At 44.9% G+C, this 71500-nt stretch overlaps 2 protein-coding genes and 2 pseudogenes across 2 annotated transcripts; all 4 read right to left on the bottom strand.

The window, feature by feature from the left end:
* LOC136653318 (vomeronasal type-2 receptor 26-like) overlaps positions 1–10936 on the bottom strand; it is a 17637-nt pseudogene extending 6701 nt beyond the window's left edge.
* A 2597-nt stretch (positions 10937–13533) lies between these two features.
* On the bottom strand, positions 13534–19615 carry LOC136653317 (vomeronasal type-2 receptor 26-like). Its single transcript, XM_066630228.1, has 3 exons — positions 19565–19615; positions 18559–18685; positions 13534–14450 (listed from the first exon to the last, which is right to left on the bottom strand). Exons 1-3 carry the CDS (start codon positions 19613–19615, stop codon positions 13534–13536), a joined length of 1095 nt encoding a protein of 364 aa, XP_066486325.1.
* An 18389-nt stretch (positions 19616–38004) lies between these two features.
* On the bottom strand, positions 38005–64976 carry LOC136653316 (vomeronasal type-2 receptor 26-like). Its single transcript, XM_066630227.1, has 4 exons — positions 64807–64976; positions 46294–46585; positions 42356–42482; positions 38005–38921 (listed from the first exon to the last, which is right to left on the bottom strand). Exons 1-4 carry the CDS (start codon positions 64974–64976, stop codon positions 38005–38007), a joined length of 1506 nt encoding a protein of 501 aa, XP_066486324.1.
* Positions 64977–68025: 3049 nt separating this feature from the next.
* Positions 68026–68142, bottom strand: LOC136654681 (5S ribosomal RNA; annotated as a pseudogene).
* Between the last annotated feature and the right edge of the window lie 3358 nt (positions 68143–71500).

Here is a 71500-nt window from a genome sequence, read left to right as displayed (position 1 = left end):
ATTAAAAGGACACTGTGCCCATTGTTGATTCAACAATGAAATCTAACAGAAGTTAGTACCTGAAGTAGTAAGGCTGTCGTGGCATGAAGAGAAGAGAGGTAAGATTGTATTGTAAGTGCTTTCAGTGTTGGAAACCTCGGAATGGAGGGAAGTCTGAAGTAAGTATGAAATGTTTAATTCTTTTGAATGTACATTAGAGCTGTAAATTATAAGCATGTGTAATGTGGAATATGCTATTTATAAGTGCAGATGTGTATAGAGTGAGTAATGTGTTTGGATTGTTTGAAGTCCATGGACATGTGTGAAGTGTGAGAATGAGAGTGATAAAGTAAAAATAATACATGCTATAGTATTATGAAGTGCTCTTTGTCAAAGTTCTTCCCTCACAGGAATTGCTAATTGTTATGCAAACGTTAGTAAGCGTCACTTCCAAAGTGACTGTGAACTTAAGTAATGAACTCAGTATGATTCTAGCTTTATGCTGCCTGTTTATTTCATGTTTCTGTGTTTCATGTTGTCTATCACATGTGTCTTATCTCCTATTGTCTAAATAAGGTATGTAAACTTCTCTAATTCCTCTAGTTGCAATTAGTGCTTCTAGTTGACTAGTGAAGTCAGCTAACGGCAGTGATTTTTTTTACAGTGGAGTGAAGTCACTCTAGTTTCAGCCTGGCCAGGCGAGGGAAATCTAAGTTTCCCTAGTTATACATGTTTTTTTTTTACTTTAGAAAGTCCTGAGTTTTTTCAGTTTAAATGTTGAAAGAAAAAGTTTTCCTGCTTGTGCTCTTAGCAAAAGTTAAGCTGAAATTGCTAAAATGTCTGTCTGGGAGTTCACCAGTTGTTTGGCAATTTCCCAGCCTGATTGCGTAAGCTCCCTGTTGCAGCTATTTTTAACTGTGAACTGCTCGGTTCAAGTAAGAATTTTTCCTTTCTGCGCAGTCATGTGTAAAAAAAAAAAAAAAAAATTGAAAGGATTTTACTTGCAAGTAAAATAATGCGTGAAATGATTGTTTTAAAGGCTGCACCTCAAGGTACTAGTCCAAAGAGGATTTTGGTAGCTTGCTGAACGGCAAGGCAAGATTCTGAACTTTTGTTTCCAATAAACAATGAACCAACATGGCAAAAGGATTTTTACTTGTTGAGTACCTGAGTTGCAAGAAGTTGTAAGAGCAGCAAATGATGGGAGTGTCTGAAACCTTTGAGGACAGAGTCTTCCCTCAGTGAGGCTAAAAGCAATTTGCAAAGCTATCCCCTTGGTTTCCCCTTCCCATTGGAGGTCTACAGTTGCATTCCACTCTGGTAGGTTCCTGGCAGTCTACGGAAGTGCCTCCTTGTCACCTTCTGTGGGTTGTAGGTTCCTTGCAGCTAGGAATGCAAGCCCTTCTGTGTTGTTAAGTTACTTTGGGTCAAGCTTTGCAATGCTGCTAAGCCTAAACCGTACATATTCATGACACCCTCCTCTGCTGACTGAACCTGAATGAATCTCATAGTTGTTTGCAGTGCTGCAGTAAGATCTGTCTTGTTTTCACCCTAGAACGCAGACTGTTGTAGCCCCTGCCTGCTTTGCAAGTGGCTGTATCTCTTCTGGCTTTCCTACAACCGTGATCTTGGGTAGGAAGTGTCAGTGTTACTTAGCTATGTTGCTGGGTGGGTGATGGTGCTAGTTTCCTTTCTTCCTATGCTAGATACATCTTTGTACCTTTGATAGGATTTAGAGCTGCAGTGCATGCCAGTGAGTCTGTATTCTGGGAGAGCCCGATGTGCAATTGCACACCTCTCTGCAGTAAAGTATCTACATTTTGACGGGAGAAAAATGCTAGTCCCCTAAAGTTGGTTGGCTTGGCTAGCTCAGCTGATGTTTCTCAGTCCCAACCTCTGCCCTGTTATTTCTGTGCCAGAACTGTCCCCTCATACCCCGGTCCTCAGACCCAGATTTTTCTACAGCGTCGCTGTTATGGGTGCAGCAGCAGCCAGAGCTGTGGTAGTGGATTGCTGGCAAGTTCTTGTAGAGGGCCTTGCTGTAAAGATGAGGCAGTAGCCCAGCTAGAGTGCGATTAATGTAACATTGTGCAAGTGGGCTGTACAGTAATATGCCTGAGTGTGCAGAAACTCGGAATGACGTAAGAATCAAAATCCCAACAGGATCCCTGCAAAAAGCAGGATAGCTCCAAAGGTGACCCCCACCAAAAGAAGGGGGAGGAGTCCCACCAGTAAATTTTGACTGGGACCATCATCGCACATGCCCAGCTGTCCAGAAACCCTTGTAGCTCCAAAGCCCTTTCTTAGCATAAGGAGGAAGTGGCAGCGAGGAGACCTCTGAAACGCCTTTGTGCTCCAAGAACCCTGAATCGATCCTTTCAGAGCGTGTGTCTAATTCCATGGCAGCTTCTTTTCTAGCTGCATTCCGAACCTGAGTTCTGTACCCAGTCCCCAAAGACAGTCCTATTTCCTTTCTTATCCCTTGAAGTTTTTATCCCTTGATTTCTAGGCTGTGTCTCTGTTGTGTGCATCCTTGTCAAATCAGCCCCACATCTAGTCTTTGCCAGTTGCTCAGGTGCTGATTTTGAGAAAGAGTGAATTAATCTGTGTGCATTTGAATGTGTAAAGCTAATGTTGCGAAAATGCAAGGCTCAAATAGTTTGTATGTTTAGTTACTACTATGGCAACCTTCAGTCTTGAAAGACTATGATATCTCATTCTGAAGGGTGGTTCTAGAACAGTGTCTAGTGTGACCAAGAAGCCAATTCGAAAGTGGCTGTCCCTTTCACACTAGGAGCAAGTGTAGTCTGTCCTTGGTCTGTCTCCCTGACTATAAGTCTTCCTTCTTTGTCTTTTTGCCTCAGTCTGTTGGCAAAGTGTCTCTTCAAACTGGGAAAGACCATGCTGGGTGGCCTGTCTCCAAGCGGGCCACTTGGAGGCCAGGGTTTCCCATGTATTAAGGTCTATTCCTAAAGTTTTAAATCCCTTTTGCAATTTCTATCAAAAGTTACCTTTGTGTTAAAAGTACACAACAGTGTAAATATGTGTTAACCGTGTCTGTGTAAGCTAACTACATGAAATTTTTTGAAGCACATTCAAATTGTGAATTAAAATAATAATTGGAAAGGTGATAATCTCTTAAAGAAAAAATTTCCTTGCTATGCTACTTTATTGTCATCTTAAAGTTCAAATTGTAACCCCTTCCAGTTCTCTTCTGGTACCGGGGTGGCCTATTCTATTAGTGTGCCACTGTGCTGTTATGTTGTTCATAATGCTGCCATCAGAAGAACGCTTCTGCTGGCAGTATAAAGTTGATTAAGTATTACATGAAGTAATTAATTTTGCTGTGTTTTGCCATTTAACATATGTGTGTTTTCGTTAATATTTTCTTTTATTATCTACCATGTATAATAACATGCTTATCAAGTATATGTAAAAGAAGGTTAAAGAAAATTTGCAAATGCAGGAGCAAAGTGATTTGAGTGAATAATCCTTAAAATAATAGGGGAAAAAAAAAAAGAACCTCAACGTTCCAAGTTTTATGATCTAAGTTCTGTGCTGAAGTTCTAGGAAATAAGCCAAAAGTTTCTGAGAAGCTAGCCAAGATCGCTCAGAGAAAAGAAAAAAAATAAGTTCCTTTTATTTCAAAGTTTAAACTAAAGCCTGCAAAGCCAGCCATATGGAAAAGAGTGAAATGTTTTCAGTTTTTAATATCTTGTTAGAGCTGATTCTTTTTCAGGTAAACCAAGTGCTTATGTTTGAAGAAATAATCATGAAGCTTGAGAGCTATCAATTTAGAATAAACTACTACCTGCAAACAGTAAAAATAACATGGACTTTGTGACTTTGTGACTTTGTTTGAAGGAAAGGATTACTAAGACAGATGTCCTATGGAGCATCACTTTGAACTTTTCTAACGAACTATTTCAAAACATGAACTTTTCCAAATGATTTCTTAATGGACTCTTTCTTTAATGATTACAACTGTGTTTGTAGTCTGTTGTGATGTGATGTTTTGAAATGTTTTTTACTGTTCCAACATTTTTCACATTTCATATTTCATAATTGTTCATTATGTTAATTTGTATTATGTTTTACAATGTTGTTGTTTTCTTATTGATAGATGAATGTGTAAGAATTAAGCTGTATGTAGAATGCCTGAAGTGTAACCAAACTGTTATTGTTTAATTCTAATCGCTCAAAAGAGCAATGAGAGGAAATAAGCGAAGAAGACATAAACGTGGTTAACCTCTTGCACACCTATCACACCTAAGTTGAAAGAGGTGGTAAAATCCAAAGACACTGCAAGTGTGGGTAAATGTAGGTAAAGAAGAAGCTCTTAAGACGTGTTTCCCTATTTCCCAGAGAGAAGTGTTTTGCAGGACATTCCTTATTGGTTGAGTGTGAGTAAAGTAATTAAGGTCTAGCTGTAGTAAGACATAACTAGTATAACCTAGGTTTTAAAAGGTTAAGCTATACAAAGGTATAAGTTTCTTTTCATAAAGTCCTATAAGGTTTTTTTCTAAGGTTAGTAAACACAAAGTATCTCTACATAAGAATGCATTTTCATATAGCTTTGGTACACTTTAGTACATATAGCTTTTAGGTACACTATTCACAAATAAAGTGGTCTGTCCTTAGTATTATTAAAGTTAAAAGAATGGATTTGCAAAGTCTAAAGTACTTCTTTTACAGAATATTACTCTTTTAAAGAGTTGTATAGTGTGCATTTGAGCATTGTGTCGGCCATAAAATGAGCTAGCTTCTAACTAAGGCACTGATCTAAAGACAACTTATAACTGAAGAGACTTAGGTTGGCTTAGATAACAAGGCCTTTAAAGTAAGCAGCCATGGATGCGCAGCATTAGGTGACACGGATGCTCGTTGCATGAGCAAAATCTGCATAGTCTAACAAATGTAGAAGTACTACGAACTCAAATATTAAAATTACATATTGATTCACTAAGGATATTGCACTTTATGCAAGAAAACATGTGTTTAAACACATATCTCAGTTACTGCTATCAATAGCAGCTTTGCATGTTACAAAAGACTTCCTAAAAGTTGCGTTGTATTCTTTAAGCTACACCACTGATATAGCAACTCTCTTTCTTGCTATAGTTTCTGTCATCATGACAGGTTCTCTTTCATAGTTAGTTTCCCAAGTATCAAGAATGTACCTTTCCAAGGCAATGCAAGACACTAGAGTTAGTAAGGCTTCAATGCCAAGGAGTTAAGGTGTACTTAGGAAAGTGTAGTTAAAACTCATTGTTTTAGTTAAATATACACACAGCTGCATACAAAGGCCTAGCAAAGGAGTTCAACCAAACACGTATGTCCCTAAATCAGTAGTATAAAAGTGTGACCAAGATAAACACCGAGATGTTTATTTTGGTCAAGAAAAAAAACGAAGGATTGTTAGAAATTTTAGGGGTTAACCTAACTTCTCTCAGAGGAGGAACATTAGGAAAAAACATGACTCGTGTTTTCTGTTAAAAACAAGGTAGAAAATGTCAAGATGACCTGCAGAGAAAAACATGTGTGTCATAGCTTTCCCAAAAGGAACATTCCAGGGTGTTGTGAAATCAAAGTTGCAGGCCAGAACTTCCATACATGGCTCCCAGTGAGGGCTGGAACCATGCACCAGTATGCCAAATAAGGAGAGGGAAGTGACATGTATATCACATGGGTCACTTGTTGTCCATAGAGTACAAGTACTGGAGTTTTAGGTGTGGTTCGGGAAAGAAATCAAAGATCCACCATGGGGTAACTTAAAACCTGTATCCAACCAAATCTATTCTTAATCTGTAAATAGCATGTAAATAAATTTTCTATATGCTTATAAAGAAGTCTATGTCTGCTTAGCAATTTGACTCAGAGACCAAGTCCCAGAAATCTCTCTATCAATTGCATCATCATAAACAGTAACCATGTTGTCGACAGATCTCTTGGGGTCGAGTCTTTCAACTTTGGCCCTTGTAAAGGACTGGTTTGGGAAAGTGACCCAGTTGATAATATCAAATCCAGCTGCCAGTTCTCTGTTCTGATCAAAAGAAACTTCATCTCCAGCACTGTTATTAAATGCAACTCTTCCCAGAAAGTGGTGGAGCTAGAATACAAATGGAAACACCAAAGGTTTCAAAAAAGATGTACATGGAAAACCTGTGACATGCGCTGAGACCACTGGCCTGTCTAGCCCCATCCCAGCTGAAATCTTGGTTTTAGAAGGAGAAAGTGGAAAAGAAAACCCTGTTGGTAATATTTGAAAATGTCTCATGTCCAGAAGGGAAATTTTCGGTTCCAGTAGCAACAATTCTACTAGGTACGAAGCTGAGCTCTTTACCCTTTTTAGTGACTGAAAGACGAAAATGACAATTTTTAAACATGGGGAGGGAAAGGAAGCTGAGTTCATGCACATTTGGTACAAAAGCATCTTGACGTGTTTCTGCTCCTTTAGATATATGGCACTCTTTCAAATTTGCATGCTCAGGTCACTACCTGCCATGGCTGTTGATCCCAAAGACTCAATTTCCTGTCATTCCTCATTATCCAGTGTCTGGGTCTGCATGACTGCATGGCATGTAAAGCATGTGCTAAAGCATGAGCAGCGTTGTAGATGCTGTAGCTGTGGCCAGTCATGCTCATTTCAAAAAGAGCCCCAGGGAGGTTCTCCAGCTTCTCTTCTCCAGTGCAAATATTCCCATCCACACTGTCCATAGATGAATTTGAGTTTGGAAATACACAATCAAAGGCCTTTTCCCAGATATCCTTAATGAAGCCATCTTCTTTGGTCAAGAAAGGTTTTCTCATTCGGAGAAATGTTTGGAAACTGGGGAGCTCCCGTGACTGAATTGCAAAAGACAGGACCCATGGTTGGCTTGTATATCCCAATCTCTTTGATAAACCAGTGGTCTCAGATCCATCTGGGCTGTCATGAGCCACACTTTACCTTTTGGCTTCATTGTTTCCCAGTCCATATTTGATAGCTGTAGCAGCCATCTCAACAATATCATAGTTTCTGCATAGAAGATGACTGCATTAGCTTTGCTGTTCATGACAATCTGATATATTCCCACCAACCAATCCAGGTCATTGAAAAGGCTATGGCCATGTACTTCTTTGAGTCTTTCTAAGAAGGCAAAGCAAATGCCGTTTACAGGAAAACCTGCCTGTATGGTCTGCACAAACCTCTCTCCATTGTCATCATCCTTAGCAAGGACGCCTACCCAGGTCCATTGGAAATGCAGAAGCAACTGAACAATCCCTGTATACTGGTAGGCTTCATTTGGCACCATCTGATAGAAGGAAAAGGCTTCAGTTCTCTCATAATTCACTGGAACAGAGCCGTACGACAGCTGTTGAAAAATAAAATAAACATTTCTGATCTGTTCCTAAGGAGAGTTCAAAGCTTTCTTGGTTCTTGCAAATAGTGTACCATAGCCCAACACCACTTTTAAGGATTCAGTGCGACAACGTTATTTTTCGGAGAGAGTGCCCACTGAGAGAGAGAGCCCTGCTCCACTAGATCCTGTACTCTGTGTTGGGCTGGAAAGTCCGACACAGAGTCTCTCAAGCCTGCACTGGAAAAATAGCCGGCACAGACTTGAGAAGCCCCATTGTGGGGCTTGGGCTTTCCCTGCCAGAAAGGGATGAAAGTCCCCTTCCCCTGAGGAGCCCTTTGATGGCTGCTGCACAGCCACAGGGTGTAGCAGTAGCTGCTTTGGTTCCACTGTACTTAGAGTCACCACCGCCATTAGGAGTTACATAGAGCAGTGTTTCTCAAATTGTGGGTTGGGTCACTGTATGTGGGTCATGAACCAATTTCAGCTGGGTCCCCATTCATTTCAATATTCTATTTTTAATATATTAGACTTGATGTTACCACGGTCTATGATTGCATTGAAGTCATGACATCACTTCCGGTGAATCTTGACAGATTCTCATTCTAAAAAGTGGGTCCCAGTGCTAAATGTGTGAGAACCATTGACGCAGAGTTTTGCAATAAGTCTTTACTATCAAGGCTAATATCATATGGCCTTAAGGTGAATGTGCATGGCCTTAAATTGAATGTCATATCTTGTTGATAGGAGGAGGATCTAAAACAGGAACTGAACTTCTCCATCTTCACTGTTCCAAAATCTTTAACACAGTGATTTTGCTTTATAACAGGGGTCTCTAAATTTTTCAGCCAAAGAACCGCATCAAATATCTGGCACAGTGTCGAGGGCCGGAAAAAAAAATTAAATACAAAATTTAAATAAATACATTAGAGATAGATCTTAGATGAATGAATGGGCTCAAATGTCCAGGATTTCCCCAAGCACCAACACAGTCCCAAGTTTTTCCCCACCTCTATTCTTACAGCAGTGTAGTGCTGGCTGCACTAGTATTTCCTTGAGATCAGAGGTGTGAAGTGCCAGCAGTTCAGTTCCCTTCTCAAGCACAGCAATGAAAGGCAATGGCAAGGGTTTTTGCTATTTCATCTGAACTCTTCTCTTTCCAGCACTGATGCAGCCACAATACAACCCCAAGGTCAGGGAACAAATGTTGCCTTACCTTGAAGAGGCCTCCATGAGTGCCCCCCTCCCTACAGCACTCAGCACAAGCCCCATTGGCACAGTTGCATCAGGCCTGGAAATCTGGATAGGATTGGACCCCCAAACATTTCTGTGCCCTGCTGTACTTTGGGGTGTGAGAAAAGGGGGGGGGAACTTACAGAAATTCAGCCATCCACGACTGACGGGGATGTTGATCAAAGTCAATAGAATGACCAGGCATTGAGATCTGTGAAGTGATTCCACCAGTGATGATGTCCCTAGCTTGAAAATACCTGTGAAGGATAGGAAGGGGTTTACCAGTGTGGCATTTTGCTCTGTGCATCCTGTATACTGAATGAAACAGTGGTAGAAAAGCCATCAATATTGTGATAATAACAGCAAATCTAAGCTGAGAACACAGATTTCTTTGCTCCCACATTTTTTGGTATCTCCAAGAGTACAGCAGCCTGATTTTGATTGCCACACACTTTGTCCATTTGCTGCCCCAGAGCCAGGAACATCAACCCTAAATTATAAATAGAGATCAAACCAATGACATCCTGCTAGCACCTGGTCCTCAGCACCAAATCTGAATTGTACAAGAGCTATTTATACTCTCCATTATCCTCTTGATAAATTTGATTTTCCCACTGGACTTTTCCACAAACTCTAAAAAGGAGCAGAATTACAGTCATTTTGTATAATCATAGGGTTGGGAGAAAAACCTACACTTTACTCTCTGGGATTGCTGAAATAAACATGTTTGGAAGTCAAAAACCCAAGTCTTTACTGACTCATCACTGAAACAGTAGGAAACAGGTGTGATTGGAATGATGCACAGCAAGAGAAGGCCACTAGAGATTGAGAAGTGGCCAAGTGATTGAACTTCTCCCATGATTTTAAAGTTACCATGTCCCTGATGCACTGCTAATCTTCATTAGTTCCAGTGCTGATGCTGCAGATAGGAAGTGAGACACCACAGAATAAGTTGAATGCATCATCAATAATGTACAAATTAAAAGCATGTCTTTCTGTAGAAATTCTGCTGAACCCACATGATGACCAGGTGTGCCAGTATTTAAAGATACTAGCTTCTATCTATAGGAGAAATGAATTGCACCACACAAGGCTGGACATAGAAAACTGTATTGGGGTTTATTAAAACAGCACTGGGTGAGTGCCTTGAGCATCAGACCTACATGCAAGAGATAAACTTCTTCTTATACCACAACAGAACAATTAGACACATAGAGAAAGGCACGATCACCATCACCATAAAAACTACAAACATTCTACACGGCTCAACCACTTTCTGAGACATGTCTGCATAAATCAAACCCTCCAGCAAGCAAAGTAAAATGTGAGGAATCTAACATGATGGTTTTCTTAGACCCATCTTCTACCAGCGCTGTGTTTGTGCATCACTGCCCAAAGTGCATTTTTGCAACACTTTCAGGGGAGCTCCAAGTTGAGGGAGACACCTTCAGAAAATATTCAAGGTGTTTCCATATACCTGAAACAGAAGGGTTGAAAATGTACTCCTATTGTTGGAAAGGTTGACTTTTCCACTACTGTCTATGGTGCTGACCTATCGTTTTTTTAAGTAAATCATACGCAGAAATTGGCCTCATTCAAAAAAAGCCCTCACATAAAACCAAGCTTTTTATACTGAACATACAGCTCTTGCAGAGCATGAACTCAGGTTAAGCATCCCTGATGTTTGAATGCCTTGCAAGCAGCTTGGGGGGAGAAAAAAACAACCCTCATATGATACTCAGCTACTTACTGATACTCAGCTTACTTACTTAGAGCCCAGTCCTGTGGTCTGCGGCACGGCTCTGTGCCACAGACCACAGTCGCAAACTTGCTGTAAGGCATGTTTGCGGGGCTCACCGCCAGCCTCCTGCCAGTGCTAGCCCAGTACCAGCCGGTGCTGAACTAGAGCCAAGCGGTGGCCCATGTTCTGTGGCTTGGCAGTCTCCTGGACTGCCAGGCTGCGGAACGAGAGGTGGGGGCATGGACCGGGGCATGGGGATGCATTCCGGGGATGGGGGATTACAGAGGGGGGCGTGCGAGAGGCATGCCGAGGGGTGGGCAGGAGGCCTGTCAGGGGGAGGGAGAGAGGTGGATTCGTGGAGCTGTGCTCCACAGGATCCAGGGCGCTTGTGCAGGGCTGCGTGTCCTACACGAGCACCTTTACTTTAGTGCCAACCAAAATGCAATTGTGTAAATGTACCTCAATGTGGGACCTTTGCATTTGTTGGAGTTTGGTTGCAGCACTCACCAAAATCCACTAGGGAAGAGAATGCTCAAGGGAAGGAGAGGCACAGGTTCATGGGGGGCACTTCTGCCCTATCCTTGGTGGTGCTTTGATGATACTAACTCACTGACTTCCAGCTAAGTTGGGCGGCCGCCGCCATCTTGGGAAGAAGGAAGTAAAGGCTCATCAAGCAGGTATGCAGGCACCACTGCTGCCCCCACTGTATATGGAGGTGCCATGCCGCAACCTAGCCAGCTGTGGAGGGGTGGCATTGCCACCTCTGCTCCTGCAGTCACTGCCCTCCAAACAGGGAAAGCAAAGAGCAAGTGAAGAACAGCAGCTGCAGGCCTTAGCTCCCCTGGTGGTGCTCTTCCCCTTCCTTCCTTCCTTCCTTCCTGCCTGATGGGCCTTCTCCTCTTTAGGATAGTTGCAGCTGCTCTGATCCAACTGGAAGCTGGTAGGTCTCAACCAGGCATTGCCCCATGGCTAGAAATATACTGTTCTGCAGCAGTTCTCAAAAGCTCCAGAAGTTCAAGATCTGCTGCATGTCTTTGCAGGATTGGGGAGATGCTGGTGACATGATTGCCATGTTTTATTTTAAGGGTATCTTTTAAATTTTAATACAGCCAGCACCTGCATTTGGGCAGGGATGAGTTGCAGGGACCCCACAGACTCCTTTGCAGGGCTCCCTAAGCCTCAGAAGTGGTAAAAATAGCTATAATGACCCACTTCCAGTTTCACAATTATGAAACTGGAAGTGGGTAGTGATAGCAGTCTCACAGGTCAGTTTTTAGTTAAAGACAACCACTTTTTGTTCCTTAAGTGAGTTGTGTTTTCATTTTCTGGTCAATTGGCCATAACTTTTCATATAATACAAATATTTTAAGGTGGTTTGTTTCATTGCATTCTGCATTAAATTACCTTTCCAGTGATATATAACATTCGTACATTCCAAGATTTGATATATATTTTAAGGGTTAACCTAACTTCTCTCAGATGAGGAACATTAGAAAAAAAAATGACTAGTGTTTCTGTTAAAAGCAGGATAGGAAAAGTCATTATGTCAAATTGACCTGCACAAAGAACATGCACATCATAGTGTACCCAAAAGGAAAATTCCAGGGTCTTGTGTAATCAGAGTTGGGGGCAGGGAGTCTTTGTGATGCAGAGCAAAGAGACTTCCTAATTAGGGCTGGAACAATGTACCAAAGTGTCATAGTATGCCCAATAAGGAAGTGGAAGTCACATGGGTGTCACATGGGTACTTTCTTTGTTGCAAGGTATAACTGAGAAGTTTTGGGTGTGGTTCTCTGAGAAACAAAGGAACCAGCCAAAGGGGTAAAACTTCTGTATCCAACCTGAATCTTTAATCTGTTTTCATCTGTAAATAGCCTGTAAATAAAAGCCTCTCTATGCTTTTAAAAGGGCTTGTGTGCTGTTTAGCATTGACTCAGAGACAATCTGAAATATTTCCATCAGATTTTCACAATTTTGGCCACTAGTGCCAAGCTCAGCTTGTTGCCCCCTAAAGCTTGTTGCCCACTGCAACTGCTACCCCCTGCACCTCCTGTGCTCTGCCACTGCTTGGAGGAGCTTTTGGTCAAATCAGAGGATGCAAGGCCCATGCTTAAGAGCAGATTGGGCCCACTGCATTTGTTTAACTATGCCATACACTGCTTTGAACACTTGTTGCTCAGGGGTACTATAACGAACAATAATGCATTTTGATCATAAAGCTGAAGTGCTCCTGTAAACACTTGTTAATATTTTCTTCAGCAGTTTATATAGTTGGAATTGAATGGTGTTCTCCTTTTAGAATCAAGTATTTGAAGCGGATGTCATCAAAGTATTTTCGGGCTCCCACAGAACCTGCAAACTCAATTCTAATCAATGGACAAGGTGTACGTTTGTAGGGATATGCTCAGTGTTCCGCTGAAAGGGAATCAAAACATTGGAGGGTATGTTCATACCTGACAGCACCCTGTCATGTTTTTTCCCCTTTAAATTGCAAGCAAACTCACAAAATTTGTTCTGTGCAAGCAGCTGGGGAATTAGACACTTGACATCAGCCTGAAAATTGGAGAAGGATTTTTGTGTGAGCCTCCCACTTACTGGGTTAAATGTCTGCCTTTCCCTCACTACAGCTCCATTCTGAACCTGAAGGAATGGAGGAAACCAAAAAACAAACCAGGAAAGCAGAGAAGGCAGCACCATTTAGATAGGGATGGATACAGAATGAGTCCCACTACTAGAGAGGAAGGATTTATAGAGAAAACCTAGAATAATACAGGTAAAGCTGTCTATTCCATTGTCTCCATAAGAAGCAATAGGATGCCTCTGCTCTCTTTGGTGAGGAGAAAACTTGCACAATTGCTTTGTCACTTTGAAAGATGTCAGTCTGTTCCCATTGACAAATATGACATATGACATATGACATACAGTATGACATATGACATATGACATACATATGACATACAGTATGACATACAGTATGGAGAAAGAATAAGGTTGACAGTGGATGAGCGACATAATTATGGGCACCCTGTCAACAGAGAGAAAGGACAAAGTGTGATAGCTTCCAATCATCCAGAAATGTCCAGACTTTGAATTACCCCAAGTATAAATGTCAATGTAATTGAAACATATGTCAACCCAAAACCACAAGTAAGACACAATGGAGGTCTAGAAAGATTGCTGAGGGAGGCTGGACAGCAAGGTAGTTTCAGGACACTCCAGGTGTGTGCTGAAATGTGTGAATCACTTAAACCTTCTCACTACTTTCCCTGTAGTGAGTTGTTCCCTGACATTCAGCTCTGGCCTCAGTAAAATAATGTAACATTTAGGGAAAAAGATACAGCCCAGCAACCCAGCACTGGACACTAAGATAGAGAAGATCTCCACAGCTACCATGGATTTTCCTCTAGAGCTCAGGTAGGTGGGAATGAACAATAGCCAAACACTGCAAAAGACCAACATGCTGAAAGTGATGAACTTGGCTTCGTTGAAGGCGTCTGGCAGCTTCCTGGCCAGGAAAGCCACAGCAAAGCTGACAATGGCCAGGAAGCCCATGTAGCCCAAGACACAGTAAAACATCGTCACAGAGCCCTCATTGCATTCCAGGAGCATTTCTTCAGGTACTGAGTTCATGTCAGTATCTGGGAATGGGGGAGAGTTTGTCAGCCACACCACACAAATGGCAGCTTGAACCAGGGAACTGCAAAGCACAATGGAGCCAGCCAGTCTTTTCCCCACCCATTTCCTCATTCTGCTCCCTGGTTTGGTGGCCATGAAGGCCAAAACTACAGTAATGGTTTTTGCTAGAACACAAGAAACAGCCACTGAGAAGATGATGCCGAAAGCAGTTTGTCGGAGGAGACACGTCACCTTCCCAGGTCGTCCAATGAATAGCAGTGAACAAAGGAAGCAGAGCAGGAGGGAGATGAGGAGGGTGTAGGTGAGGTCCCGGTTGTTGGCTTTGGCGATGGGAGTGTCATGGTGCTTTACAAATATTCCAAGTATGAGAGTCGTGATCAAAGCAAAAGGAAGTGCTAGACTGACTAAGCTGGTCCCCAAAGATTCTTCATAAGATAAGAAAGTTGTAATCTTAGGAATGCAGAAATCTTTGGCCCTGTTTGGATATTGATGTTCTGGGCACTTGGAGCAGTCATTCACGTCTGCAAAACGAAATGTGAGAGCCTTTGTTTTTGTCAACGTATAATTTTGCTCTCTGCACCAAAAATGTTGTATTCAACTATATATAGGGGTTATAGGCATTCCCTGCATATTTGACAGGTTATGAACCAGAGTACTGACAACACTGAAATAATCAAGAAGCAGAATGGAGTCTTTTTTTTTAGCATGCAAGTGCTAATTGCCTATTCAGATTCAAATTGCCAATGCAAAACCTGAAAGGTGATCCCTGAAAACAACCAAAAGGAGGTGGGAACCAACCTCCTCTGTGTCAGTAGCCTTTCTGAGAACCTGCTAAACATATCTAGGTAAATAAACACATATGAATATGTTTATTATGCGCATTAAAGCGTGTGTGTCTAAAATACATGGGGCATATTTCCTGAAAAGCTAACCAGGCAAAACAGACACAACTGGGAATCCACGACTGCCTCCAAAACAGAGGGGAGCCAAAGGCAACCAATCCAGGAACACATGCTCTTCAGCCTCTCCAGACTGAGAGCAAAGTCCAAAGTCCAGCTGAAATGTCTGCGTGACTTTCTCTTTGCCAACAATGCAGCTGTCACCGCCCACTCTGCCAAAGATCTCCAGCAGCTCATGAATCATTTTAGCAAGGCCTGCCAAGTCTCTGGACTGACAATCAGCCTGAAGAAAACACAGGTCTTGGTTCAGGATGTGGTCTCACCTCCCTGCATTACAATCTCTGCACATGAACTGGAGGTTGTCCATGACTTTGTGTACCTTGGCTCAACGATCTCCGACACTCTTTCTCTCGATACCGAGCTAAACAAACGCATCAGTAAAGCAGCTACTGCTTTTTCCAGACTCACAAAGAGAGTCTGGTCCAACAAGAAGCTGACAGAACATACCAAGATCCAGGTCTACAGAGCTTGCGTCCTGAGTACACTTCTGTACTGCAGCGAGTCATGGACTCTTTTCTCACAACGGGAGAGGAAACTGAATGCTTTCCACATGCGCTGCCTCCGATGCATCCTCGGCATCACCTGGCAGGACAAAGTTCCAAACAACGCAGTCCTGGAACAAGCTGGAATCCCTAGCATGTATGCACTGCTGAAACAGAGACGCCTGTGTTGGTTTGGTCATGTTGTGAGAATGGGCGATGGCCGGATCCCAAAGGATCTCCTTTATGGAGAACTCTTGCAGGGAAAGCGCCCTACAGGTAGACCACAGCTGTGATACAAGGACATCTGCAAGAGGAAACTGAAGGCCTTAGGAATGGACCTCAACAGGTGGGAAACTTGGCCTCTGAGCTTCCTGCTTGGAGGCAAGCTGTGCAGCATGGCCTCTCCCAGTTTTAAGAGATATTTGGCCAACAGACTGAGACAAAGAAGGAAGGCCCATAGCCAGGGAGACACCCCTGGGACAGAGTACATTTGCTCCCATTGTGGAAGGGATTGTCAGTCCTGAATTGGCCTTTTGAGCCACAGCAGACGCTGACCCAAAATCACTTTTCAGAGTGCGATACCATAGTCTTCCAAGACTGAAGGATGCCAATGAATGTCTAAAATACAGGTTGCAAATAGCAAGTTAAGAACCCAATCCTGTGGTCTGCGGCATGGCTCCGTGCCACAGACCACAGGCACAAACGTGCCATAAGGCTTGTTTGCGGGGCTCACCGCCGGGCTCCCACCAGTGCTAGCCCAGCGCCAGGTAGCGCTGGGTGGTGGCCCAGGTTTGCAGCTTGGTGGTCTCCCGGACCGCCGGGCTGCAGAACGGAAGGCGGGGGCATGGCAGGGGGTGTGGGGGAGGCATTCCGGGGAGGGGGGAGGCCAGTGGGGGCGGGTGGGAGGCATGCTAGGGGATGAGCGGGACGTGTGTCAGGGGGAGGGAGAGAGGCAGATCCGTGGATTTGTATTCCACAGGATCCAGGGCGCTCATGCAGGGCTGCACACTCTACATGAGCGCCTTTACTTTAGTGCCAACCTTTTGGTCAGCTTTGGGTCAGCAACCATTGTGGGGCTGCTTACCTTACTCAGAGGAAGGGGACGAATGTCCCCTTCTCCCAAGGTGCCTCCCATGGTAGCGCAGGAGGTGCAGGATTTGGTGGGAGCCCTCCTCGGTGCCGCCGAGCCTGAGTGCTGCGGGCAGCTCAGGATTGGACTGTCAAGCAATAACCTAGTCTACCCGTAAGCATAAAAGTATTCAAAATAACCATGGTGATAATTAAGCATAGCATTGATCGGTGATGGCACCCTCCACCCATAAGATTAACATCAGAAGAGCCCCACTGGAGCAGACCCAAGGCCCATTTAATCCAACTTCCTGATCTCACAGTGGCCCACAGATGCCTCTGGGAGCATATAACATATGCCTATCCTGTTGCCACTCCCTTTCACCTGGCATTCTAAGGTAGCCTAATTATAAAACCTAGAAGTTGTATATACCCATCATGTCTGTAAAACGTGATGAACTTTTTCTTCATAATTCTGAACAAGATGGGCCAGATGCCATCACCGCACACTGTGGCAAGGAATTCCACAGATTAATTACAAACTAGTTAAATAAATATTTTCTTTTGTGTGTCCTAACTCTCCCAACACTCAATTTTTGATGATGTCCACTGGTTCTGGTGTTGTGTGAGAGGGAAAAGAACTCCCCTCTATACACTCTACCCATCCCCTGCATAATTTTATACAACTCAGTCATGTCCTTCCTCAGTCTCCTTAAACTAAAGAGCCCAGAATGCTTTAGCCTTCCCTCATAAGGTGGGTTTCCCAGCCCAGTACCATTTTGGTCATTTTGTTCTGCACATTTTTCAGTTCCACTATATCATTTTTGAGATATGGTGACCAGTACTGCATGTAGTATTCCAATTAAGATTATATCAATATATCAAGATAATATAAGATAATATCAATAACCTCAGATATGCAGATGATAGCACTCTAATGGCAGAAAGTGAGGAGGATCTAAAGAACCACTTGATGAGGGTGAAGGAGGAAAGTGCAAAATGTGATTTAAAAGTTCAGACAAAAAAAACTAAGATCATGGTATCTGGTCCAATCAAGCCATGGCAAATAGAAGGGGAAGAAACGGAAGCTGTGACAGAGTTTATCCTCTTGGGTTCCAGAATCATTGCAGATGGAGACTGCAGCCATGAAATTAAAAGTGCTGCTTCTTGGAGGAAAGCTATGGTAAGCCTAGAAAACTTAATGAAAAGTCGAGACATTACCTTGTCGACAAAGTTTTATATAGTAAAAGCTATGGTGTTTCCAGTTGTAATGTATGGCTGTGAGAGCTGGACAATAAGGAGGGATGAGTGCCAAAGACAGACGCTTTCGAACTACAGTGTTGGAGAAGACTTTTGAGAGTCCCCTGGACTGCAAGGAGATCAAATCAGTCAGTCCTACAGGAAATCAACTCTGACTTTTCATTGGAAGGACAGATGCTGAAGCTGACGCTTCGATACTTTGGTCATCTCATGAGAAGGGAGGACTCTTTAGAAAAGACCCCAAAGCTGGGAAAAATTGAAGGCAAAAGGAGAAGGGGACGGCAGAGGATGAGATGGTTAGATAGTGTCACAAAGGCAATGAACATGAATTTAAATAAACTCCAGAAGTTAGTGGTAGACAGGGGGCCTTGCTTGCTGTGGTCCATGGGGTTTCGAAGAGTTGGATACGACTTAATGACTGAACAACAACAACACCTGCCATTTTGCTGCCCATTCCCCGAGTTAGGAGAGATCCTTCCGGAGCTCTTCATAATCCCTTCTAGTCTTCATCACCCAGAAGAGTTTTGTACTGCCCACAAACTTGGCCATGTCGCTGCTTATCCCTGACTCCAGGTCATTTATGAAAAAAGAATTAAAAAAACACTGGTCCCAAGACAGATCCTTGAAACACACCACTTTTCACCTCTCTCCATTGTGAAAATTGCCTATACGTACAAATGCATCAATGTCATTTATATTAGTGAGAAAAAGTAAAGTGATACAGTTTATGCTCTGTTACCTCTGTGTATGTGTGCGTGTATGTTAAATCTCTCTCTTTTGCAAATCCCAGAATTGTACATGGTATGTAATATACATTCCTCAAGACAGGAAAACATTATGTTGTAAGATACATGGCTTACCTCTCTGACTTGAAAATTTCCCTTCTGGGCATGGGATGCAATCATAACAGCAAAACGGCTTCCCCTCCTGTTTTCTCCTCCTATAACCAGCAGGACAGCTGGTAGTACACACAGAAGAAGGCAATGTCTGTTCCATAAATGGGGAAAAGATCAAATATTAATAGTAGTTTGAGTACATGTATCTTAGTAGTGGATCTACAGTACTGCAAATGGGACAGGGCCCATCAAAGACTTCCTGACTTCTCAGGTGGTATGCCAAACACTGAACCCTTAGCCAATGATGATTCAGCTTCTGCTCTGCCCACTCTCCAATGTTCTCGCTCAACACTCTCCTTTCACCCATATTTCCACTTCCTCTCTTGGGGTGGATCCAGTGTTTGTGTTGGGAAGGACAGGAACACTACTTGCCCAGGTCAATCAAGCAGGTTAGACCTGGACTCCCAGTTGAACTTTGGCCTCAGCAGTCGAGGTTTGCTGGTCAGGTAAACCTGAGCTCCCACCTGAACCTGGAGTTCAGAGCTACCTGCTGGGTAGACCTCGGCTCTCATTCCGACTGCCGTCTGGAGCCACTTCTTCCAAGAGCGTAGACCTGGGCTCCCAACTGGCCTCTGTGGCAAGGGCTGGTAGACCTGGACTCCCACCTGGACTTAGAACCCAGACCTACCTCCTAGGTAGACCTGGGCTCCATTTAATACCTTCCCAGTGGACAGATTGGGCTGCTTCCCATCTTTCCCCACTGGTGCAACGATTGGGGGGGGATGCACCCACGTTAATGACATTTCTTCATGTAGTTTTCAATTTTGGACTCTCACCCTGCTTTCCAAAATGCTTGCAAACACTGAAGGTTATATTATAGTTGTACATTTTATATATAAATGCATACCAAGCTTGAGGGCATCAACACCCTAAATGGGCTCAACGCTATTCAAATAAAATGCCTCTACGTATCAGGTATTCTTTAAGAACTGGACAGTTCCTCAAATAATACCCTAATGTGAGAACCTACCTGGTTAAAATAGCTGTGCCATGTGATTGCATCATCATAAACAGTAACCATGTTGTCGACAGATCTCTTGGGGTCGAGTCTTCCAACTTTGGCCCTTGTAAAGGACTGGTTTGGGAAAGTGACCCAGTTGATAATATCATATCCAGCTGCCAGTTCCCTGTTCTGATCAAAAGAAACTTCATCTCCAGCACTGTTATTAAATGCAACTCTTCCCAGAAAGTGGTGGAGCTAGAATAAAAATGGTAACACCAAAGGTTTCAAAAAAGATGTACATGGACAACCTGTGACATGTGCTGAGACCACTGGCCTGTCTAGCCCCATCCCAGCTGAAATCTTGGTTTTAGAAGGAGAAATCAGGAAGGTAAACCATTATGCTAATATACGAAAATATCTCGTGTCCACAAGGGAAATTTTCAGTTCCATCAGGAACAATTCTACTAGGTACAAAGCTGAGCTCTTTAACCCTTTTTAGTGACTGAAAGACGAAAATGACAATTTTTAAACATGGGGGGGGGAAAGGAAGCTGAGTTCATGCACACTTGGTACAAAAGCATCTTGACGTGTTTCTGCTCCTTTAGATATATGGCACTCTTTCAAATTTGCATGCTCAGGTCACTACCTGCCATGGCTGTTGATCCCAAAGACTCAATCTCCTTTCATTCCTCATTATCCAGTGCCTGGTTCCGCATGACTGCATGGCATGTAAAGCATGCGCTAAAGCATGAGCAGCGTTGTAGATGCTGTAGCTGTGGCCAGTCATACTCATTTCAAAAAGAGCCCCAGGGAGGTTCTCCAACTTCTCTTCTCCAGTGCAAATATTCCCATCCATGCTGTCCATAGTTGAATTTGAGTTTGGAAATACACAATCAAAGGCCTGTTCCCAGATATCCTTGATGAAGCCATCTTCTTTGGTTAAGGAAGGTTTTCTCATTCGGAGAAATGTTTGGAAACTGGGGAGCTCCTGTGACTGAATTGCAAAAGACAGAGACCCATGGATGTCTTGTATATCCCAATGTCTTTGATAAACCAGTGGTCTCAGATTCATCTGGGCTGTCATGAGCCACACTTTAGCTTTAGGCTTTGGTGTTACCCAGTCCATATTTGGTAGTTGTAACAGCCATCTCAACAATGTCATACTTTCTGCATAGAAGACGACTGCGTTAGCTTTGCTGTTCATGACAATCTGATATATTCCCACCAACCAATCCAGCTCAGTGTAAAGGCTATGGCCATGCATTTCTTTGAGTCTTTCTAAGAAGGCAAAGCAAATCCCGTTTACAGGAAACCCTGCCAGTATGGTCTGCACAAACCTCTCTCCATTGTCATCATCGTTAGCAAGGACTCCTACCCAGGTCCATTGGAAATGCAGAAGCAACTTGATAATCCCTGTATACTGGTAGGCTTCATTTGGCACCATCTGATAGAAGGAAAAGGCTTCAGTTCTCTCATAATTCACTGAAACAGAGCCGTACGTCAACTGTTGAAAAATAAAATAAACATTTATGTTCTGTTCCTAAGGAGAGTTCAAAGCTTTCTTGGTTCTTGCAAATAGTGTACCATGGCCCAACACCACTTTTAAGGATTCTGTGCTACAATGTTATTTTTCGGAGAGGGTGCCCACCAAGAGAGCGAGCCCTGCTCCACTAGATCCTGTACTCTGTGTTGGGCTGGAAAGTCCGACACAGAGTCTCTCAAGCCTGCACTGGAAAAATAGCCGGCACAGACTTGAGAAGCCCCATTGTGGGGCTTGGGCTTTCCCTACCAGAAGGGGATGAATGTCCCCTTCCCCTAAGGAGTCCTTTCGCGGCGGCTGCACAGCCACAAGATGTAGCAGTAGCTACTTTGGTTCCACTTTACTTAGAGTCACCACCACCATTAGGAGTTACATAGAGCAGTGTTTCTCAAATTGTGGGTTGGGTCACTGTATGTGGGTCATGAACCAATTTCAGCTGGGTCCCCATTCATTTCAATATTTTATTTTTTATATATTAGACTTGATGCTACCACGTTCTATGACTGCATTTGGGGAAATGCTACAGACCTGTACTTTTAACAAGCTACTATGTATATTCTTTTAACAATGGCAGTAAATGGGACTTACTCCTGGGTAAGTGTGGGTAGCATTTCAGCATAGGATTGTTTAAAATTTTCCTGCTTGATGATGTTTCTTCCGGTCATGACATCACTTCCAGTGAATCTTGACAGATTCTCATTCTAAAAAGTGGGTCCCAGTGCTAAATGTGTGAGAACCATTGACGCAGAGTTTTGCAATAAGTCTTTACTATCAAGGCTAATATCATATGGCCTTAAGGTGAATGTGCATGGCCTTAAATTGAATGTCATATCTTGTTGATAGGAGGAGGATCTAAAACAGGAACTGAACTTCTCCATCTTCACTGTTCCAAAATCTTTTAACACAGTGATTTTGCTTTATAACAGGAGTCTCTAAACTTTTCAGCCAAAGAACCGCATCAAATATCTGGCACAGTGTCGAGGGCCGGAAAAAGAAAAATTAAATACAAAATTTAAATAAATACATTAGAGATAGTTCTTAGATGAATGAATGGGCTCAAATGTCCAGGATTTCCCCAAGCACCAACACAGTCCAAGAAATAAAACACACACTTAAATGGACCCCCAGTCCCCCACTCCACAGTCACAACTCTGGTTGTGTTTGGTCAATTGGGCCAGAGGCTCTCAGGGGTTCAGAGGCTGGCTGTGGGCTCGATAGAGGCTCTCCACAGGCCGCATCTGGCCCCCGGGTCGGGGTTTTGAGACCCCTCCTTTATAGTATGCAAGCCTCATATATAAATCTGTAGTAATGCAATCCTATACATACCTACTTGAGAGTAGGTCCCATTGAACTCAATGGGACTTCCTTCTGAATAGACATGCAGAAGACTGGTCTGTCTGTCACAGTCAAATAGCAAGAGTGGTGCAAAATAGTATGTAGTTCAGGCTTCCAAAAATGAAGGTAACCAGTCCCCCACTTACCCTCATTCAGGCAGCATCAGCCTGAATGGCCCTGAGGGTGAGTTGGGGGGCAGCTTACACTTGTGTCTGGAAGCCTGCATTACTTATCATTTTGCACTGCTCTGGCTATGCGACTGGTCAGTCATGTCTGTCTCTGTCTCCTTTTCACAAAGTCCCATCCGGAATGTGGAAAGAGAAATGTCACTGACTAAAGCTGCAATCCTAACCTCACTTTCCTGGGAGTAAGTCCCATTAAACACAATAGGACTTACTTCTGAGTAGACCTGCTTAGGATTGTGCCCTAATTTTATTTTCATGCTTTACTTACACATCCTACCTGTGGAACTTTGGAGATTCTCAGAATGGTTGCCATATTCAGTGAAATTTCAGAGTAAAAGCCCCCAATGACTGACATCATCTTGTTCTGGCTGCCACACCTGTAGTTGGGGATAAATTTGTTCCGTGTGGAGAGAAGTTCCATTGTGGCGTGATAGGTCCACTTTGACCTGAAATAGCTCTCATAAATGTGAAATCCTAAGGTGATATTGGGTAAGATCCGCTGGTCTTCATTGATCTCCTTTATAGCAAATACCATGGCCAGAGTATGCTGGTAGTTCGTGGTCGCTGCACTGCAAGGAGAGCTGTATGCTGTATTACAGGGTCATTCTGCATATCATAAAACTACTGCCACTCATGTCTGCTCTATCCAGAGCATCAGCTCCAGAAGATAATGCTCATTCTTTCCTCTCAGATAGACAGACACATTTAGAAGCATAAGAGCTGTACGTTTTCTTGCTGTCTGTCAATATGCCTATGTAGGTAGGAGCAGGATGCTTTCTAAATACCATGATAGCTTATTGAAGTTTCATCATCATCATCATCAATATTATTATTTTATAATAATATCACATCTATTTAAATGCAATCCATAACCCTCAGAATATAATAGAAATTAATGGTCAGCTAAAATGCATCCTATAAATTGATTCATTTAAGCCATTTCTACCCAACATTGTATATACACAACAGGGATCAAATGCATATAGCTGTGGGCTGGGCAAAAATGGGTTAAATAGCTTCCTCTTTCTCTGCTGCAGCTGACACTACATATTCATCTCTTGCCTTTCCCATCATCCACACCTCTGTTGTTTCCTTCATGTATTTTTAGATTGCAAATGCAGCATGACAGGGAACTCTCCTTGCAATCTATATAAACTGTCATGTACATTGATGGTGGTATAATAAAAATTGTAGCAATATTGTTTTATCAGTTCCGAGTCTCTATAGACAGCTGATTAAACTGTGGTATGGCTTTGAAACTGGTGGAGGAAAGAATTGATTGGGATAAAATGAAATCAAAATGAGGACTTTAAAAAACAAGATCAGCTCTGACGGATGTGCAAATTACCTCTAAAAAGCTTCAGTACATCTTACAAACATCACTTCCATCCCATGCTCAGAAAGAGGAGTTCAAATTAATATTTCTTTGATGTTGATTTTTTTTTAATGCTCTTCTTTGAATACTGGTTCATAAAGCCAAATGCAAGAATTCTCTTATTTTTTTGAGTTTGCAGGTTCAAACTGGTCAGCCTGCTCTTAGTTCAGTTTTGTAGACTCTCTGCAGAAGTTTTTCCCCACCTCTATTCTTACAGCAGTGTAGTGCTGGCTGCACTAGTATTTCCTTGAGATCAGAGGTGTGAAGTGCCAGCAGTTCAGTTCCCTTCTCAAGCACAGCAATGAAAGGCAATGGCAAGGGTTTTTGCAATTTCATCTGAACTCTTCTCTTTCCAGCACTGATGCAGCCACAATACAACCCCAAGTTAAGGGAACAAATGTTCCAAATGTGGTCTCCATGACTGCCCCCCTCCCTACAGCACTCAGCACAAGCCCCATTGGCACAGTTGCATCAGGCCTGGAAATCTGGATAGGATTGGACCCCCAAACATTTCTGTGCCCTGCTGTACTTTGGGGTGTGAGAAAAGCAGGGGGGAAAAACTTACAGAAATTCAGCCATCCACGACTGACGGGGATGATGATCAAAGTCAATAGAATGACCAGGCATTGCGATCTGTGAAGTGATTCCACCCGTGATGATGTCCCCAGCTTGAAAATACCTGTGAAGGATAGGAAGGGATTTACCAGTGTGGCATTTTGCTCTGTGCATCCTGTATACTGAATGACACAGTGGTAGAAAAGCCATCAATATTGTGATAATAAAAGCAAATCTAAGCTGAGAACACAGATTTCTTTGCTCCCACATTTTTTGGTATCTCCAAGAGTACAGCAGCCTGATTTTGATTGCCACACACTTTGTCCATTTGCTGCCCCAGAGCCAGGAACATCAACCTTAAATTAGAGATCAAACCAATGGCATCCTGCTAGCCCCCAGTCTTCAGCACCAAATCTGAATTGTACAAGAGCTATTTATACTCTCCATCATTCTCTTGATAAATTTGATTTTCCCACTGGCCACTGGACTTTTCCATAAACTCTAAAAAGGAGCATAATTACAGTCATTTTGTATAATCATAGGGTTGGGAGAAAAACCTACACTTTCCATTGTGATTTCTCTCTGGGATTGCTGAAATAAACATGTTTGGAAGTCAAAAACCCAAGTCTTTACTGACTCATCACTGAAACAGTAGGAAACAGGTGCGCTTGGAATGACCCACAGCAAGAGGAGGCCACCAGAGATTGAGAAGTGGCCAAGTGATTGAACTTCTCCCATGATTTTAGTTACCATGTCCCTGATGCACCACTAATCTTCATTAGTTCCAGTGCTGATGCTGCAGTCTTTTACAGGGTGCTCTGCTTTTGAGGTTGGCCTCAATGTCCAGTTCCTTAGGGTCCATTTCTATTCAATTTTCCAGTGCCACTGCAGCTCTTCCAATGGGGCGTGTACTGCAGCCTGTGGTGGGGAGGCGGTCACAGAGGTCTCCTCAAAGTATGGAAACATTTGTTGCCTTACCTCAGGGCTGCACTGCAGTTGCAATGGTGTTGGAAATTTGGATAGGACTGGGCCCTTATATTCATTGGCTTTCCCCTGCTCTTGTGCATTTATAAATCATGGCAAAAAGCGATCGCAATGTGATCCTATGTGTTTTTTATTAGCAATGCGTTACCAATGTGCACGAGCACTTGTGTTCACAACAAAACAGCACAATTTCAACCCCACCCAGAGATAGGAAGTGAGACACCACAGAATAAGTTGAATGCATCATCCATAATGTAGAAAATGAAAACATGTCTTTCTATGGAAATTCTGCTGAACCCACACGATGACCAGGTGTGCCAGTCTTTCACGATACCAGCTGCTATCTATAGGAGAAATGAATTGCACCACACAAGGCTGGACATTGAAAATTGTATTGTGGTTTATTAAAACAGCACTGGGTGAGTGCCTAGAGCATCAGACCTACACGTAAGAGATAAACTTCTTACCATGCATTCCCCAATAAATACAGCCGACAACAGGTATGGGATTAAATGGGCCACTTTATTAATTTACAACAAGCGCAACAAGGCAAAATAGGTAACAATACCCAAACTAAGTGCGGGGTTCTAAATGGGGGAAACGGCCCTAGCAGTCTACGTCTCCCAGTCTCATATGGTGTCCACCCGACTCCAGGAGTAGCTCAATTCGTATTAAGCCCGCCTTTCCCTGTTGCCCGAAGAGGGTAAGCCAGCCAAACTACTCTGCCTTCAGGTCATCCCTGCAAGGCCCCAAAGTTCAGACCAGGGGCTAGCCAGCCTGCCTCCCCGAGCTGGTCAAGCATCCAAAGAGCGATTCTGGTTCACCCCTGCCCTTGCTGGCTTAGATTGGACGCCAAGAAGGTCTTCTGTCTACCCACCCTGCACTTCTACCACCACAAGGGGAGGTCAGCCTAGCACTTGGCCTTCCCTGCACCCAAAAAGAGGTTCAAGCCTTGTTGCAAATCTGAAAGAAAGTGCCCATAACCCATAGGGGAAAGGTGAACTCCATCGCCACGGTAAAGAGTAGCCTCCTCAAAACCAATACTGGGATGATGGATAGCCGCTCCACCAAGCTCCGTGACGACTCTGCCCAGGTAAGCGTTGACCCTTTTGCGTGCTACCTCAATTCTTTTAACATCACTCGCCCACCGCCAAACTCGTCTATGCCGCATGTCAGACCACAGGATAGTGATCCCGGGAAACTGATGGACTAACAAGTTAAAATCCTTGCGGGCCTGGAGCCTCAAGGACATGGACGTCCTCAGACCCAGGTCATTTTTGCCCAAGTGTACCACGATTACCTGCGGCAGGGGGTTGATAGCAATGTATTCCAAAAAGGCCAGGAAAAATTGGCCCAACACATACCCCTCTTGGCCAACCAGTCAATGTGCGCAACATCACCCAGCGCCAGCTGAGAGCCAAAACTGGATGACATGGCATGCTTCCGAGCCCAAAAAACTATGGAGTGTCCGCAGATCAAGACCCTGGCTGGGCAGCTCCTTCGCGGACCTGTTGGAAAAAGAAGCACATCGTGAGATAAGCTCACTAGACAGGCCAAGAGAAAGGAGGAATCCTTCCTCCGCTCTAATACTCACTCCCATGGCCAGTCACGGTCAGTGACCTGGTCCGCCTTACCAGGACACCCCACCTACCCATCACGCCGACACTGGCGCGGCAAACGCCCACTAAGCGCTGCCAACAGAGCCTACGTGGCTCTGACACATTGCGCCCACATGGCGCTGCACACGTCCACTGGCACTGCACATGGAGCCCGCACTGCTCCCCGTACTCTCGCGCCCACATGGCGCTGCACACGCCCACTGGCGCTGCACATGGAGCCCGCACTGCTCCCCGTACTCTCGCGCCCACATGGCGCTGCACACGCCCACTGGCGCTGCACATGGAGCCCGCACTGCTCCCCGTACTCTCAAGGAATAAAGGCAGGGACCCCATAGGTAGGTGAGTTAAAGGTTCCAAAATGCCAGCCTTGGGAAAGGCCCCTTCAGTTGTGCCTATCTGCACAGGGCTACTGCCCCTGGCAAATGTGCAGCAGCACTACCCTCTCCTTATGAGGAGTAGAGACAGGGAACCCATTAGGTGGTTGATTTAATAATTCCAACTGCAAGCCTGAAAAAGCCATTACTGTTGTGCCCATCAGCACAGGGTTACTGCACCTGTTTAATGTGCAGCAGCTCTCAATGAATAAAGGCTGGGAACCCATTAGGTGGGTGAGTAAATAATTCCACCCACAAACCTTGAAACAGGCCATTCTTTTAATGCCTATCCGCACATGACTACTGCACCTGTTAAATGTGCAGCAGCTCCCCAGGGATAAAGGCAGGGGACCCCATTAGGTGGGTGAGTAATTAATTCCACCTACAAGCCTTGGGAAAGGCAATTCTTTCGTGCCTATCTGCACATGGCTACTGCACCTGTTAAATGTGCAGCAGCTCCCAAAGAATAAAGGCAGGGAACCCATTAGGTGGGTGAATAAATAATTCCACTTACCAGTCTTGGGAAAGGTAATTCTTTCGTGCCTATCCGCACATGACTACTGCACCTGTTAAATGTGCAGCAGCTCCCCAGGGATAAAGGCAGGGAACCAATTAGGTGGGTGAGTAATTAATTCCACCTACCAGCCTTGGGAAAGGCAATTCTTTCGTGCCTATCCACACATGGCTACTGCACCTGTTAAATGTGCAGCAGCTCTCGAGGAATAAAGGCAGGGAACTCATTAGGTGGGTGAGTAAGTAATTCCACCTACAAGCCTTGGGAAAGGCCACTCTTTCGTGCCTATCCGCACATGGCTACTGCACCTGTTAAATGTGCAGCAGCTCTCGAGGAATAAAGGCAGGGAACTCATTAGGTGGGTGAGTAAGTAATTCCACCTACAAGCCTTGGGAAAGGCCACTCTTTCGTGCCTATCCGCACATGGCTACTGCACCTGTTAAATGTGCAGCAGCTCTCAAGGAATAAAGGCGGGGAACCCATTAGGTGGGTGAGTAAATAATTCCACCTACAAGCCTTAGGAAAGGCCTTTCTTTTGTGCCTATCCGCACATGGCTACTGCACCTGTTAAATGTGCAGCAGCTCTCGAGGAATAAAGGCAGGGAACTCATTAGGTGGGTGAGTAAGTAATTCCACCTACAAGCCTTGGGAAAGGCCTTTCTTTTGTGCCTATCCGCACATGGCTACTGCACCTGTTAAATGTGCAGCAGCTCTCGAGGAATAAAGGCAGGGAACCCATTAGGTGGGTGAGTAAATAATTCCACCTAAAAACCTTGGGAAAGGCCACTCTTTCGTGCCTATCCGCACATGGCTACTGCACCTGTTAAATGTGCAGCAGCTCTCGAGGAATAAAGGCCGGGGACCCCATTAGGTGGGTGAGTAAATAATTCCACCCACAAACCTTGGGAAAGGTCATACTTTCGTGCCTATTCCAGTTAAATGTGTAGCAGCTCTCAAGGAATAAAGGCAGGGAAACTCATTAGGTGGATTAATAACTTGTGGGTTAACCCACAAAGGTGGGTTAATACTTGCAAAACCGCCAGCCATTACATTTGTGCCTATGTGCGTAAGGCTCCACACCTGGTAAATGTGCAGCAGCCTGGCCATACCTGTTAAGCAGGGTACTGAAGGCATCATCCACCTATGAGGAGTAATTGCGAAAACCCTAGCCTTATAAAATCTTCACTGTCACCGACAATGAAACCCTTTCCATACAGGAAGATTGCAGGGATTCATGTAAAAGGATATTATTAAAGCAGAGGGTTTATGGATTTGAGGGTTTATGGATTTATTATATCTTTGAGCTAGTTTTATCATAACCTATTTTCAACACAAAGAATGCAAAGAGGGAAAGGGCCTAACAGTTTTCCCTCCTAATGCAAATAAAATGACATTTCTGGCTTCAAAACAAGGGCATTTCCTGAGGAAATGTAAACCTGACATCCTGCACAAGTCAGGTGGGCATGAGCATTTGACTACGCAGGAGGTGAAATAGATCGGAAGTATTGAAGCTGGGCATTGGGGATGAGCACTTGTGTTTCCCACTAATCACCCTAAAATGCTTGGCAACTGTAATCTCAAAGTCTGGGGAATAAGCCTACAACACCCAGAATTCCCAGGCATTCTCCATGGTATAAGCCTACAACACCCAGAATTTCCAGGCGTTCTCCGTGGTATAAGCCTACAACACCCAGAATTCCCAGGTGTTCTCCCTGCCCAGTAGTAACCAGGCCTGGCCCTTACCTAGTAACAAAATGGCCCTGGGCCCTTACAGCCCCCTGTGCCATGCGGCCACCCTAAAATGCCTCTGCTGCCCATAAGGCGTGCGGAGCCCATGGCCTCGACGCCGGGTGTGCGACTATGCGGGCGAGCCTCAGCCTCCCCCTGCCTCACCTTTCGACGGGCCTTTTCTTTTTGTCTCGCATCGTAGCAAGCCAAGGCCTGCAACTGTGCCATTTACTGCTCATCATCCGATAAGGAGGGAGGGAGGGGAGGGGGGCATGCTAGAACCATTTTTTTTTTTTTTGTGGCCTTGCCACCCAACTTCCGAACTTTCATCCCCATGTCCATCCCCCGGTGACTGAACATCCCCAATGGGGGCCCACCACCCCCTGTGTTCTAATTTGACAGTATACAATACAGTAGCCCATGAAAGGGCACAATCCCAGCAGTGACGCCGCAGCAGCACTTTGTCTCGCTCCACCGTGCTTGCATGTTGGTTGCTGGTAGACCGCCCAACCCTGCAAAGGAAAAGGCCCCTGGGGATGTAAAGCTCCTAAAATGGCCACTGGGGTATTTTTAAATTTGTAAAATGGCAGCGCACCATGAGGCAGGAGCCTAAAATGGCGCCCAACCATGGGCGCCCCGCCCAATGGCAGCCAAAATGCAGCCTGAACCAAGCGCCCCAGGCAGGCAAGGGGCCCTTGAGAGGCACCCGCAGCCACCACTCCCAGGGCGCGCAAAGCTGCTGCGCCCGGCAGCGCCACAGGCAGGGTGCGCAGCGGGCCACCCTCTAACGTTGCCGCTTGGGCAGAGCACGCAACGGGAAACCCCCCACTAATGCCACTCAGGCAGATTGCGCAACGGGTCGTCCCTGCTGTAGTCGCTCACGGGGCTCCGCGTCCTCCGCGCCCGGCAGTGATTGCAGAGCGCGCAGCTCACCCCCCCTGGAGAGGCTACCCACTGCCGCTACAGACGGGAGCCTGCAAGCGCAGGTCCCCGCGCTCCAAGCCCCGTCGTGGGGCAGCCTCTCCTCCGCTCCTGGAAAAGCGACCTACTGGGTCGCTTCCAGGAACGGAACTGAGCCGGGTCTAGCGCCTGTGTGCTAGATCAGGCTCAGTCGTCCCGCCCCCCAAAGCCAGCCAGCCAATCAGCTGGCAGCAAAGCCCTGCTGCCGACTGATAGGGGGGATCAGCCTGACAATCATTGCTAGCGTGCCCATACAGGCACGCTAGCTGCCTTTCTTATACCACAACAGAACATTTAGACACATACAGAAAGGCATGATGACCAATCCATCACCATAAAAACTACAAACATTCTACATGTTTCAACCACTTTCTGAGACATTTCTGCTTAAATCAAACCCTCCAGCAAGCAAAGTGTGAGGAATCTCACACGATGGTTTTCTTAGACCCATCTTCTACCAGCGCTGTGTTTGTGCACCACTGCCCTAAGTGCATTTTTGCAACAGTTTCAGGGGAGCTCCAAGATGAGGGAGATACCTTCAGAAAATATTCAAGGTGTTTCCATATACCTGAAACAGAAGGGGTGAAAATGTACACCTATTGTTGGAAAGGGTGATTATTTCACTACTGTCTGTGGTGCTGACCTATCGTTTTTTTAAGTAAATCATACGCAGAAATTGGCCTCATGCAAAAAAAGCCCTTGCAAAAAACCAAGCTTTTTATGCTGAGCGCACAGCTCTTGCAGAGCATGACCTCAGCTTAAGCCTACTTGACTTTGACTGACTTGCAAGCAGATTGGGGGGAGAAAGAAAACCACACGCATATGATACTCAACTACTTACTGAAACTTAGTTAACTTACTTAGAGCCCAATCCTGTGGTAAGCAGCACAGCTCCATGCCACGGACCACAATCGCAAACGTGCTGTAAGGCACGTTTGCAGGGCTCACCGCCAGCCTCCCACCGGTGCTAGCCCAGAACCAGCTGGTGCTGGGCTAGCGCAGAGTGGTGGCCCAAGTTCTGCTGCTCCTTGGGCCTGCTGGCCTCCTTGGTCTCCTGGACCGCCAGGCTGCGGAATGAGAGGTGGGGGCATGGATGGGGGTGTGGGGGATGCATTCTGTGGACGGGGGAGGCCAGCTGGGTAGGCATGCTGAGGGGTGGGTGGGAGGCATGTCGGGGGGAGTGAGAGAGGTGGTTCCATGGAGCTGCTCTCTACAGGATCCAGGGCGCTCGTGCAGGGCTGCGTGCCCTTCACGAGCGCCTTTACTTTAGCGCTGATCAAAATGCAATTGTGCAAATGTACCACAATGTGGTACCTTTGCATCTGTGGGAGTTTGGTTGTAGCACTCACCAAAATCCACTAGGGAAGGGAATGCTCAAGGGAAGGGGAGGGGCAGGTTCATGGGGGCACTTCTGCCCTATCCTTGGTGGTGCTATGATGATTGTAACTCACTGCAGGATCCAGGGCACTTGTACAGGGCTGCGTGCCCTTCATAAGTGCCTTTTCTTTAGTGCCAACCTTTTGGTCGGTACTAAAGAGAGTAGCCCCATTGCAGGGCTGCTTACCTTACTCAGGGAAGGGGACAAATGTCCCCTTCTCCAGAGTTGCCTCCTGTGGTTGCATGGGAGGCTCAGGATTCAGTGGCAGCCCTTTTCGGTGCTGTTGAGCCTGGGCGCTGCAGGCAGCTCAGGATTGGGCTGCCCCTCAAGCTACTTACCCAGAAAGTTCCTGGGAGCTGACATTTTCCTATCTCACCTGAGATCGGGCACAATCACGTGCATGCAGAGTCAACTGCTGCTGCAAGCCAGACACACCAGGTTCAGGAATGCATCCATGACCTGCCTGAACACAGTCAAATCTGGGAGGAAACAGGCCTATTACAGTAGCTCTTTGGGTCTCATAATCATGAAGGAGTGTGTAAAAGCTCAGTGCTGGGGGAGAGGTAGCGGCTGTGGTGCATGTCGGCACCAACGATGTGGGCAAGTGTAGCTGGGAGGTCCTGGAGGCCAAATTTAGACTTTTAGGCAGGAAGCTGAAAGCCAGAACATCAAAGGTAGCGTTCTCTGAAGTGCTACCTGTTCCACGCGCAGGGCCAGCTAGGCAGGCGGAGATCAGGGGTCTCAATGCCTGGATGAGACGGTGGTGTAGGGAGGAGGGGTTTAGATTCATTAGGCACTGGGGAACGTTTTGGGACAAGCGGGGCCTGTACAAGAGGGACGGGCTCCATTTGAACCAGAATGGAACCAGACTGCTGGCGCATAACATTAAAAAGGTGGCAGAGCAGCTTTTAAACTGATCCCTGGGGGAAGGCCGACAGGAGCCGAGGGGCATCCGGTTCGGGACTCCTCATCCCTATGGGATGAGGATGGGGAGGTTAGAGAACAACAAGACAAAGGCAGGGTAGGAGAAGAAATTGGGAAAGGTAGGGTGATGGGATGTGATAGACGGTTTGGCACAATGAGAGGATGCGGGGACAAAGGAGCGAATAAGCAGCCCATCCTGGGGCATTCCGTGTATAATTGCTTTTATGCGAATGCCCGAAGTCTACGAGCAAAGGTGGGAGAACTGGAATGTCTGGTGACAAGGGAAAATATTGACATAGTGGGCATAACGGAAACCTGGTGGAATGCGGAGAATCAGTGGGATACCGCAATCCCGGGCTATAAACTCTACAGGAGGGACAGGCAGGGGCGTGTTGGAGGTGGGGTGGCCCTTTATGTTAAGGAAGGGATAGAATCCAGCAAAGTAGAGATTGAAGGTGGGTCCGACTCCACCGTAGAATCTCTGTGGGTTAAATTACCAGGCTTGTGCAGCAATGTAATACTGGGGGCGTGCTATCGTCCTCCAGACCAGAAATCTGATGGGGACCTTGAAATGAGGAAACAGATCAGGGAGGTGACAAGGAAGGACAGGGTTGTAATCATGGGGGACTTCAATTATCCTCATATTGACTGGGTCAATTTGTGTTCTGGTCACGATAAGGAAACCGGATTTCTTGACGTGCTAAATGACTGTGGCTTAGATCAGCTAGTCACGGAGCCCACCAGAGGACAGGTGACTCTGGATTTAATTTTGTGTGGTACGCAGGACCTGGTTAGAGATGTAAACGTTACTGAGCCATTGGGGAACAGTGATCATGCTGCGATCCGTTTTGACGTGCACGTTGGGGGAAGAATACCAGGCAAATCTCTAACAAAAACCCTTGATTTCCGACAGGCGGACTTCCCTCAAATGAGGAGGCTGGTTAGAAGGAGGTTGAAAGGGAGGGTAAAAAGAGTCCAGTCTCTCCAGAGTGCATGGAGGCTGCTTAAAACAACAGTAATAGAGGCCCAGCAGAGGTGTATACCGCAAAGAAAGAAGGGTTCCACTAAATCCAGGAGAGTGCCCGCATGGCTAACCAGCCAAGTTAGAGAGGCTGTGAAGGGCAAGGAAGCTTCCTTCCGTAAATGGAAGTCTTGCCCTAATGAAGAGAATAAAAAGGAACATAAACTGTGGCAAAAGAAATGTAAGAAGGTGATAGGGGAGGCCAAGCGAGACTATGAGGAACGCATGGCCAGCAACATTAAGGGGAATAATAAAAGCTTCTTCAAATATGTTAGAAGCAGGAAACCCGCCAGAGAAGCGGTTGGCCCTCTGGATGGTGAGGGAGGGAAAGGGGAGATAAAAGGAGACTTAGAGATGGCAGAGAAATTAAATGAGTTCTTTGCATCTGTCTTCACGGCAGAAGACCTCGGGCAGATACCGCTGCCCAAACGGCCCCTCCTGACCGAGGAGTTAAGTCAGATAGAGGTTAAAAGAGAAGATGTTTCAGACCTCATTGATAAATTAAAGATCAATAAGTCACCGGGCCCTGATGGCATACACCCAAGGGTTATTAAGGAATTGAAGAATGAAGTTGCAGATCTCTTGACTAAGGTATGCTACTTGTCCCTCAAAACGGCCACAGTGCCAGAAGATTGGAGGATAGCAAATGTCACACCTATTTTTAAAAAGGGAAAGAGGGGGGACCCGGGAAACTATAGGCCGGTCAGCCTAACATCCATACCGGGTAAGATGGTAGAATGCCTCATCAAAGATAGGATCTCAAAACACATAGATGAACAGGCCTTGCTGAGGGAGAGTCAGCATGGCTTCTGTAAGGGTAAGTCTTGCCTCACAAACCTTATAGAATTCTTTGAAAAGGTCAACAGGCATGTGGATGCGGGAGAACCCGTGGACATTATATATCTGGATTTTCAGAAGGCGTTTGACACGGTCCCTCACCAAAGGCTACTGAAAAAACTCCACAGTCAGGGAATTAGAGGACAGGTCCTCTCATGGATTGAGAACTGGTTGGAGGCCAGGAAGCAGAGAGTGGGTGTCAATGGGCAATTTTCACAATGGAGAGAGGTGAAAAGCGGTGTGCCCCAAGGATCTGTCCTGGGACCGGTGCTTTTCAACCTCTTCATAAATGACCTGGAGACAGGGTTGAGCAGTGAAGTGGCTAAGTTTGCAGACGACACCAAACTTTTCCGAGTGGTAAAGACCAGAAGTGATTGTGAGGAGCTCCAGAAGGATCTCTCCAGACTGGCAGAATGGGCAGCAAAATGGCAGATGCGCTTCAATGTCAGTAAGTGTAAAGTCATGCACATTGGGGCAAAAAATCAAAACTTTAGATATAGGCTGATGGGTTCTGAGCTGTCTGTGACAGATCAGGAGAGAGATCTTGGGGTGGTGGTGGACAGGTCGATGAAAGTGTCGACCCAATGTGCGGTGGCAGTGAAGAAGGCCAATTCTATGCTTGGGATCATTAGGAAGGGTATTGAGAACAAAACGGTTAGTATTATAATGCCGTTGTACAAATCGATGGTAAGGCCACACCTGGAGTATTGTGCCCAGTTCTGGTCACCACATCTCAAAAAAGACATAGTGGAAATGGAAAAGGTGCAAAAGAGAGCGACTAAGCTGATTACGGGGCTGGGGCACCTTCCTTATGAGGAAAGGCTACGGCGTTTGGGCCTCTTCAGCCTAGAAAAGAGACGCTTGAGGGGGGACATGATTGAGACATACAAAATTATGCAGGGGATGGACAGAGTGGATAGGGAGATGCTCTTTACTCTCTCACATAATACCAGAACCAGGGGACATCCACTAAAATTGAGTGTTGGGCGGGTTAGGACAGACAAAAGAAAATATTTCTTTACTCAGCGCGTGGTTGGTCTGTGGAACTCCTTGCCGCAGGATGTGGTGCTGGCGTCTAGCCTAGACGCCTTTAAAAGGGGATTGGACGAGTTTCTGGAGGAAAAATCCATTATGGGGTACAAGCCATGATGTGTATGCGCAACCTCCTGATTTTAGGAATGGGTTAAGTCAGAATGCCAGATGTAGGGGAGAGCACCAGGATGAGGTCTCTTGTTATCTGGTGTGCTCCCTGGGGCATTTGGTGGGCCGCTGTGAGATACAGGAAGCTGGACTAGATGGGCCTATGGCCTGATCCAGTGGGGCTGTTCTTATGTTCTTATGTTCTTATGTTCTTATGACCCAGGTGTGGGACTACAGCTGCTGCAGAAGTTCATTTTGGTCCATTCTAGTTTGAGCCTAAATACAATGATGCTAATTTTCTGCAATCAATTTTCTATACTTCAAAGATTTTAGGGAGACTTAGGGGTGTGTTTGGTTTTCCATATTACTTTTTCTAGCTACCAATGCTGCATGATCAGGTAGACCTGGGCTCTGCATCAAGAAGCCTAGTAGGCCTGGGCTCCAAAGACTATTCTGGCTGTCAATACCCTCCTCTTATAGGCCCTGGCACTTCCAGGGAGGGGGGCAGTGTGGTATGGCAGGTCTGTTACTGTCACATTGAGCCACCTGCTGCAACAAGGACCTCATCTGCTTTGTAGCCTCAGAACAGAAGCAGCAAATAACCTATCATTACCAAGTTACTTGCAGGAAAGAAAAGCCTTCATTAAACCTTGAGCTAACTTCCTTACTTTGAGAATCCTGTCCATTGCTGGAAGTATAAGTTCTCAATAAAAAATGACTCAGCTTCCAATCCAGTGTACAATTAGCTGGGAGTAAGTTCCAGGAAATTCAATGGGACTTAATTTTGAGTAGATATACCTAGGATTGTGGGACAAAATGAATTTAGCAGTGTTGGGAAGGAAGGCAGCCTGAAACTTTTAATAGCTAATTTTTCATCTGGTTCAGATGGTTTCTCTGGAATAATATGCATTTTGCCAAACACCCGGTTTTTTTGAGAACTTGCTTCTTTTCAGGAAGTAAGCAAGGAATCCTGTGAGTCTTGAACTTCAGCAAAATGCGGGAACATCGTGGCATTTGGAGCCAGATCATTTCAATTAAATCAATGTTATGACTATCAAGAGAGAGTAGCCTTGATAAGGAGTCAGGTGCTCGTGATTTATTTGTCTGTTTTCCCCAATTAAGGGGTGTGTGCCAGATCACTAACATCAGTTGATTTCTCAGCAAGTGATGGGCCAAATTCACATGGGGTTCTGGGCTCACCCCCTCTTCAGACAGGAGTGGGTTTCTTGGATGTCTGGAGTGAGTGTCCAAATGTTGTACAGGATGGGAAGGTGAGAGAGGAGGGCTCTGGACATCCTTATGAAGCAAGTCCAGCTTTGATAAAATAGAGTTGAACTGCCGGCAGATGTATACAATTGTATTCCCCATTGTTATGGAGTAATCTCCTAAAAAGGTTAAAAACTGATTACTAGTAGCACTCTATTTCTGTAGCGAGAGCTTGTCATGTAGAGAGGGGAGATGTGGTGACTGTGAGTCATAGATGTCTCCCAACTGGGGGAAGGGGGGCTGCTGGTCTCCACCCTCTGACTCCACGACAGTGTCTTGGACATCAAGGACAGCAAAATTATTAGAAGAGATAAAATTAGGCTCTCTCACATATTGCATCCAGGAGAGTTCATCCAGGCATCTCTGTTTTGAGGACTTGCCGGGAGAGTTACCATGTTCTGAGCAGTTTCTCTGCCTCCTCTTTTCCCCCATGGCCTCCATGTTTCAAAATTTGAAATAACAATCCACTGTAATCCATGAGTAGTTGCAAACAAACAAGCGCTGCCAGTACCTTTTGATTCAGGAACAGATTGTGAGACCTCCTGGACAAAAAATAAACCAGAAGTCCAATCTAAGGAAGAAAAAATGTAGAAACAACTAGGAGCGACCAGCAAAGATATGCGCCTAGGTGGCCATTTTTAGTGCGGCTTCTCCATCTGTGTTTTGAAGTGCAAGGGATGAGTCTAACAAGGTACTCTCAGAACATTCCAGGTGTGTGCAGACAAGTGTGAATCACTTAAACCTTCTCACTACTTTCCCTGTAGTGAGTTGTTCCCTGACATTCAGCTCTGGCCTCAATACAATAATGTAACATTTGGGGGAAAAGATACAGCCCAGCAACCCAGCACTGGACGCTAAGATAGAGAAGACCTCCACAGCTACCATGGATTTTCCCCTAGAGCTCAGGTAGGTGGGAATGAACAATAGCCAAACACTGCAAAAGACCAACATGCTGAAAGTGATGAACTTGGCTTCGTTGAAGGTGTCTGGGAGCTTCCTGGCCAGGAAAGCCACAGCAAAGCTGACAATGGCCAGGAAGCCCATGTAGCCCAAGACACAGTAAAACATCGTCACAGAGCCCTCATTGCATTCCAGGACCATTTCCTCAGGTACTGAGTTCATGTCAGTATCTGGGAATGGAGGACAGCTTGCCAGCCACACAGTACAAAGGAAACCTTGAACCAGGGAACTGCAAAGCACAATAGAGCTGGCCAGTCTTTTCCCCACCCATTTCCTCATCCTGGATCCTGGTTTGGTGGCCATGAAGGCCAAAACTACAGTGATAGTTTTTGCTAGAACACAAGACACAGCCACTGAGAAGATGATGCCAAAAGCAGTTTGTCGGAGGAGACACGTCACCTTCCCAGGTTGTCCAATGAACAGCAGTGAACAAAGGAAGCAGAGCAGGAGGGAGATGAGGAGGGTGTAGGTGAGGTCCCGGTTGTTGGCTTTGGCAATGGGAGTGTCATGGTGCTTTACAAATATTCCAAGTACGAGAGTTGTGATCAAAGCAAAAGAAAGTGCTAGACTGACTAAGCTGGTCCCCAAAGATTCTTCATAAGATAAGAATGTTATAATCTTAGGAATGCAGGAATCTTTGGCCCTGTTTGAATATTGATGTTCTGGGCACTTGGAGCAGTCATTCACGTCTGAAAAATGAAAAGAGAGCCTTTGTTTTTGTCAACATATAACTTTGATCTCTCCACCAAAAATGTTGTATTCAACTATATATAGGGGTTATGGGCATACCCCGCATATTTGACAGGTTATGGACAAGAGTACTGACAACACTGAAATAATCAAGAAGCAGAATGGAGTCTTTTTTTTAGCATGCAAGTGCTAATTGCCTATTCAGATTCCAATTGCCAATGAAAAACCTGGGAGGTGAGCACTGAAAACAACCAACAGGAGGTGGGAACCAACCTCCTCTGTGTCAGTAGCCTTTCTGAGGACCTGCTAAACTTATCTAGGTAAATAAACACATATGAATATGTGTATATTATGTATATTAATGTGTGTGCGTAATGCAGGGAAAAAATTAAACAAGTTACAATTAGCTAGTTAAAGCAATAACCAACAGCCCAATCCTGAGCTGCCCGGGGCACGCGGCTGTGGTGGCGCCGAGAACGCCTGCCATGGGCAGTGCCTCGGGAGAAGGGGACTTTCATCCCCTTCTCCCGGGTAAGGGAATCAGCCCTGCAATGGGACTACTCACTTTACCGCTGGTCAAAAAGTCGGCGGTAAAGGTGCTCATGTAGAGCACTGAGCCCTGCATGAACGGACAGGATCCTGTGGAGCTCCGCTCCACTGGACCCGCCTCCCCGCCATCCCATTCCCTCCCCCTAGCACGCCTCCTGCCCGCTCCCTCTCTGCCCCCGCCTCCCCATCACGCCTCCTCCCCGACCTCTCTCTGCCCTCCGCCCCCCTCCCTGGAATGCCTCCTCCCTGCACCCACTTACTATGCCACAGCTCGGCCGGCCAGCACTGGGCTAGCACAGGCAGTAGCCCCGTGGTAAGCCTGGCAAACATGCTTTATAGCACGTTTGTGACAGTGCACGGCGGCACAAAGCCACTGCACCGAGCCCAGGATTGGGCTCCTAGTCATTCAGTAAGCATAAAAGTATTCAGGATAACCATGGTGATAATTAAGTATAGCGTTAATTGGTGATGGCACCCTCCTCCTATAATAACATAACATCAGAAGAGCCCACTGGATCAGACCAAAGGTCCATCTAGTCCAGCTTCCTGTATCTCACAGTGGCCCACAGTTGCCTCTGGGAGCACACAACATACCTCCATCCTGTTGCCACTCCCTTGCACCTGGCATTCTAAGGTAGCCTACTTATAAAACCTGGAAGTTGTATATACCCATCATGCCTGTAATCCGTGATGAACTTTTCCTTCATAATTCTGAACAAGATGAACCAGATGCCATCACCGCACACTGTGGCAGATTAATGACAAGCTCGGTAAAGAAATATTTTCTTTTGTCTGTCCTAACTCTCCCAACACTCAATCTTGGTGGATGTCCGCTGGTTCAGGTGTTGCATGAGAGGGAAAAGAACATCCCTCTATCCAGTCTACCCATCCCCTGCAAAATTTTGTACATCTCAATCATGTCCCTCCTCAGTCTCCTTCTTTCCAAAGAGCCCAAAATACTTTAGTGTTTCCTCATAAAGTGGGTGCCCCAGCCCAGTACCATTTTGGTCATTCTCTTCTGCAACTTTTCCAGTTCTACTATATCATTTTTTAGATGTGGTGACCAGAACTGCATGCAGTACTCCAGATGTGGCCTTAACATCTATTTGCACAGTGGAATTATAATGTTGGCCATTTTATTCTCAATCCCTTTTTTAATAATCCCAAGCATGGAATTGGCCTTCTTCACAGCCACCACACACTGGGTTGACACTTTGATCAAGCTATCCACCAGCACCCCAAGATCTCTCTCCTGATCTGTCACAGACAGCTCAGAACCCATTAGCCTATATATGGAGTTTGGATTTTTTTTTTTTTGCCCTAATATACATTACTTTACACTTATTTATTTTGAAATGCACCTGTCATCAAAGTGACTACTTCTGCTTCATTGACCACACAAAAGCCTTCAATTGTGTGGATCACAGCAAATTGTGGCAAGTTCTTAAAGAGATGGGAGTACCAGACCACCTTATCTTTCTCTTGAGAAATCTGCATGAGAGTCAAGAGGCAACAGTTAGAACCAGATATGGAACAATTGATTGGTTTAAGGGAAAGGAGTACAACAAGGCTGTGAATTGTCACCCTGCTTATTTCACTTATATGCAGAGTACATCATGTAAAAGGCTGGGCTGGGTGAATCACAAGCCAGAGAAATATCAATAACCTCAGATATGCAAATGACAGCCCTCTAATGGTAGAAAAGGAGGAGGATCTAAAGAACCTCTTGATGCTGGTGAAGGAGGAAAGTGCAAAATGTGCAACATTAAAAAACTAAGCTCGTGATATCCGGTCCCATCAACCCATGGCAAACAGAAGGAAAAGAGATGGAAGCCATGGCAGAGTTTATCTTCTTGGGCTCCAAGATCACTGCAGACGGAGATTGCAGCCAGGAAATTAAAAGACACTTCTTGGGAGGAAAGATATGGGAAGCCTAGAAAAATTAATGAAAAGCCGAGACATCACTTTGTTGACAAAGGTCCGTATAATCAAATCTATGTTTTCCCAGTTGTAATGTATGGCTGTGAGAGCTGGACGATAAAGAAGGCTGAGTGCCAAAGAATAGATGCTTTTCAATTATGGTGTTGGAGAAGACTTTTGAGAGTCCCCTGGATTGCAAGGAGATCAAATCAGTCAGTCCTACAGGAAATCAACTCTGACTTTTCATTGGAAGGACAGATGCTGAAGCTGAAGCTTCAATACTTTGGTCATCTCATGAGAAGGGAAGACTCTTTTCTTTTCTAGAAAAGGGAGGACTCTTTTCTAAAAAGACCCTGATTATGGGTAAAATTGAAGGCAAAAGGAGAAGGGGACGGCAGAGGATGAGATGGTTAGATAGTGTCACAGAGGCAATGAACATGAATTTGGACAAACTCCAGAAGTTAGTGGCAGACAGGAGGACCAGGCTTGCTGTGGTCCATGGGGTCACGAAGAATCGGATAAGACAATGACTGGACAACAACAGCACCTGCCATTTTGCTGCCCATTCTCCCAGTTTGGAGAGATCCTTCCGGAGCTCTTCACAATACCTTCTAGTCTTCAACACCAAGAAGAGTTTTGTGCCACCCACAAACTTGGCCACGTTGCTGCTTATCCCTGACGCCAGGTCATTGATGAAAAAAGAATTAAAAAACACTGGTCCCAAGACAGATCCTTGGGACACGCCACTTTTCACCTCTCTCCATTGTGAAAATTGCCTATACAAATGCATGAATGCCATTTATATTAGTGAGAAAAAGTAAGTGAAACAGTTTATGCTCTGTTGCCTCTGTGTGCGTGTATGTTAAATCTCTCTCTCTCTTTTGCAAATCCCAGAAATGTATATGGCATGTAATATACATTCCTCAAGACAGGAAAACATTATGTTGTAAGATACATGGCTTACCTCTCTGACTTGAAAATTTCCCTTCTGTGCATGGGATGCAATCATAACAGCAAAATGGCTTCCCCTCCTGTTTTCTCCTCCTATAACCAGGAAGACAGCTGGTAGTACACACAGATGAAGGCAATGTCTGTTCCATAAATGGGAAAAAGATCAAATATTAATAGTAGTTTGAGTGCTTGTATCTTAGTAGTGGATCTACAGTACTGCAAATGGGATGTTGGGACAGGGCCCACCAAAGACTTCCTGACTTCTCAGGTGGTATGCCAAACACTGAACCCCTCCCCAGTGATGATTCCACTTCTGCTCTGCCCACTCTCCAATGTTCTCACTCAACACTCTCCTTTCAGCCATATTTCCTCTTCCTCTCTTGGGGTGGATCCAGTGTTTGTGTTGGGGAGGACATGAACACGACCTTAACTGCACAGCCCAGGTCAATCAAGCAGGTTAGACCTGGACTCCCAGTTGAACTTTGGCCTCTGTGGCTGAGGTTTGCTGTGCAGGTAAACTTGAGCTCCAGTCTGGACTTGATGTCCAGAGCTACCTGCCAGGTAGACTTCGGCTCCCATTCCGACTGCCATCTGGAGCCACCTCTTCCAAGATCGCTCCACTTTCACTTCTAATTTGCTGGGGAGCCCTGCAGACACTGACACAGGGCTCCCAGCACCCCCAACAGGCTGCTGCAGGGACTGGTGAGTGCATCCCAGTCCCTGCAGCCCTCCTGAGCAGCGTGATCCTGGGGATCACGTCGCTGCCTCCAACCTGCCTCCCCCCTGCCCCTGCCCCTTAAGGGGAAAGAGGCCAGGGCCCTCAGACTGGGCGTCACAATGCCCCAGTCTGAAAACCACTGCCCTACCTGGTTAAAATAGCTGTGCCATGTGATTGCATCATCATAGAAAGTAACCATGCTGTCAATAGATCGCTGGGGGTCGAGTCTTCCAACCTTCACCCTTGAAAAGGACTGGTTTGGAAAAGTGACCCAGTTTATAACATCAAATCCAGCTGCCAATTCCCTGTTCTGGTCAAAAGACACTAAATCTCCAGCACTGTTATTAAATGCAACTCTTTCCAGAAAGCGGTGAAGCTAGAATAAAAATGGAAACACAAAACATTTCAAAAAAGATGTGACATATGCTGAGACCACTGGTCTGTCTAGCCCCATCCCTGCTGAAATCCTGGTTTTAGAAGGAGAAATCAGGAAGCAAAACCATTATGCTAATATATGAAAATATCTCGTGTCCAGATGGGAACTTTTCAGTTCCAGCAGCAACAATTCTACTAGGTACGAAACTGAGCTCTTTACCCTTTTTAATGGCTGAAAGACGAAAACAACAGTTTTTAAACAGTGGGGAGGGAAAGGAAGCTGAGTTCATGCACACTTGGTACAGAAACATTTTGGCGTGTTTCTGGTCCGTTAGATATATGGCACTCTTGCATGCTCAGGCCATTACCTGCCATGGCAGTTGATCCCAAAGACTCAATCTCTTTTCTTTCCTCATTATCCAGTGTCTTGGTCTGCATGACTGCATGGCATGTAAAGCATGCGCTAAAGCATGAGCAGCGTTGTAGATGCTGTAGCTGTGGCCAGTCATGCTCATTTCAAAAAGAGCCCCAGGGAGGTTCTCCAACTTCTCCTCTCCAGTGCAAATATTCCCATCCACACTGTCCATAGTTGAATTTGAATTTGGAAATACACAATCAAAGGCCTGTTCCCAGATATCCTTGATGAAGCCATCTTCTTTGGTCAAGAAAGGCTTTCTCATCTGGAGAAACGTTTGGAAACTGGGGAGCTCCCGTGACTGAGTTGCAAAAGACAGAGACCCATGGATGGCTTGTATATCCCAATCTCTTTGATAAACCAGTGGTCTCAGATCCATCTGGGCTGTCATGAGCCACACTTTACCTTTTGGCTTTGGTGTTACCCAGTCCATATTTGGTAGTTGTAGCAGCCATCTCAACAATGTCATACTTTCTGCATAGAAGACGACTGTGTTAGCTTTGCTGTTCATGACAATCTGATATATTCCCACCAACCAATCCAGCTCAGTGTAAAGGCTATGGCCATGTAGTGCTTTGAGTCTTTCTAAGAAGGCAAAGCAAATGCCGTTTACAGGAAACCCAGCCAGTATGGTCTGCACAAAACTTTCTCCATTGTCATCATCCTTAGCAAAGACTCCTACCCAGGTCCATTGGAAATGCAGAAGCAACTGGACAATCCCTGTATACTGGTAGGCTTCATTTGGCACCATCTGATAGAAGGAAAAGGCTTCGGTTCTGTCATAATTCACTGGAACAGAGCCGTACGTCAACTGTTGAAAAATAAAATAATCATTTCTGGGCAGGAGGTCTGGTCTAGAGGGTAGAGCCTCCATTTGCCTGAAGATAACATCCACAAGGTCGCCAGTTCGAGGCCACTGGCACCGTGCGACCTTGAAGCAGCTGACAAGCTGAATCCGAGCTATTCCATCTACTCTGAGCGTGGGAGGATGGAGGCCAGAATGTGAAGCCAGATTGGAATGAAACACCTGAATGTAGTGGTTCTGGAAAGAAAGAACCTTCTTTCAATTGTAAAAATCCCTATTTAATAAGGGATTTAAATAAAGTCTGCCTATGTAAACCGCCTTGAATAAAGTCTTGAATGAAGACCAAGAAAGGCGGTATATAAATACCTGTATTATTATTATTATCTGTTCAGAAGGAGAATTCAAAGCTATCTCAGTTCCTGCAAATAATGGATGATAGCCCAACATCACCTTTAAGGATTCAGCACTACAACATTATTTTTCAGAGAGAATGCCCTCTGAGAGAGAGTCCTGCTCCTCCATATCCTCCATACCAGCGAAGACCTCTGGCAGCTGCTGAAGGGCCACAGGATGCAGCAGTAGCTGCTTTGGGGCCACTGTACTTGGAGGCATCACCAACATTAGGAGTTACATAAAGCAGTGTTTTTCAAAATGTGGGTTGGAACCCACTAGGTGGGTCACAAGCCAATTTCAGGTGGGTCCCCATTCATTTCAATATTTTATTTTTAATATATAGACTTGATGCTACCATGGTATGTGAGTGCATTTCAGAAAATGTTACAGACCAGTACTTTTAACAAGCTACTATGTATAGTCTTTTAACAATGAAGTAGTAAATGGGACTTACTGCTGGGTAATTGTGGGTAGCATTTCAGTCTAGGATCCTAAAAAATTTTCTTGCTTGATGATGTCGCTTTTGGTCATGATATAACTTCTGGTGAATCTTGACAGATTCTCATTCTAAAAAGTGGGTCCCAGTGCTAAATATGTGAGAACCACTGACACAGAGTTTTGCAGTAAGTCTTTATTATCAAGGCTAATATGATATGGCCTTAAGGTGAATACATATGGCCTTAAACTGAATGTCATATCTTGCTGATAAAAGGAGGATCTTGGACCAAAACAGGATCTAAACGTCTCCATTTTCACGGTTCCAAAATCTTTAACACAGTGATTTTGCTTTATAACACGCACGCCTCATATATAAATCTGTAGTGCTGCAATCCTATACATACCTACCTGAGAGTAGGACCTATTGAACTCAATGGGACTTCCTTCTGAATAGACATGCATAAGACCGGTCTGCAAGTTTATGTCACAAATTTAGTAGCATAGCTAGAGTGGTGCAAAATAGTATAAATAGTTGTGCATGCTTCCAAAAGTGAGAGTAAGCAGCCCCCCCCCACTCAACCTTGAAGCCATTCAGGCAGCAACAGCCTGAATGGCCCTGAGGGTGAGTTGGGGGCAGCTTACACTTGTGTCTGGAAGCCTGCACTGCTTCCCATTTTGCACTGCTCTGGCTATGCGACTGGTCAATCATGGCTGTCTCTGTCTCCATATGACAAAGTTCCATCCGGAATGTGGAAACAGAAATGTCACTGACTAATTTTATTTTCATGCTTTACTTATACAGCCTACCTGTGGAACTTTGTAGATTCCCAGAATGGTTGCCATATGCAGTGAAATTTCAGAGTAAAGACCCCCAATGATTGACATCATCTTGTTCTGGCTGCCACACCTGTAGTTGGGGATAAATTTGTTCCATGTGGAGAGAAGTTCCATTGTAGCATGGTAGGTCCACTTTGACCTGAAATAGCTCTCATAAATGTGGAAGCCCAAGGTGACATTGGGTAAGATCTGCTGGTCTTCATTGATCTCCTTTATAGCAAATACCATGGCCAGAGTATGCTGGTAGTTCTTGGTTACTGCACTACAAGGAGAATTGCACGTTGTAATACAGCAACATTCTGCATATCATAAATCTATTGCCACTCATGTCTGCTCCACCAAGAGCATCAGCTTCAGAAGATAATGCTCATTCTTCCATCTCAGATCGACAGAGATGGAGCTCTAGACACATTAGGAGCTGGACATCTTCTTGCTGTTTGTCAATAGGCCTATGTAGGCAGGAGCAGAATGCTTTCTGAATAGTATATCTTATTGATGTTTCATCATCACCATCATCAATATTATTATTTTATAAAAAATAACACATTTTTAAATGCAATAACTAAACCTCAGAATATAATAGAAACTAATGGTCAGCTAAAGGATCCTATAAATTGATTTGTTTAAGCCATTTCAACACTGCATATACGCAACAGAGATAACATGTGCACCTACGGGCTGGGCAATAATGGGTTAAATAGCTTCTTCTTTCTCGACTGTAGCTAAAACTATATATTCATCTCTTGCCTTTCCCATCATCCACACCTCTGTTGTTTCCTTTAGATTGCAAACCCATCGTGGCAGAGAACTATCCTTGCAATCTATATAAATTGTCATGTACATTGATGGTGGTATAATAAAAATTATAGCAATAGTGTTTTATGAGTTCCAAGTCTCAATAGATATCTGATTAAACTGTGGTATGGCTTTAAAACTGGTGGAGGAAAGAAGTGATTGGGATAAATGAAATCAAAATGAGGACTTTAAAAAGCAAGATCATCTCTGATGGGTAATACCTTTAATAGAGGCAATCAGCAAATTACCTCTATAAAAGCTTCAGTACATCTTAAAAACATCACCCCATGCTTGGACAGAGGAGTTAGAATAAATATTCCTTTGTTGTTGATTTTTTAAAATGCTCTTCTGTGAATAAAGCCAAATAATGCAAGAAGCCTTTTATTTTTTTGAAACTGCAGGTTCAAACTGATCAGCCTGCTCATAGTTCAATTCTGCAGTTTTCTTCCACCTCTATTCTTACAGTAGTGTACCCTGGTTACATTACTATATCCTTGAGAACAGGGATGTGAAAGTGCCAGCAGCTCAGTTCCCTTCTTAAGCACAGCAATGAAAGGGAATGGCAGGGGTTAGTACAATTTCATCTGGTCTCCCAAACATTTCTGTGCACTGCTGTACTTTGGGGTGTGAGAAATGGGGGGGGGGGAAACTTACAGAAAATCACCAATCCACGACTGATGGGGATGTTGATCAAATTCAACAGAATGACTAGGCATTGAGATCTGTGATGTGATTCCACCAGTGATGATGTCCCCACCTTGAAAATACCTGTGAAGGAGAGGGAGGGGTTCACCAATGTTGCATTTTGCACTGTGCATATTGTATGCCGAATGAGACAGTAGGAGTAAAACCATCAATACTTTGATAATAAAAGCAAATCTAAGCTGAGAACACAGATTTCTTTGCTCCCACATTTTTTGGTATCTCCAAGAGTACACCAGCCTGATTTGTCCACACACTTTGTCCATTTGCTGCCCCAGAGCCAGGAATATCAACCCTAAATTATAAATAGAGATCAAACCAATGGCATCCTGCTAGCCTCTGGTACTCAGCACCAAATCTGAATTGGACAAGAGCTATTTATACTCTCCATCTTTCTAGTGATAAATGTGATTTTCCCACTGGTCACTGGACTTTTTCACATACTCTAAAAAGGAGCAGAATTATAGTATGTTGTATAATTATAGGGTTGGGAGGAAAAACCTACTCTTTCCATTGTGATTTCTCTCTGGGATTGCTGAAATAAACATGTTTGGAAGTCAAAAACCCAAGTCTTTACTGACTCATCACTGAAACAGTAGGAAACAGGTGCGTTTGGAATGACCCACAGCAATGATGGCTTTCTTAGACCCATCTTCTACCAGTGCTGTGTTTGTACACCACTGCCCAAAGTGCACTTTTGCAACACTTTAAGGGAAGCTCCAAGATGAGGGAGACACCTTCAGGAAATATTCCAGGTGTTTCCATATACCTGAAACAGAAGTGGTGAAAAGGGCAACTTTTTCACTACTGTCTGTGGTGCTGACATAGTTTTTTTTTATGTAAATCATACGCAGAAATGATGCAACAAAACCCCTCACAAGAAACCAAGCTTTTTATACTGAGCACACAGCTCTTGCAGAGCATGACCTCAGATTAAGCCTCCTTGACATTTGACTGCCTTGCAAGCAGCTTGGGGCGTGAAAAAAAAACCACCCTCATATGATACTCAGCTACTTACCGATTCTCAGCTAACTTACTTAGAGCGCAATCCTGTGGTCCACGGCACGGCTCTGTGCCGTGGACCACAGTTGCAAACATGCTGTAAGGCAAGATTGCAGGGCTCACCGCCAGCCTCCCGCAGGTGCTAGCCCAGTGCCAGCTGGTGCTGGGCTGGTGCTGAGCGGTGGCCAAAGTTCCGTGGCTCTGTGGTCTTCCAGACCGCCAGGTTGTGGAACGAGAGGTAGGGGCATGAGTAGTAATAAGACATACTTCATCTCAAACTATCTTGACAGCGGAAGTCCCACCCCTCATTACCGGAAGTCCCGCCCCCTGAGGGGGTTCATGTGACCCCTCAAACAACTTTCCCCATGACCGTCGACCACTAGGGAGGGGTTTCATAGCGCCCCGACATTTGGTTTGGCAGGAAAAGGAGCCCGCCAATAAAGTGTTGGAAACGGGTTCATGTGACCCCCTCAAACAACTCCCTCTGTCCCTGCCAACCACTAGGAAGGGGTTTTGTGGTGCCCCAAGATTTGGTTTGGTGAGAAAAGGAGCCTGCCAATGAAGTGCTGGAAAGGGGTTCATGTGACCCCTCAAACAACTGCCCACGTCTCTGCCAACCACTAGGAAGGGGTTTTGTGGTGCCCCAACATTTGGTTTGGCGAGAAAAGGAGCCTGCCAATGAAGTGCAGGAAAGGGGTTCATGTGACTCCTCAAACAATTCCCTATGTCCCCGCCGACTACTAGGAAGGGGTTTTGTGGTGCCCCGAGATTTGGTTTGGTGAGAAAATGAGCCTGCCAATGAAGTGCTGGAAAGGGGTTCATGTGACCCCTCAAACAACTTTTCCTGTCCCTGCCGACCACTAGGAAGGGGTTTTGTGGCACGGGGATATTTGGTTTGGCAGGACAAGGAGCCCGACAATGAGGTGCTGGAAAGGGGGTCATGTGACCCCTCAAACAACTTTCCCTGTCCCTGCCAAGCAACAGGCGAAGGTTTTGTAGCTCTTGGACCACTGAAGGGACCCAATGGGAAAAGGGGAATGGAAACAGACCCGGGCATGCCCCTGTATTTAAGGTTCTGGCCTTCGGGGGAGGGAGAAAGTCGTTCACCCTGTTGCAGCTATGGCATCTCCTCTGAAAAGCACACCCGCTTTGAGTTCTGGGATGGAGACTCCCCAGAAGCCCTCCAAGTGTGAAAGCCATGCTCGGCAATTGATCAAGATGGAGAGCCCCGAAGACCCGGAGACCGTGCAGCCTTCTGGGGTGGAGACCCCGGTCAGACCGACAGATTCTCAAAGCCTACCACAAGCACCTATGAAGAAGCAGAAACGCAAATTTGATGATGATGAAACCTCAGACGTGTTACCGTTTCCATCTCTGAACCTGGTTTACCAGTTTGCAATGGAAGATGTGCCCATACCTTGTGAAAGTGAAGCAGAGAATGAGCCAGCGCCAAAGGTAAATCTGTGTGTTTGAGTGCATGCGTGTGCGTGTGTGTGTTGACTGATTTGTAAAAAACAAAATGGTAAAAATACTTCTTTGTGTTTTTTTTCTGTAGGCTATTCCAGTGGATGAGAAGCAAGATGCTTACAAAACTTTACATAACATCCTGGGGGTTCTCCCGCTGGACAGACATAACAATCTGACATCACAAACGAGGCAAAGAATCACAAAAAGTGTTCTGAGAGCAAGCCTGTACGCCATTGTGAAGTACTGTGTGAGCAAATATCTGGAAGACTCATGCGAAGGATGCAGAATCCGTGCCCCTGGTCAAAAAGCTCACAAATGCTTTGATTGGACTCAGGAGTTTATTAGAGAGAAATTGTGTAGGCTTATGAAAAAGTTAAATATTGGATGCATTGTCCATACAAGCGTGTGTATAGCGTTTTCACTGGGGTGTCTGGAAATTAAGCAAGATTTCCCAGAATACCTGATGGGCATTCTGGAGCAATTACAAAATGATTCTGAACCCCAGAAAGCAGTTGATAAGCTTATCAGATTTGAAGATTGTGTTTTTTTGTTTTCTGTTGAAAGAGTAGCCAGGGCAAATCAGTAGTCAGTATTTGTTTTATCTGCGCTGAGGGGTGGGGGCTTATTAATATGTGTCTGTATGACACAGGACTTGCATGTTAGGGAAATGAACATAATGGTTGATGCTTACATTGAATGTAGAAGTCTTAGTACAGAGAAGAAGACAAGGGGGGATGTAAAATAAAGAACCCATGGGAGATTCATGTGAGTGGATGCTTATTAATGTGAATGTATGGAAATAAAATCAAATCTTTACAGGACGTGTGTGTGTGTGTGTGTGTGTGTGTGTGTGTGTGTGTGTGTGTGTGTGTGTGTGTGTGTGTGTGTTGCTTACAGGGGATTTTATTAAGCATTATTTCATCTGAATTTAGAAGTACAGAGAAGAAGACAAGGGTTTGGGGGAATAAAAAAAAGGTCCATGGGAGAATCAGAAGTTTTAAACATTCCTGAACTAATTAAGATTTCAGGGTGAATAAACAAAGCAACTGGTCACACACGGTTACTCAATATCTTTATCCAGATGAGAAAACAGCCAACAACATTTGGTATTTGATCAATCAGTGACATGGGAATTGTTTTTGATCGGTTACAAGATATTTTTCCAGATGGGAAAACAACATCAACATTTGGTAATTGATCAGGCTAGCATGGGAGCAGATTTTGGGCCTGTTACACAATATCTTTATCCATATGTGTAAACAACCAACAAAAGGGCTGAAAAACACAGAAACTGATTAACAACTTTGGGTGACATGGGAATCAGATTTTGGCCTGTTACATGATATTTTTCCATATGTGAAAACATCCAAACATCAGTGATTTCTTTTAAATCATACCAGGACTAATTAAGTTTTATGGTGTGAAAATCACAGAAACTTCCCATTATTTGTTTATGCATGGCCTGGAAACAGACATTGAATGATAGGCCCAGGTATGGGGGTGTAGAGATTTTTCCTATAAAAGTGGAACACATCTTTTGCCAGACCACTCAAGATCATCCAAAGAAAGAAAGAAGGCATCGGATTGGTGAGTAAAAACCTCTCTCTCTCTCTGACAGTGTGTGTGTGGCTGTGTGGCTGTGTATCTAAGACTCAAAAAAAATGCTGCCTTATTCAGGGTGGGGTCAGGCTTCTCACTTTTTTGGAGTGAAATATTTGCATGTACTGTGTGCATTTTGTTTTGAGTAAAACCTCTCTCTCTCTCTCTCTCTCTCTCTCTCTCTCTCTCTCTCTGTGTGTGTGTGTGTGTGTGTGTTGTGTGTGTGTGTGTGTGTGTGTGAGACGGATTCTGTGGCTGTGTGTCTGTGTATCTAAGACTCAAAAATGCTGTCATTTTTCAGGGTGGGGACAGGCTTCTCACTTTTTTGAGTGAAATGTTTGCATGTACTGTGTGCATTTTGTTTTGAGTAAAATCTCTCTCTCTCTCTCTCTCTCTCTCTGTCTCTCTCTCTCTCTCTCTCTGACATTGTGTGTGTGTATCTCTGTGTGTGTATGTATACACATCTTTCTCTTCTGTTTCAACTCTAGTGCTGTTTGTGGATGTTCTTAATGAAACTACATCTAAGCAAGGTAATTCTTAGATGAATTTATATTTTCCTTATCATGTAAATAGTGAGCAAATAAAAATATTGGTTATTTTATGTTTATTTCAGACCCGCCTACTCAAGCAGGAACTAATCTGTCAAGGGGGTCTCCTGGTAAGAAAAAAAAAAAAAAGAGGGGTCTATAAAATTTAACTGAAAAGTTACTGATTAATCAAATCTATTTTTTAAAAAAGGGGTTTCCACTTTTTTTTCAGGTTGTAAGCAAAGGGCATTCACTTTTCGTAAAGGTAAAAACCTGTACCTATTTTTTAAAAAAGTTTCCAGAGTATCTTAAAAAAATCAGTAACTTGACCCTCCTTTTTTTCTTTTTAAAGTAACTGGTTGAGGACCTTCAAGTAACAGATCCCCCCCCCCAAATTCTGGTGTGTTATACTTTACCTCTTATTTTAAAAACAAAACAAACAAACAAACAAAAAAAAAAACTGCCTCTCCTACAAAAAGCATAATTATTTTTTCTGTTTTATTCCTTTTGAAGTAGATTCACCCAACATCTTCAAGAGAGGTAATGAATTTGATTTTTTGCACATATCATTGCACATCTATAATACTACAGTGTAAAAAATAAAATTGGTTATTTCAGGTGAAGGAAACTCCGCAGCTACTGCAGCCAGAAACAGTCTCAGTCAGAAACTTGCTCTTACAGCCAGATGTAATGATGGCACAAACCTCTTTAAGAGAGGTAATAAACTTGATTAATAACAAAAAAAGTTTTGGATTTTCTACAATTTTTAAAAAAATTATTTAAAAAAGATTTTCTTTTTTTCCTTTTAGTTGCTGGAGGATCAGCAAAATCCAGCACAGGTACAGGGGGAGGTAATCCATGGCCTCTTCTTTTTCTATGGATGTCAGTTCTTTAAAAAAAGAAATGATTTTAAAATCTGTTTTTTTTTCCACAAGCAGGAAATCCAGGGCCTTTGTAAAAATAATCAACACCTGCTAATGTGCTCCAAAGAAAATCTCCCATGACACCAAGGCCTGGCCCCTCAAATGCTGGCATTCAGAAAGGTAGCAGCTTTTCCATGAGCAGCCTGTATAAACTAAATAATAATTAATAATAATGATAATAAATGCTTATTTTAGTTTTGGTAGTCAGTAAAAGAAATTATGTTTATTTCCTTCTAGGAAGTGCCACACCTACTGGCAGACCACTCCTTCACCAGAAGTTTGAGCCTTGCCTGGCAGTGATATCGAAGATTTTGTTGCAGATGCTCCTAAGAAAAAACAGAGGAAAACCAGAAACATTGACGAAGAAGAGTGTTTACAAATGGGTGATATATTGATGCACTGTGTCAATTCTGTTTATGAAAAGGAGAGAAATCTGACAGCTCAGATTAACTATTGGCATTCAGAGACTAAAAAAATACTGGTGTTCATTGTTTCAGGGGAGGGGGCTTGATAAAGAGATGCTTGTTTCTTTTCAAGAAAATATTAAAAACTTCCACATCTATCCTGAGAGTCTGCAGGGGGACCTGAGCCAGACAGCACACAGCTCTCCATTTGCTACAGGGGTGAACCAGGTTGGGGTGGGCTTCCCACACACCCCACAGGACTCCTCTGATTCAGAGGGTTCTGATGATGACTCTGATGCAAGGCAGAGGGGGCTTTCACCCACACCCCAAGGGTCCCCTGTTCCTGCTGCTGCTGCAGCAGCTGCTGCTATTGAAGAAGAGCATTCTGATAGTGGCTATTCCTCCAATGCACACCCTGGGTCCCTGTTTTCTGATAGTGGCTATTCCACCATGAACACTACAGACCATGCTTCGGGGGGGAGGTGGAGGTGGAGGAGATGGCTCTGCGAAGATTCGACCTGGAAAAAGTGGGTCGGTGGGAGTGGCATGCACCAAAATTGCCTGTCTCCAGATACACTTTTTCCTTCTGCTTTGTAAACTTGGAGCGCTTAACCCACCCCTTGCTAGTGGAATAAGCAATCACCAACAGCATTCAGCAACTTTTTGATGAGTTACGTGATGAAATACAGGAGGGCAATTTAGTTCAATTGTGTTTAGAGAGAGGTGGGTTAAATAACCCTCTCTTCTCCTTGAGGAGACACAGAAGAGCTCTGGACGCTGCCTCATTTTTTGCTAGCATAGGGAATCTCATGCAGAGCAATGCAGAAGTTCATCTCAATGGTCTGCTGCATCTCATTGTTTCGGTTATCAGAAACGGAGGTGGACAAGGGTGTAGACTCATAAGCACTATCCTTTATAGCAAGATCCTAGAAAAGAAAAAGCCCCACCTTGTGAACCTGAATAATGGGGACAGCAACCTGAGTTTTGGTGGGAGTCTTTTATCTATCATGTGTGAAAGGAGGCTTACTGATTTCCAATTATTACAGGATGCAAGACGGTTGTATGAGGCGTTTGGCATTGGTCCTGATAAAAAAAATACTGTTAACAGAACTGGGGAGATTTGAAAGGTATTTACAAGTGAATATAGGGGTTGTCATGCATACTGATAAAGGGTGGGAAATCTTTAGATCAGGCCCTCCTATACATGATCAGTCCTACTTTCTGCTGTTACATGATGACCATTATTATGATATTCTAAACATGAAAGGTTTCTTTGGCTCTAGAAATTACTGCTCCCTCTGTGGGACTCCTTATGATCAAACACACACCTGCAGGTTTCACTGTCATTTATGTTTACGGAGACAGTGTACAAGGGGGTAGAGGTAATGTGTAGAAGCTGCAGATATGCTCTTCTGAGAGGTGTTTAGCCATCCATAAAGATTTAGCATCCAAAAAGGAGATTGACTGCCTCTCTAAAATACTGCGTGAAGAATGTGGAGGTTATGTTTATAAGGTACACGATTGCAAGATGCAAAAGTGCATGGAGTGTCTTAAAGCGGCTATACCTGGCCATCTCTGTTACATCCCCTGTCTTAGGCAACCTGAACTATCGTTCAACTATATCTTTTATGACTTTGAATGCACGCAGGAGATAGATATCCACATACCCAATTATATATATGCGATGGGTATATATATACACCCATATATACCCCCTTATATATGGGGGGGTATATAAGGGAAGGGGCAAATTGGAAGGAGCAACTTGAGAGTTCAAGGGCGAAGGCTGTCTTACAGACTTCATCACAACCTTTATCACCCCAGCTTTCAAAGAATTCACATTTTTGGCACACAATGCGAAGGGGTATGACAGTTACTTTATCTTAAACCAGCTGGTGAAGGAAAAGATGGAGGTGAATCTTATTGTACAGGGAGGTAAGCTTATGTGTGTGACCGTGAAAAAATTACAAATTAGGTTTATAGACAGCTTAAACTTCCTCCCCATGAAGCTTGGAAAGCTTTCCAAGGCTCAGGGGTTTGAGGGCTGCAAGGGTTATTTTCCCCACTTTTTTTAACACTGCTGAAAACTGGGATTACCAAGGGCCTTTCCCCCACCCAAAATCTTATGGGTATGAAACCATGATGCCTGATGAGAAAAAAGATTTTCTCGCATGGTATGAGGAAAATAAGAACAACACTTTTGATCTCCAGAAAGAGCTAGCGCATTACTGCCAACAGGATGTAAAAATACTAAAGAAGGTCTGTATTTTGTTCAGGGATGAAATCCTGATGATGACTACATCAAAGAAGAGGGATGGGTTAGACCCCTTTCAATACCTAACTATCACTAGCGTTGCTATGGCCATGTTAAGATACATGTTTTTACTTAGAGAAACCATAGCTATTCTCCCTTGGGACTACTACCTCCTGAGCAAAAAAAAGATTTTCCTCCCCTGCTATACAATGGCTGATGTATCTAGAGCATAAAGAATCAATTGAGATCAGACAAGTTCTGAAAGGTGGAGAATTAAAGGCTGGTCAGTTTTTTCTGGATGGGTACGCAGTGATTGAGGCAAACCGACAGCTTTTGAATTTTACGGTTGCTTTTTTTCACGGCTGCCCCATTTGTTACAAGGAAATGGATATAAACCCACTCAGGAACTTAAGCTATCATATACTTTATTATCGCAACATGCACAGAGAGGGCCGGATCAAAGAGATAGGGTTTGAGGTCAGAGCCATTTGGGAACACAAATGGCGGGCAATGATAGCCAGCGATGCAGCGCTTAAAGCGTTTCTATGTGAAACAAACCCACCTCTGCCTCTGCAGCCTAGAGATGCTCTATTTGGTGGGAGAACAAATGCCATAACCCTCTATTACAAGCCCAAAGAGGGGGAGGAAATATATTATTATGACTTCTCGAGCCTGTACCTGTATGTGAACAAAACAAAGGAAAACCCTTTGGGGCATCCGGAGATTATCTCCAAGAACTTTTTGCCCCTCTCAAACTACTTTGGGGTTGTAAAGACAACAGTGCTTCCCCGAGAAGTGTCTTTTTTCCCTGTATTACCGGCAAGGGTGCGGGGAAAGCTCATGTTCCCTTTGTGCCAGAAATGCACTGAAACTAGCCAGAAGGAGACTTGCTGTCACTCAGATGAGGAACGAGCCCTCGAAGGCACCTGGTGCACTGTTGAGCTGATGAAACCTCTGGAAAAGGGGTACAAGGTCTTGGCAATTTCAGAAACTTGGCATTTTCCTATGATCTCTGACAAGTTGTTTTCTGGCTACATTAAAAAGCATCTATGCCAGAAACAAGAGGCATCAGGCTACCTAGAGTGGTGCACGGATGAGGTGAATAAGCAAAAATATATCTTTGATTATCGTAAAAAAGAGGGGATCAAATTACGCCCCAAAAAGATTGAGGTGAACCCCGCAAAGCACCAGATAGCAAAGTTATTTTAAAATTATTTATGGGGAAAATTTGCTCAGCATTTAACTTGCTGAACAACAGCATCGTGAGGGACCCTACAGAGCTTTTGGAGTACGCCCTCTCACCTGCTATTTCAGGGTTTGAAATTCTTGACGAGGAGGCAGTCACTGTGTCCTGGAGGCATTCTAAAGATCGGTTCACTAGGTCCGGGAGAACAAATGTACTAATAGGGGCTTTTACAACCGCATATGCATGGTTAGAGCTTTACAACTTGCTAGATAAGTTACAGGACAGGTTCTTGTACCACGACACAGATTCTGTGATCTTTGTACATCTTGAGGGGAACTGGCGTCTCCCCTTAGGAGACTACTTAGGGGATCTGACAAGCGAGATTTCCCCAAATGAGTGCATCACAGATTTTGTGTCAGCTGGTCCTAAGACCTACAGCCTGAGACTGTCCTCCACAAGGTCTTACATGTGGGTGAAGGGCATTATGCTCCATGCACAGATTTCTGAAAGGGTCCATTTTGATAATCTGAAGCAACTGGTTCTGGACTATGGAACAGGGTCTAAAGAAATTGTTCTGCACTAGAGGGGCATTTTGAGAAATAAAAAGCAGTGGCTTATAGAAACAGGCGGTCTGAAGAAGACGCTAAGAGTTGTATATGATAAAAGGGTCCTTCTGAAAGACTTCAGAACTCTACCTTATGGGTATTAAGATGGATGTGCAGTGGAAACACCCCTTTTTGGCCATTTTGGCCTAGCAACTGCGGGAAAACGTATTTTATTAAAAAAAACTGTTGGATCATGCATGTACTGTGCTCTCTGTTGTTCCTGAAAATATTGTATGGTGTTATGCCTGCTGGCAACCTTTGTACAAGGAGCTCCTTCAGAAGAACCCCCACATATGGTTTAAGGAAGGGCTCCCCGTGACGTTTAATGATGATGAATTATAACCCCCTAATAAAGTGAATCTTTTTATCGTGGATGTTTTCATGGCCTCTGCTTCTTCCAGTACTGAGATTGGCGAGGTTTTTACCAAGTATGTGCACCATCGTAATTTAAGTAATTTTTTCATCACACAGAACATTTTCTTCCAGGGAAAATCCAATCGTATCATTACCTTAAATGCAAAATACATGGTGCTCTTCAAAAACCCCAGGGACAAACTACAGATCATTACACTGGCGCATCAGATGTACCCTGGAAACATGCAGTTCTTTCTGGAGAGTTTTCAGGATGCAACCGCAAAACCTTATGGCTTTCTGCAGGTAGACTTAAATGCTTCCACGCCTGACTCTTACAGATTGAGGATGGGGCTTTTCCCACCAGACTGGCTGGTCGTCTACACTATGAAAAAAAATAAATCTGGAGCCCTTTACAAAAGCAAGTGAGTTAACCCCAAGACCTTTCAATTGTAAGCATATCCTCCTCATGGCAACATGTCTAACTGCATGAGAAGAAATCTACCCCTTTTACAGCTGCTTATCAAGGCCCCACCGTGACAGAGAAAAGCCATTCTGTACGCTGCTCCTCACGACATGATCTCAGCTATCTCAGAAATTGCACCGAACACTTTAAAAGGTACCATCCCCTTATCCGGCAGACAGATTTCTCTGCTGAGATAAAACAGCTCGCTCATCAAAAAACTGAGTAACAAACGGTTATCAATAAGAAAAGAGAAGCAGCTGGTAAACCAGTCTGGAAGGTTTCTAGCACCCTTGTTAAGCATCACTCTTCCTCTAGTCACAGAGCTTTTACGAAACTGGTGATGGAACACACTGAAAAAATGTTCCTTGTACCTAGCCACTAGCTAGAGCAACTGAAAAATCCTTCCCCGGGAGAAGAAAACATCAGAACTACAGCCCTCAGTTCCTTAGATGTTGACATGCAAAATGTTTGACAGAGAAGGGACTTAACAGAATATGAAAAGGCGAAACAATATTCTGCTCTGCTTCAAAAATATCTAACTCATGTGAAACAAGCGGAAGCTGAAAAAGGACATCTGAGCATGTTGTTACCAACACCACCACCACCAGCACCACCTGAGACAACTACTGAAGCACATGCCTCTGCAGCCCCAGATAGCGTGTATCATGAAGTATTGGACAGCTTGTCCATCAGATTTAAGAACCCTGCAAAGATACAATTAAACAAAATGATGCAAAACAAGTCTGTTTCTTCGTAAAATGAAAAGGGGGCTTTTGTTTACAAAGCAGAAACTATCCCAGGCTCCAACATGCTAGACTTGGTGAAAGGAATCACACAAATCCATGTGCTGCCATCTGCACATGCTCCTAAAGGCTGGGGTGTCTTTCTGAAGGCGATGGCTGAGCTAAATATCCCTTCCACGGTTGTTGGGAACCCTAGAAACAGGGCCTCTTTGGATCACTTGAAAAACCACAGCCCCATAATGGAATTAAAACAAACACCCAAGGCTTCCCGAAGATCTTCTAAAAAGCAGAGACAATCTAGCTCCGTAGCATGGCTCACCTTATACAAATAAAAGCACTTAAAAAAAAACAACAACAACCTGCTTCGACCTTTTTTCTTTTAAACCCCCTCAGTGGGGGTTTCTTTTTATTGAAAAACATACCAATGAAAATTACTACAAGACACACAGGTTTGGGGTTGATAAAAAAAACTGAGGGGCAAGCTGAGGCACATACTGCTTCTTTTTTACAAATAGCAATACCATGCAATCATTCCTTAGCAAATCATCATAAGAACATAAGAACATAAGAACAGCCCCACTGGATCAGGCCATAGGCCCATCTAGTCCAGCTTCCTGTATCTCACAGCGGCCCACCAAATGCCCCAGGGAGCACACCAGATAACAAGAGACCTCATCCTGGTGCCCTCCCTTGCATCTGGCATTCTGACATAACCCATTTCTAAAATCAGGAGGTTGCGCATACACATCATGGCTTGTACCCCATAATGGATTTTTCCTCCAGAAACTTGTCCAATCCCTTTTTAAAGGCATCTAGGCTAGACGCCAGCACCACATCCTGTGGCAAGGAGTTCCACAGACCGACCACACGCTGAGTAAAGAAATATTTTCTTTTGTCTGTCCTAACCCGCCCAACACTCAATTTTAGTGGATGTCCCCTGGTTCTGGTATTATGTGAGAGTGTAAAGAGCATCTCCCTATCCACTCTGTCCATCCCCTGCATAATTTTGTATGTCTCAATCATGTCCCCCCTCAAGCGTCTCTTTTCTAGGCTGAAGAGGCCCAAACGCCGTAGCCTTTCCTCATAAGGAAGGTGCCCCAGCCCCGTAATCAGCTTAGTCGCTCTCTTTTGCACCTTTTCCATTTCCACTATGTCTTTTTTGAGATGCGGCGACCAGAACTGGACACAATACTCCAGGTGTGGCCTTACCATCGATTTGTACAACGGCATTATAATATTAGCCGTTTTGTTCTCAATACCCTTCCTAATGATCCCAAGCATAGAATTGGCCTTCTTCACTGCCGCCGCACATTGGGTCGACACTTTCATCGACCTGTCCACCACCACCCCAAGATCTCTCTCCTGATCTGTCACAGACAGCTCAGAACCCATCAGCCTATATCTAAAGTTTTGATTTTTTGCCCCAATGTGCATGACTTTACACTTACTGACATTGAAGCGCATCTGCCATTTTGCTGCCCATTCTGCCAGTCTGGAGAGATCCTTCTGGAGCTCCTCACAATCACTTCTGGTCTTTACCACTCAGAAAAGTTTGGTGTCGTCTGCAAACTTAGCCACTTCACTGCTCAACCCTGTCTCCAGGTCATTTATGAAGAGGTTGAAAAGCACCGGTCCCAGGACAGATCCTTGGGGCACACCGCTTTTCACCTCTCTCCATTGTGAAAATTGCCCATTGACACCCACTCTCTGCTTCCTGGCCTCCAACCAGTTCTCAATCCACGAGAGGACCTGTCCTCTAATTCCCCGACTGTGGAGATTTTTCAGTAGCCTTTGGTGAGGGACCGTGTCAAATGCCTTCTGAAAGTCCAGATATATAATGTCCACGGGTTCTCCCGCATCCACATGCCTGTTGACCTTTTCAAAGAATTCTATAAGGTTCGTGAGGCAAGACTTACCCTTACAGAAGCCATGCTGACTCTCCCTCAGCAAGGCCTGTTCGTCTATGTGTTTTGAGATCCTATCTTTGATGAGGCATTCCACCATCTTACCCGGTATGGATGTTAGGCTGACCGGCCTATAGTTTCCCGGGTCCCCCCTCTTTCCCTTTTTAAAAATAGGCGTGACATTTGCTATCCTCCAATCTTCTGGTACCGTGGCTGTTTTGAGGGACAAGTTGCATACCTTAGTCAAGAGATCTGCAACTTCATTCTTCAATTCCTTAATAACCCTTGGGTGTATGCCATCAGGGCCCGGTGACTTATTGATCTTTAATTTATCAATGAGGTCTGAAACATCTTCTCTTTTAACCTCTATCTGACTTAACTCCTCGGTCAGGAGGGGCCGTTTGGGCAGCGGTATCTGCCCGAGGTCTTCTGCCGTGAAGACAGATGCAAAGAACTCATTTAATTTCTCTGCCATCTCTAAGTCTCCTTTTATCTCCCCTTTCCCTCCCTCACCATCCAGAGGGCCAACCGCTTCTCTGGCGGGTTTCCTGCTTCTAACATATTTGAAGAAGCTTTTATTATTCCCCTTAATGTTGCTGGCCATGCGTTCCTCATAGTCTCGCTTGGCCTCCCCTATCACCTTCTTACATTTCTTTTGCCACAGTTTATGTTCCTTTTTATTCTCTTCATTAGGGCAAGACTTCCATTTACGGAAGGAAGCTTCCTTGCCCTTCACAGCCTCTCTAACTTGGCTGGTTAGCCATGCGGGCACTCTCCTGGATTTAGTGGAACCCTTCTTTCTTTGCGGTATACACCTCTGCTGGGCCTCTATTACTGTTGTTTTAAGCAGCCTCCATGCACTCTGGAGAGACTGGACTCTTTTTACCCTCCCTTTCAACCTCCTTCTAACCAGCCTCCTCATTTGAGGGAAGTCCGCCCGTCGGAAGTCAAGGGTTTTTGTTAGAGATTTGCCTGGTATTCTTCCCCCAACGTGCACGTCAAAACGGATCGCAGCATGATCACTGTTCCCCAATGGCTCAGTAACGTTTACATCTCTAACCAGGTCCTGCGTACCGCACAAAATTAAATCCAGAGTCACCTGTCCTCTGGTGGGCTCCTTGACTAGCTGATCTAAGCCACAGTCATTTAGCACGTCAAGAAATCCGGTTTCCTTATCGTGACCAGAACACAAATTGACCCAGTCAATATGAGGATAATTGAAGTCCCCCATGATTACAACCCTGTCCTTCCTTGTCACCTCCCTGATCTGTTTCCTCATTTCAAGGTCCCCATCAGATTTCTGGTCTGGAGGACGATAGCATGCCCCCAGTATTACATTGCTGCACAAGCCTGGTAATTTAACCCACAGAGATTCTACGGTGGAGTCGGACCCACCTTCAATCTCTACTTTGCTGGATTCTATCCCTTCCTTAACATAAAGGGCCACCCCACCTCCAACACGCCCCTGTCTGTCCCTCCTGTAGAGTTTATAGCCCGGGATTGCGGTATCCCACTGATTCTCCGCATTCCACCAGGTTTCCGTTATGCCCACTATGTCAATATTTTCCCTTGTCACCAGACATTCCAGTTCTCCCACCTTTGCTCGTAGACTTCGGGCATTCGCATAAAAGCATTTATACACGGAATGCCCCAGGATGGGCTGCTTATTCGCTCCTTTGTCCCCGCATCCTCTCATTGTGCCAAACCGTCTACCACATCCCATCACCCTACCTTTCCCAATTTCTTCTCCTACCCTGCCTTTGTCTTGTTGTTCTCTAACCTCCCCATCCTCATCCCATAGGGATGAGGAGTCCCGAACCGGATGCCCCTCGGCTCCTGTCGGCCTTCCCCCAGGGATCAGTTTAAAAGCTGCTCTGCCACCTTTTTAATGTTATGCGCCAGCAGTCTGGTTCCATTCTGGTTCAAATGGAGCCCGTCCCTCTTGTACAGGCCCCGCTTGTCCCAAAACGTTCCCCAGTGCCTAACGAATCTAAACCCCTCCTCCCTACACCACCGTCTCATCCAGGCATTGAGACCCCTGATCTCCGCCTGCCTAGCTGGCCCTGCGCGTGGAACAGGTAGCACTTCAGAGAACGCTACCTTTGAGGTCCTGGCTTTCAGCTTCCTGCCTAAAAGACTAAATTTGGCCTCCAGGACCTCCCAGCTACACTTGCCCACGTCGTTGGTGCCGACATGCACCACAGCCGCTACCTCTCCCCCAGCACTGTCTACTAGCCTGTCTAGACGAGAAGTGATGTTCGCAACCTTCGCACCAGGCAGGCAAGTCACCATGCGGTCCTCACATCCGTCGCAAACCCCCCTCTCTATGTTTCTAATAATCGAATCCCCCACTACAAGAAGCCCCCGACCCCCCTCCCACCGAGGAGTATCCCGATTGCGCTCGGATACGGGCCCATCCCCTGGAGAAGGGATCCCTCCTAGGGGATTGTTTCCCTCCTCTCCAGGATGACGTCCTCCAGTCCCGAGACTTCCCACCCGGGCAGCCGAGGAGCTGCACGCCTGAGGTTGGGACGAAGCCTGATCGTCCCCGGAAGTCTCCCCACGGTCCTCCTCTGGCTGCCTGCGCTTCTCCAGGTCGGCCACCAAGGCTTCAAGGGAGCGGACGCGTTCCCTGAGAGCCTGGAGCTCCTTGCACTGAGGACACACCCATGACTTATGCTCCAGAGGCATATAATCATACATGTGGCACTCGATGCAGAACACTGGATAGCCCCCACCCTGCTGCTGGCTGTCTGACTGCATAGCTTTTTTGTTGTTGTTTTATTTATGGGTCCTTTTAAAAACCGTACACTGGATAGCAGCCCTCTTCTCAAGGGAAGAGGAAGGGCAGTGTATGGGGCCCTGGCCTCCTCGCCCTGCTGCTGAACTCGCCCAGATGCTAAACTCTTGTGCCTTACCTGGCACTTAGTTCCCAGAGGCACTGGGTTCCCAGAGTCCACACGCGTCTTTAGAGAGCCTCACGCGATGGCCCGCCTAGCTTTATACTCCTGGCTGGCTCTTCCCCCCTCCTTCCTTCCTGATTGAAAGGGGAATAGATCGGAATAGAGTTCTTGAATCTGATTGAAAGTTAGCCCTTTACAACGCTGGCGCAGAAAAAACACACAGTGGTAACTGCAAGTTGCAGAGTCTGCGGGCTGTACTTGCTTTGCTTGAAATGTCGTTACAGGGCCACATTTTCTTAAAAAATCCATGATTGCCTCGTGGAATCGGGGATGGTCTGGAGGGTGGCCATAGGATTCGAAAAACTACGTGGTTTTCTTCTGTCAGGTACAAAGCTAGCCAGTGCTCTCCCAGGCAGTCATGAGGGTCCGTATTGACCACCAGCCCCATGGGTCTCTGTAGCTGATTCACTTTAGGACGTTGGTCACAAGGAAACACTCCCTTGAATACACAGTGGGTGGCTGGGTCAGCGGTCAGCAGCTGCATTAACTGCAGTCCATGTCACATATAATCAAATAGAACATTCCTCTGGTTATTTATTCCGATTATATTGTCAAAAACCCCATAAACGATCACGTTAATGGTCTGGCAAACCGAACTTCTGCCCTAAGGTTTTCTGTGTTGATCAAGGAATAGTGGTCGCCGCATTCCTGGTCAGGGGACAGGTCGAAGGCGAAGAGCGTGTAGCCACTCGCAAAGTCTTCTCTGTTGACTATCAGCCCTTTGTCTTTCATGTGCTTACCAGAGGCATGCACCAGGCTCATGTACTCCCTCACACAGCTTCCTTCTTGAAAGTCTGGCTGAAACAGCTTTGCTGGGATTTGGTAGACCGACAGGTAAATAGCAAAAAAACTGATATCATAATGCTTAAAGTAAGTAAAGTAAATGGGATTTTGCTGAAGTTTCTGCTGAAAGCATTGTTGTCCACCAGTCCGATTATGACCAACTTCGGCAGTTGCCCCAGAAACAGGTTCTCCTGGATACTGATGCAACTCCCTGCAGGGAGGCTAAACACTTTCATACTGACACGGTCCATGGGCTACTTGGCAGTGGCTGTAAGCAAAGCTTCGGCATGCCCCAGCCGTACCCCCGGGGTGAATCTCACTTTCTTTACAAACAGTGCAGCCGCCAAAATCTTCAACTTGTAGCAAACGTTGGCATCGTCAGTCATCAAGCATAATATATCTTTGCTCCAGGTGAGTTTAATTTTCACGTCCATGCCGTTTAACAGTAGTTTTTCTTGAAAAAAGAGGTCCACGTGGAGATGATCCAGGAGTTCTATTTTTCTGCTTTCAGCAGTCAGACCCGCTCTTTTAATAACCCCCTGGTTGTGGCCTTCCAGGTTTGCTGAGTCTTGTTCACCAGGAGTGTCTTTGTAAAACAGTCCTGCAGAGAATAGCATGTCTTCGCCGTAGTTTAACACTGACTCAACGAAAGCCCTATAGGGGTAGTAGTTGTTACTCTGACTGATGAGTCTGTCTCCCAGGGTCACGTCCAGCTGACTAAAAATGGCAGCGATTGGGTAGTTCACCAATGCCACTTCGGCCTGCCTATTGATGTTGTTGCCATCTTCTTTTACAATTTTGCACCTCAGGTATAGTAAAGTGTTGTTTAAATCCATATAATCCTCCCCATTTCGAGCAATAAAAAACTCCAACGATGAAGACTATCACCACCATCAACGGAGGCACCTCCACATAAAAGCTTCCTTCAATGCTGGTCTGCTTAGGGGCTATTTGGTACAGGTCTAGTTTGGATTTTGTACACTCTTCTGAGCACCCATGAATAAAGGCCATGATTGTTTTAAAATATGTCTCTAGAGATGGCGCTCTTTCTAAACCTTGGCCTCCCTGCTTTTCTCTTCTGCGCTGTCCTGCGACTTTTAACCCTTCTTTTAAAAGGCCGGGGCGGGTCTGTCAGCAGCAATCGTGATGCTTTTCATTTAACTGCTTTCCTTCTTTTCATGTACACTAGCCCCAACCCCCTTTGCGGAATAGCTTTATTCAAAACGGCCTGAGAAACATTCCCAACCACGTCTCAGGTAATATTGCAGGCAGCTAGTTTTATGTGTGGCTTAATTATCTCTAATCCCCTCCTCAAAAGCGGAACCGCCTTTCGAAAAAGACTTCGGAATATGCCTCTGACCCCCGCCCTATACATAACAGGCACTCCATGAAATTCTGGAAGACCTTCCTCCACTTGCACCCTATAATAGTTGCTATAAAGGGCGGGATCCCTGTAATGTTTTAGAAGAACCATGTTTTAAAATAACCTGATTTTCCAGGGATGGAAGTGCAGCTTCACAACCACTTTGCTGAAATGAAATGATACATTTTTTGTTCTGGTCTGTCTTTATCTCCACTGTGATGGTGTCTATATGGTCCCTGTTTACGACTACATAATGCCGTCTATCATAAGTGATTGTGACTCATTCACCATTCTCCCCGCGAATAGGAACACATCGCAACAGAGGCACATAAAGTCCCCCACTACCTGGTGGTCTATAATGTCTGTGTAAATGTACAGGGTGCTAAACCCACCTGTAATTTCTGTGGTGAAGGTTGATTTTCTGGTGGCTAAGCCCGTGTCCAACCCTAATATACGGGACAGTTCTGCTTCTGCTTCAATTTTGTGAAGCGGTGGAGCATTAAGATAGACCTTCCTAACCACAGAATCATAGGCCAGAGATGTATCAGGTGGTGTATTTATATGGCTCGTTATCACCTTGTTCATATAATCCAGTATATCAGGTACTGACGCGTAAACCCCCCCCCCCCGTAGAGTGAATAGCCACTCTGTCCTTCTGTTGTCAATTTGAAACTTTCTATCGTCTGTGTGTCCCAGCTGTGAGGGTACTGTATCTCCGCTAATCCCACTTCCCACTCCCCTGGCAGATCCAGGGAGCATGCCAGATGGATCATGAAAGCACCACTGTTGTTCTGTTGAAATATTTTATTGCAGGCGTTGCTAGGAAGGGTGATGTAAAAATCATTTTCTGCCATTTTTCTCCCCCCCCCTGCTACTTAGCTTCACACAGCTCAGAGTCTGCTCCCAACTATTGAATTTGTCAGGCCAACCTAACCAATTCATCAGGTGTTGCTTTTTCTTACCCCTCCCCCTCGTAGCTACAACTTTTTCAACCCTGTAAACCCTATTCTCTTCCATCCTCACTCTCTGTAATTCTTCAGGATAGAAAGTCCTCACAATGCTCTGTCCCCCATAATCTTTTAAACTGTACATGGGTCTTCTCCCCTTGCTGCTGACTTGGTTGACTATGAAAATCTCAGTGGTAAAGCTTTGTTTGCAACCTTTTTCAAATACTCCCTTGAGCTTAGAGATCCTCACATGTTCTCCTTTTCTGAACACAGGAACTGCTTTTCTTCCTCTACTCCAGTCTCCGTACACTGTTTTCCAGACCGACATGGTGTTAGAATGGTTCACATCCACAGGTCGTACCCTAGTCGTTCTGTGCACCATATGGTTATAACTGTCTCTAAGTCACGGCAACAGTTCCGTGTATCTAAAAGTGTTGTTAGCTGTGAAAAACCTCCACTTTTTTGTTTTTAATGTTTTATTAAAATGCTCCACAATAGCCGCTTTGACCTCATTACCTGTAACAAAGTGATGGATGCCATATTTTTTTAATAGTTATCTCACAGTCTGTTTTATAAATTCTTTACCAGAATCAGTCTGCAGTTTGCATGGTATTCTCCCCTGTTTGAAGATGTGCTCAAAAGCGGTAGCCACTTGTTTGCCTGATTTGTCTTTCAAGCTTCTGGTTGGCAACCTTCAGTCTTGAAAGACTATGGTATAAGCCTACAGCACCCGGTATTCCCTGGCGGTCTCCCATCCAAGTACTAACCAGGCCTGACCCTGCTTAGCTTCCAAGATCAGACGAGATTGGGCATGTGCAGGGTAACAGTTGCTGGCCCATGCGTATTTAGAAAGTATATCCACCACCGTTAAAATGTACTTGTGCCCCTCGTTCTACTTAGAAAACTGCTGCATGTACACTAGATCAGCCTGCCATTGTGCATCCATTCCCGAAACAACTGTTTTGTTTCTCTTAAATTGTACTCGAGGCTATTTGTGCAGTGTGTAAGCATCTTGCTCTGCAAGCCAGTCCCAAACATGTTTTTGAGTCAGAGATTTACTATGCTTTTTGGCCTCTTGAAAGATGGTGTTTACCCCTCCAGAGCTCCCAACTGCCCCAGGTGTATAATATATATTATTTAAAATTTCCTCATGCTTTTCCATGGTTCCAGTTAGCACAGAAACGCGCACAATCAGATAACGTAATTCGATTTTATTTTGTTCACAATTATTTTCATTCCTCTGGAATTTTAGGGGAGCAGGAAGGGCCTAACGGTTCACTGAGACTCAGTTTTTCAAGACCCCCAACAGCCTCTTCAATTTCATAGATAAGACAAAAAAAATCATGTCTCAACAACCCCGCTCACATTTTCCTCAGGTTTTCCCAGTGGTTGAGGTATCTAGTTAATTTAAAAATACACCTGTGTATATATTTCAGATCCCCCCATCCAGTAAAATTTACATACAGACATGCACGGACACCAGGGCTTTGTCTTCTTTGGGACTTTCCAGATATCTCCACTGGTATCCCCATCAGCTGACCAGTCTAGAGGTGCAACATCTAGTTATTTAAAAGAAATATTCAAATTATTACCACCCCACTCCATGTGCCCAATATCAAAACCACCCCTGCCTCCCCCAAAACACATGCTTACCATGGATTGCGTCCAATAGGGTGCTGCATTCATTTCTATTTCCTGGCTGTCAGGCAGAGAATTACCCCTGTATAAAACCCCCTCTGGAGGTCCAATACAGGGCTCTGGTTCTTCATTCTCAAGGGGAACCTTTTCAGTTAAATCAGCTTCTTTCCTGTGTGTACCCCATTCAAGTGAATTACTACATGGATCCACAGCATTATAAAAATTGATAGTTGTACCTAAGCACTGCCCGTCTACGATCTCCAATTTTTTTATATTTTTTTTTATGCTCAGGCCAGGGTCTTAAATACATGGCTGCCACCAGGCATGCCCACACATGTTCCTGAAAGCCATTTCCTATTGGTTCATTCCTTCCTCCCCCACCATGCACCCACTCCTCCCCCTCAAAAAAGCAAACATTGTGGGTCTTCCATTTCTTTTATTTTTTTTTAAAAAACAGACATTGCTTTGTAAGGCATAAAGGTTTCTTACATCTTCACTTGTCACGAACACTTAGACAACAGTGGCCTCTTGCAAGAAACTTTTGATACTTTTTTTTTTAAACCACGGGATGTACATACTCAAGGTAAGTGTAATCATCCTCTCTCATCATTGTATCAACCCAATCCAGGGGGTCAGGAAAGGCATTCATGCTAGCTAACAGGCTTAATATATAATCAACGGTTGTGGCGGTCAAATGCAAAAACCGTAAACTGTAAGCTATATTAATCACAGTGTTCAGAATTGCCTGCAGGTAGATTCTTTTACACACAACTTGGAAGAAACCTATTCTATCAAAATTATTCCAATATCTGCAATTGTGGGCTTCCTTTTCCTTGGATTTAATTTTACAACCAATGCAACAGTCAAGTAAATATCCCCTATAGCAGTGCTTAAGAATCACATACAACATAGCTCTGATTAGTGATTTCATAGCACCTGAGTGGCAATTTGGACTGAAATGCTCCACAGGGGTCTTCTGAAGGCTAAAATATCACGGAAACTTGTACGGCCTTCTTGATTTTCTGGAACTTGCTGCTCGACCTTCTGGGTCTTTGGAGAACCGGAACATTCTTTCTCCACTGGGGATTCCTTTAAAAAATATAAAAAAGAAACTTAATTTCTAATATTTCTGTCTTTCTAGTGCATTAATACAGCTACAATGAGTATCAAGCATGTCTCTGTAAGAATGTTACCTGCACAATCTTGATTGGCGCTGCCTCAGGAAACTCAGACACTGTGTGCAAAAGCACAAACCCGCAGTCACAGCTGATTGGGGGAAAATGCACAGTCCCTTCATCCCACGCTAGCTTGTAAAGAAGCTCCATAGGTATCGGTCTACGAAATTGGTCACCGACATCGATTTCACAGCAGCAGCTTTTCTTCCTCGGTAGAGATCCCGTCAAACTCTCAGAGACTGAAGCTTGGTGGGGAAGGCATTCAAACACTGATCTGAGCATGCTGGAAGGCAAAGCGGGTGGGCTTTGAGAATCAGTCAGTCTGACCATGGTCTCCACCCCAGAAGGCTGCACGGTCTCTGGGTCTTCAGGGCTCTCCACCTTGAACAATTGCCGAGCGTGGCTTTCACACTCAAAGGGCTTCTGGGGAGTCTCCATCTAAGAAGGTAAAGCGGTTGTGCTTTTCAGAGGGGATGCCATGGCTGCAGCAGGCTGTACGCCTTTCTCCCTTCCCCGAAAGCCGGAACCTTAAATACAGGGGCATGCCCAGGCCTGTTCCCATTCCCCTTTCCCATTGGTTCCATACGGTGGTCTGAGAGCTACAAACCCTTCACCTAGTGGTCAGCGGGGATGGGGGGAGTTGTTTGAGTGGTCACATGAACCCCTTTCCAACACCTCATGGGCAGGCTCCTTTTTCTGCCAAACCAAATATCCCTGTGACACAAAACCCCTTCCTAGTTGTCGGTGGACATGGGGGCAGTTGTTTGAGGGGTCACATGAACCCCTTTCCAACACTTCATTGGCGGGCTCCTTTTCCCACCAAACCAAATATCCTGGCACCACAAAACCCCTTCCTCGTGGTTGGCGAGGATAGGGGGAGTTATTTGAGGAGTCACGTGAACCCCATTACAGCACTTCATTGGCGGGCTCCTTTTTCCGCCAAACCAAATATCGGGGCACCACAAAACCCCTTCCTGGTGGTCGGCAGGGATGGGGAGAGTTGTTTGAGGCGTCACATGAAAGCCCTCAGGGGGCGGGATTTCCTGTAAAAAAGGGCGGGATTTCCGCTGCCAAGATAGTTTTGACATGAAGTATGTCTTATTACTACAGATCACTGTGGGAAAGTTTGGTCTGCATGCTGCATTGACTAAGAGTCAGTCGGCAAGTGAGGCACAGCAATCTCCTAGATCAAAGGTGAGTACAAATGCTGGAATGGTCTTCATAAGCAAACTCAGGAAGGGCTAGGCAGTAGCGCCAGCCAGTGAGGTCGAGGAGCAAGGCAAGAGTACTAATATTGCTTTTCTAGGAGAAGACTTCTTGGAAGGCATCTCATAGGCCCATAAGTTGCAGCTTCAGGTAGTGCTTAGAAGCAAGGTTGCT

This window comes from Tiliqua scincoides, chromosome 5, assembly GCF_035046505.1.
Source record: "Tiliqua scincoides isolate rTilSci1 chromosome 5, rTilSci1.hap2, whole genome shotgun sequence".
Taxonomy (NCBI): Eukaryota; Metazoa; Chordata; class Lepidosauria; order Squamata; family Scincidae; genus Tiliqua; species Tiliqua scincoides.
The sequence above is the reverse complement of the archived record's forward strand: the minus strand, read 5'-3'. Positions and strand labels throughout refer to the sequence as shown.

What these genes read in the sequence shown, in the direction of transcription:
- LOC136653316 (XM_066630227.1), bottom strand. Translation starts at nt 64,976, where the DNA reads ATGAGCCTGGTGCATGCCTCTGGTAAGCACATGAAAGACAAAGGGCTG. An exon ending in GAATCTACAAAGTTCCACAG is followed by an intron (nt 42,483 to 46,293) that starts GTAGGCTGTATA and finishes TTTATGGAACAG; the next exon opens with ACATTGCCTTCATCTGTGTG. An exon ending in GAAATTTTCAAGTCAGAGAG is followed by an intron (nt 38,922 to 42,355) that starts GTAAGCCATGTA and finishes TTCATTTTTCAG; the next exon opens with ACGTGAATGACTGCTCCAAG.
- LOC136653317 (XM_066630228.1), bottom strand. Translation starts at nt 19,615, where the DNA reads ATGGTTACTGTTTATGATGATGCAATCACATGGCACAGCTATTTTAAC. An exon ending in GGCACAGCTATTTTAACCAG is followed by an intron (nt 18,686 to 19,564) that starts GTAGGTTCTCAC and finishes TTTATGGAACAG; the next exon opens with ACATTGCCTTCTTCTGTGTG. An exon ending in GAAATTTTCAAGTCAGAGAG is followed by an intron (nt 14,451 to 18,558) that starts GTAAGCCATGTA and finishes TTCGTTTTGCAG; the next exon opens with ACGTGAATGACTGCTCCAAG.